The sequence below is a fragment of the Antechinus flavipes genome, chromosome 1 (genome assembly GCF_016432865.1).
Source record: "Antechinus flavipes isolate AdamAnt ecotype Samford, QLD, Australia chromosome 1, AdamAnt_v2, whole genome shotgun sequence".
Classification (NCBI taxonomy): domain Eukaryota; kingdom Metazoa; phylum Chordata; class Mammalia; order Dasyuromorphia; family Dasyuridae; genus Antechinus; species Antechinus flavipes.
Window position 1 is genome coordinate 679699214 of NC_067398.1, and position 62326 is coordinate 679761539.

At 41.9% G+C, this 62326-nt stretch overlaps 2 protein-coding genes and 1 non-coding gene across 6 annotated transcripts in view; 1 reads left to right on the plus strand and 2 right to left on the minus strand.

Annotated features, from left to right (window-relative positions):
* Nucleotides 1-6622, minus strand: part of ADAMTS10 (ADAM metallopeptidase with thrombospondin type 1 motif 10) — a 34817-nt gene extending 28195 nt beyond the window's left edge. Inside the window, exon 1 of one of the 2 annotated variants that reach the window (XM_051972487.1) lies at nt 6351-6593. The gene's annotated coding sequence lies outside the window, so the exon portion shown is untranslated. Of the gene's footprint in view, nt 1-6350 lie in introns of both variants that reach the window. The other variant, XM_051972488.1, reaches the window with a different exon arrangement.
* Nucleotides 6623-18694: 12072 nt separating this feature from the next.
* On the plus strand, nt 18695-60746 carry LOC127545311 (tyrosine-protein kinase ZAP-70). 3 transcript variants are annotated; one of them, XM_051972493.1, is made up of 15 exons: nt 18695-18948; nt 19945-20031; nt 47963-48025; nt 48132-48556; nt 48790-48950; nt 50637-50775; nt 51003-51090; nt 51283-51323; nt 51630-51675; nt 52429-52627; nt 53522-53728; nt 54948-55140; nt 55543-55683; nt 56439-56551; nt 60152-60746. In XM_051972493.1, the coding sequence occupies exons 4-15, from the start codon at nt 48155-48157 to the stop codon at nt 60273-60275; spliced, it is 1854 nt and encodes a 617-aa protein (XP_051828453.1). In that variant the 5' UTR covers nt 18695-18948; nt 19945-20031; nt 47963-48025; nt 48132-48154; the 3' UTR covers nt 60276-60746. The 3 variants fall into 3 exon arrangements, with proteins under 3 accessions (XP_051828453.1, XP_051828451.1, XP_051828452.1); XM_051972491.1 differs by lacking the exon at nt 47963-48025 and having other exon boundaries at nt 19945-20035; XM_051972492.1 differs by lacking the exon at nt 47963-48025.
* Nucleotides 22613-22718, minus strand: LOC127546078 (U6 spliceosomal RNA). The gene has a single exon (XR_007949939.1). It is a non-coding gene; the product is annotated as a U6 spliceosomal RNA (small nuclear RNA).
* Nucleotides 60747-62326: the final 1580 nt, after the last annotated feature.

A 62326-nucleotide genomic window follows, 5' to 3' on the forward strand; every position in this document is an offset into this window, starting at 1 on the left:
CTACCCATCCATCCATCCATCCATCCAACCATCCATCCATCCATCCACCCATCCATCCATCCATCCACCCATCCATCCATCCATCCAACCATCCATCCATCCATCCATCCATCTACCCACCCATCCATTTCATTCAATTTATTCATTCAGCAAACATTTAGCCAACAATTAAAGTGCACCATGTACTATGTTCTGCACTGGAGAGATGCAAAGACCCTGTTCTCTTGGATGAAACTCAATTCAACAAGCATTTATTGAGTGTCTACCATGTGTCAGGCATTGTGCTAGGAGCCTCAAAGAGATACAAAGACTGAAGGAAGAGGAAGAAGCCAGTGTGGGAAAGGAAGGAGGATGGTAGGGTGGACAGAATGTGGGACCTGGAGCCAGAAGATCCCTCTGATGTTTCCTAACTGTGTGACCTCAGCCATATCACTTAACATCTCACAGCCTCAGATTCCTCAGCTGTAAAATAGGGTGATCATGTACAAAGAAAATTACCCTTTGCTCAAGAGACTTATATTTGCCTGGGAATGAAATGGTAACCATGAAGAAAAGTGAAAATGGAAAAGGGAGTGTTCCAAATTCTCTTGTTTCTATATGGCACATTTTGGCCATGGAGGTAAATGTGTATTCGTGGCTCTCTTCTGGTCATTTTTTCTGGTTTATTTTCCTTCCTCTACTCTCACTGCTGACCTTTAAGTGCCAACAAAAATCTCGCTTCCTATTAGAGTCATTCCCTAATCTTGTTTCATACCAGTGCCTTCCTTCTGTTGGTTATCTTTGTAATTAATCACCTCTGTATTTAGGTTTGCTTTGTATATTTTATTTACATGTTGTTCCTCCATTAGACTGTAAGGTCCTTGAGGGATAGGGACTTTTTTTTTTTCTGAGGCATTTGGGATTAAGTGACTTGCACAGGGTCACACAGCTAGGAAATGTTAAGTATTTGAGGCTGGATTTGAACTCAGATCTCTTTGACTTAGAGGCTGGTGCTCTTTCCACTGCACCATCTAGCTGGATAGGGACTGTTTTTTGTCTCTTTTGGTATCCCCAGTGCTTAGCACAGTACCTAGGATATAGTAGGTACTTAATATTTATTGATCAATGGTATTTTTGTCAAGAAATTTCCAAATGGGGTCATGGAGAAACGACTGAACATGAAAAGGACTAAACAATAGCTCTCGTGAAAGGGAACTCTCTCCCTCCAGAGGCAGCCTGTTCTGTCATTGGGTAGTTTGGCTCCTTCAGAGTTTGCCCTCAATAGAGATCTGCAGACTGTGTCCCTATAATTTCCCTCCATTGTTTTGCCTCTGGAGCCTACAAAGAACGAATCTGGTCATAGAAACATCCCAGGTATTCCAAATCTGAGAGAGATCTTAGTGTTCAAAGAGAAATATGAACTTCTTCTTCCATAATATTATTGATCCAAAGTCATAAAACTTTGACTTGAAGACTTCTAGCAACAGGGAACTCGTTACTTGGTCAATGCCCACCCAACCAGACAACCTCTGCTTGTTGTTGGCCGTGGTTTTCAAGGATTTACTTTAATCTTTCTAATGAGACTGTTAGTGACTGGTACTGGACTTGGATTTTATTTGTGAATTCTTCTGAGTCTAGCACATAGGTACTCAGCCAATCAACAAACATTGTGTCAGCACTTACTCTGTGCCTGACACTGTGCTAGGTATTGAGGAATACAATAATAAGATTTCGATACTCTCTGCCTGCAAAGAGCTTACATTTTACTGGGGTGGGAGGAGGCCACAATATATTCACAAATAAGTAAATTATCAAATGACAAAATTAATATTTAATAATTTCAGGGAAGTAACATGGGAGAATCAGGAAAGGCTTCTTGAAGGAGAAGGCAACTAACCTGATTCCTGAAGGGAGTTAGGGATTCCAAGAGTCAGAGGTGAAAAGGGAGAATGTTTCAGGAATGAGATAGAGCCTATAGCAAGGCATGGAGGCCGAAGATGGGATATCATGATCCAGAATAGGAAGTACTGTAAACAAGTCTGGCTAACATAGAGGATAGAAGACAATCAACCTGAAAGCTAGACTGACAGCTAGCTGTGTGCAGGATGGATCAGAGAGGGGCTTGGCTGGAGGCATGGAGACCAGTTTGGAGGTTTTGGAAATAGTCCAAGTGAGAAGTGACAATACTGCGTATAGATATGAGAAAAAAAAAGCAGATAAATTTGCTATAGAGGTGTGATGGAGCTAGCTCGAACTGGCTATTGAGAGCTTATTAATTTTTAGTGTGTGCATTTTCAGCTTGGAAATTGGCAAATGTGATAAATTATGATTTGATTTATTGTTTTGTTGATTGTCTAGGCTTAAGAAAGTAATGGGAAAATATTAATCATGCAAATTCAATTTAAAAGGATATCGTATACATTTTTCCTCCCAGAGAACTACTTGTTAAACATTTGCTAGCATGTTGCCTTCAAAGAACTTACAACATGCAAATAACTGGTGACTACAAGATACAGATAGGAACATGAGGAGGCAATCTCAGAGGGAAAGGTACTAAGCAGTAGTGAAAGGTGGAGAGTCTGGGAAAGCCAGACTGCAACAAATGTCTGATTAATCCTTCCTTCAAACAATGAAAGGAAAAGGTGGCCTCTTTATGGTCAATTCACTGAGTTGAATTGTCCACCCTATTCTTCTGTTTAATATTTCCTGCCTTCAAAGAGCTCATGATTTCTTCTCCTTGGGGACCTTGTTCCTTTGAGCACTTCCTCTCCCTTTTATCTTTGATATCTCTCTGTCTCTGTGTCTCCAACTTTCTCTGTCTCTTTTTTCCTCTCTCTCTCTCCTCCTCATCCATCTTCCTCCTTTCCTCTCTCTGTCTCTCTCCCTCCTTTTATCTCTCTATCTCTTTTCTTCCATCCCTCTTCCTCATCCATCTTCTTCCTTCTTCCTCTCTGTCTCTCTTCCTCCCTCTCTCTCCCTGTCTGTATGTGTCTCTTGTCTCTTCCTCCCTCCTTCTTTCTCATCTGTCTTCCTCCCTTCCTCTTTCTTCTTCCCTAGCTCCTTACATCTGATTTCTCATTCAGGCCTCCCTGACAATCCTGCCAGAAAGACATTGCAGGTCTCATCAACTCAATTTACAGATGAGGAAATAAAGATTCAGAGAGATTGTGACTTGTCCAAGGTCATATAAATCATAAAATGTTGGATATGATGAATCCAGGTTTTTGACTTGCAACTGCCATACTGACTCCTTCCTCTTTGCCTGGTGACCCCAATCCTAATAAACCTTTTCTTGACTCTACTGACCCTTGAGTTATCATCCCCTCTCTTTCTCTCTCATTGTCAGATTTCCAGAAAGTTATCAGCACTTGAGGCTTTCACTTTCTCTCCACCACTCCTTCCTCACCCTCGAGCTGTATCCATGTTCATTCTTGATCCCTCAGCAGTGTGGTAACTGGTGATCTAAGAGCTCAGGTCTTATCTTCTCTCATTTCTCTGCCAGCCACCCTCTGCTGTCTGTGAGATTGCTGCCTCCTGCTTCTCCCCCTGCCCCCTTAGCCTTTCCTCTGCTTTCTTTATTGGTTCCTCTTCAAGGTGGATATGCTAGGAGATCCTCCATTTTGAAAAGGGAATAGCAAGGTGATAGAGAAGGAACAAGCCAGAGAGATGAAGGGCTTCAAGTCTCAGCTCTGTCCTTTACTCAATATATGTAATTTTGCCAATATGTATAATAATGACTTTGGGGTGAGTTCTTTCCATTTGATGGTCTTTGGACAGGTGGATAAAGAGGAGGGTGGGAGAAAAAGATTCAGAGAGAGAGAGGGAGAGAGACAGATCTGTAAAATAAGGCAAAGCTCAGTGTCTTTTGGGATCTCTAACATTGTGGACTGTATTAAGGATTCTTTCTGTCGCCTAACTGGGTATTCCCAAGGCTCTGTTCTTCACCCTACTCTCCTTTTCCTCTATTCCAGCTATTCTATTTGAGGGTCTTGGTATCAAAGAAATAGCTGGAAGGGATCTCAGAGACCAGGCAGTCCAATCTTGTCATTCCTCATTTGGATGGGAACGCTGATGAGTTTAAGTGACTTGCCCATCTCTAGTAAATGTCTGGGGTGGAACCTGACCCAAGGAATTCTGAACTCCAAGTCCAGCGCCCTGTGCAGTTTTATGTTAACTTTCATCAGGTGTCTATGGACAGATAATTCCCCTTTCAGAAAGAAGCTCCTGACCTCGGTCTCCATCTGCTTCGTGTGGATCACCTTCCCTCCAAAATTGGTTCTTTCTGTATTCCTGCTCTGTCACCTGATCCAGACACCTTTATTTTTCCTTCAGGAAGCCTTCCCACCCCAAATTTGGGAATGACACCCTCTCCTCCCCTTATCTCTCATGATATTTTGTAATTCTTCTCTTTAATATATTCATGTAACATATTTTACATGTTTATATGTAACATTGTATTTACCGACCAAAAGGCAGTCTCCTTCATATCTGAAAGGAGCTGTCTTCTAGCTTCTGTTTGTAATACTCCATTGAGAGGGAGCTCATTACTAGGCTTTGGGATAGCAAGGGGTTAGGCTTTCTCCTCCTTCCTATCTATCTATCTATCTATCTATCTGTCTGTCTATCTGTCTGTCTTTATATATCCCTAGCTTTCAGAGAGATCGTCTAATCCAATACCCTGTTTATAATAGATGGAGAAACTGAGGCTCAAACTTGCTGGAGTCTCACAGGTATTAAGTGGCAGGCCAGGCTTCAAAGCCAGAGTCTTTGAAACCAAATCTCTTTCTACTGGATACACTGACTCCAAATCCCATCTGTTGTTATTTCATTTTTCAATTGTCTCCTCTCTGCAGGCTGATGGAGCTCCCCAGGCATAGGGGCCCTGTTGACTCAGCTCTGTCTCCCCCACAGGACAACAGAGCCCAAGTCTGGCCTTCTGGTGATTAGATTTTCCCTTTAGCTCTTTCCATATACTTCTAATAGCAGAGACTAGAGGGTCTTTTTTTTTTCTCAGGGAATGGGAAAAAGGGCTGGACATTGTTCTAATTTACAGGGAGTTGGGGTCATGGGACTGCAGCTCTCTTGTTAGAGAGAAGAGGAAGACTTGGGGCTGTTTCTAGAGACTCTCAGAAATTAGAGGTGGGGGGGATGAGAGGTAGGGAACCCATACAAAGCCCTGGGATTCTTAGTGCCTAGTTCATGTTCGCTGAATTGAGCCAAAGCTGGGGAAGATGCCCTTCCCCCACCCCCTGGGCCTGGATTCCTGGTCTGGCCCTTCCTGAGCTGCTGTTTGGAGTCTCCGCCCTATCCCCCTGGTCGGGTCCTGGACAATCCGCCTGGGCTGCAATCCTGTCCTTCCTGGCATGCCCCCAGCTTCCCGTGGCCTCCTAGGTGCTTGTGAGCTGGGAAAGGTAGGGGAGGCCCACAGTCTCCAGGGTGACCCCATATACCCCCTATCCCACTCCAACCTAGAAACCCAAATTTAGGACTGATAGCGGGATCCTGCTCTCCAGTGTCTAGACTCATTCATTGAACCTGCTCAGGTTGACCGGACTGCCTGGATCCCATGCTTTCCCCCACCCCCACCCTCTCTCCCAGCCCAGCCGGGGCCCCTGGAGATACAGACAAGCAAAGAGCCTTCGAGCCTGAGCCAGAAAGGAGGGGGCAGAGGGCTTTTGGCATGGGATCCCGGGCCTTGGGGGAGGTAGGGGAGCAGAGGGGCTGGGCAAGAGCCAAAGGATGTGGCCTGGTAATTAAAGGGCCCGGCTCCCCGGGGGATGGCTGTGGAGAGACAGCGACAGAGAGAGCCCGCATTCTCACTCGCTCGCTGCCCGGAGACTTTCTGCCTTCTGAGTCAGGAGAATTAAAGTGGAAAGCACACAAGGGCAGGCCCACAAGAGACAGAGCTGGCCAGACACACGGAGAAAGGCTCTCTCCCACACAAACCCTCAAACATGCGCCCTCATTCAGAGCCGAGCTGGCTGGAGCGCGCTCTGTCTCCGGGTCTCCGTCTGTCTGTCTGGCTCTCGGACACACACACACATTCGGGCTCACACACATATGCGCGCGCGCGCGCTCTCACACAGACATGGTTTCCTGAGCTCATCGCTGTAACACAACTTGTAATTCTTATGGAAACTCTGAATGATGAGCTGGGGGGTGGCTGGTCTGCCTCCCCGGGAGGGAGGGACAACCTCCCCCCCCCCCATGCTTCACTACTCGCCCCCTTTAGATCTCTAAAGAACGAAAGGCAGCCAGCAGCTTCCCCGCACTCCCATCCCCGACCCCTTTCCCTCTTTTGAGCCGAGCCATAAAGCATCCACTTCTGGAAGGGGGGAAGGGGGCGGGACAGGATGGACAAATGCCTTTACCTGGTTCCTGGTCCCTGGCTGTCCGGGATGGCCCTTTGGGTGGCGCTTGGTGCTGGGGGCAGCCGGTCCCAACGTGAGACCCAGCGGAGCACAGGGAAGTGGGAAGGCTGAGTGGCTCCAGGCTCCCGACTCCGGACTCTGGACTCCGGGCTCCGGGCCCGGCGCCTGCTGCACCAGCCCTAGCCCCAGCTGACTCTTCCCCCTCCTCCCGGCCAGCTGTGGCGGCAGGAAGGGAGCTGTAATCACAGAGGCCTGAGCCGCTGCAGCAGCGGCTGGATGGGGAGGGGGGGAGAGGTGGAGGGAGCAGGGAGAGAGGGGGGAGGGGGAGAGGGGGAAAGAGAGAGAGAGAGAGAGAGAGAGAGAGAGAGAGAGAGAGAGAGAGAGAGAGAGAGAGAGAGAGAGAGAGAGAGAGAGAGAGAGAGAGAGAGAGAGAGAGAGAGAGAAGAGAAACTTCCTGAGAAATTTTGCAAGCATTATTTTAAAACAACAACAACAAAAACAAACCAAAAATTCCAATCCCCACATATCCAGAAACCCGCCTGTTCAGCTCCCTCCTGACCTCCCTGTGGTGCAGCCTTCTCTCCCTCCATTTTTCCTCTCCTCTCTCTCAGTGTACCCCTTTCTGTCTAACCATTAAAATGAACTGTTTGCCTCTATCCGGGAGGAACCAGGGAGTCTGGGGCCCCAGGTCCAGCTGCCACAGCTTCTCAGTTTGGCCAGATGTTCGGGCTGCTGCCCCAAGGCCAGGGCAGAAAGTGCCCCAAATCAGGCCTAGCCCCAGGTCAAATACTGGAATTTCAACTCCACAAAGCTTTTATCAAGGGCCTCCTAATGAGTGCCAGGCCTCCTGCTGGAGATACCACTGCCCTACTCCCCACCCCATCCCCCCTTGCCCTCAAGGAGTTTACTGCTCTAAGGAGTGGAATTGAACTCAGATAAGAAATACAGACAAAAGCTCTTTGGGCACTGGAGATGGGCTTGCTATTAGGGAAGAGGGAGATCATAAAAGGTCTCATCCTAACAATTTTGGGTCTAATCCTAACCTCAGATCCAGCCTCCAGATCTAATCTCCATCCTAATGCTAATATTAATCCCAGCTCCAGCTTTATTGTTAATCCTCATCCCAAACCCAGGTCCTAGCTTCCAACCCCAATGGAGGGTTTTGTGTTTTTGCTCAAGGCTGGAGATCCTTAAAACATTCCATCTCCTGCCTTCCTGTCTTGGTCCAGCCAATGCCCTGGGTCTGAAAAGCTCCCTCTACTTCTGTTTCTTAAAATCCCTAAATTCCCTTAGCTCCACCTTTTCCTATCTGAGGATTTTCATGATTTTGAAATCTCCCATCCTAGTTACGGTGGTTCTCCTCTCTACTGAAATAACTTTGTATTAAATAAGTTGTATTACACAGCAGCTGGAGAACTGGTCTAAAAGTCAAAAAATCTGTCTTGAAATCCTGCCTCTGAAACCTACTGGGTGTGTGACCTAGGGCAAATAAATCATTTAGCCTCTGGACCAGTGGTGTCCAACTCCCATAGCCACTAAACAGGCTGCATATTGAATTAGAAAGCCATAGATCAATAACTAGAGCCTTCCATGGATGGAAGCCAGGCCAGGAGTTGGAATGACCTGAGTTCAAATGTAGCCTGAGACACTTAACTGTGTGACTCTGTGTTTGCCTTAAACCCCTGGAGAAGAAAATGATGAGTTAACTGCAGTATCTTTGCCAAGAGAATCCCAGGGACAGTATGGTCCTGGGATCATGAAGAGTCAGAACAACATATTGAATAGCTCCAGGAAAATGTAAACTCCTTGAGGGCAGGTACAATTTTTTTTTGTTGTTGTTGTATTCCCCAACTCCTTGTACAGTGTTTGGCATTAAGAGGTTCTTAAGAGATGTTTGTTGAATTGATTTAGAGGGATCAAGTACCAGGAATACAGGGGGTTGGGGGATCTGGCAGCTTTTGTTAATCACTAGGGTATCATATAGAAAGTCTGACTTGAGGCTGAGGCATTTTCTTCATGTGAGGTGGGTGCCTGGAGTACCTTCTGCTCACTTATTTCCCTTTTGCCTCCACTTAAGCCTCATCCTGTGTTTGGAGAAAGACTAAGCAGATGCTGCTATTCCAAGCCCAGATACCACTCCTCACACACCCCCAGACCACAGAAGGAAAAGTGACCCAGTTAATTGTTACTTTCTTCAGTCAATGCACCCACTGACTCTTAATTCCTCCTCTCCTAATTATTACAATTCCAAGTTGCCCATAGCTGAAGCAAACAGCTTTATTCTCTTACTCCACCAATTATCTAAATAGTTTCCTTTTTCTGACTTTCTGGTCATCAACCAATTATTCAGTTAATAAGCACTTGCTACCAGTCCGACTGTGAACTGTGTTAAGTAGCAAGCATACAAAGACAAACATGAAATAATACAAGCCTTCAAGGATCTTTGCCCTTTCCTTTCAATGTGTCCTCTGGAACCCACCCTGGTGAACCAACTCACTTTTACTTCTGCTTTTATTCCACTTACAACCTGTATTATTTTGAGACAGTCACATAATTTCCTTGATTTCCTCATCTGTAAAATAGGAGGATTGTTCTAGATGATCTCTGAGGCTCCTTTCAGCTCTGGTTAGAATCCTATCATCTTTCCATATTCTGGAAATAGAAATCCAACTCTGCAGAAAATTTTTAACCTTCCTCTCTAGCATCAAGTAAGTGATTCTTTTTTTCCCCTCATGATCCCTTAGGAGCAGGAGGAGGAGCTGGTCAACTGGTTGTTCTTTCCTGCCACTTCCCAAATCTTTCACTACTCAGTAACTCATGCATCCACTTTGGAGCTTCATCCCCCATCCATTGATATCATCCCAGTCCAGATCATTGTGGGAGTTATCTCTCATCCTAACAACAAGCATTTGTTAAGCACCCACTATGTGCTCAAATGTGAATGAGATATATTATTCCTATTTGACTATGGAATATCATAGATAGAAAAGCCGTACACATGAAAAAGAGGCAGGAATGATACACCTCATTCATATCTGAGCACATAATAGGTGCTTAACAAATGCTTCTTTGTTAACTGAATGATTAACAGAGGAGCATAGTCACTGGGAAAGGATCTGATCAAGGAGGAGTTGAGGGAAGGGATGAATAAGGATGGGGGAAAGGACAGGTCCCTTGAAGGAATTGGCAATTCAGTTAACCCTTGAAAACTTCTAGGGGGTTCCAAGAAACAGCAGTAAGGAGGAAGAATATTCTCCCTCTTTTCACAGGGAGTTCAGTATCTATATCACAACCTTCTCTGTTTCTTTTTTTTTTTTAATTTCTTTTTTCTTTCTTTTTTTTTTTTTTTTTTTTTTTTTGCTGAGGCAATTAGGGTTAAGTGATTTGCCCAAGGTCACACAGCTAGTATTGTTAAGTGTCTGAGACCAGATATGAACTCAGGTCCTCCTAAATTCAGGGCTGGTACTCTAACCATTCCACCAACTAGCTGCCCCAACATTCTCTGTTTCAACATCTTCAAATCTACTTCAAAGCACACATTGGTGTCTCTTGCAATAAACTGGCCTCCCAGTTCAGCAACTTCTTCAGCTCATAAAGTGGTCTATTACTCCATACCTCAGCCACTCATAAGGATGGTCTATCCTATCTTTGACCCCAACATCACTTGATCTATGATTTCTATGGCTGATTTTGCAGCTTGCATGTAGCTAGTAGAGGCTCTCACTACTTCCCCCAAGCTGGATAAGACTCAAAAACTAGGGTACCATTGTCCTTTTCATTGTCTACCTGAATCTCATCAGAGTTGCTGCCTTCAGGCTAGGACGCCTTGCCAAGTTTAATATCTTCCAGCTGCTTGAACTGCTGATGTCAGTTCATTCTCTATCATTTACTGCTTCTGGTGCTGTCCAATCTTAATGTTCTCATCATTGCCTGGAATGACAAAGATTAGGGAATTGCTCCCTTCTCACTCTTCAGCCCTTCAAAGAGAAGTTATTGTACCAGGTCCCATACTCTTGGCCGGTTGTTTGGATCTCAGAGTTGGGAGAGATCCCAGAGATCATCTTGTTTAATCCCATGTTAGAAGGAGGATCCTTCTCCAATGTCCTAAATATGTGATCATCCAGACTTGGATCAAAGGTCTTCTTTGAGAAGGAACCTGCTGCTTCCAAAGTAGTTCATTCATTCTACATTTGTCCAGTTCTTTTAGGAAGTTTTTCCTCAGCTCCAGCCTAAATCTGCACATCTAACTTCCCTTCGTTATTCCTTTTTCAGCCTTCTAAGGCCAGAACAAATGTAAACTGTTTTTCATGAGAGAGGCTTTCAATTATTTGAAGACAACTATTATGGTGTCTTATGTTCTCTAAGTCTGCCTTTTTTCAGGCTAAACATTCTAAGTTCCTTCAATCAATAAATTTTACTAAGTACTACTTTATACCAGGTTCTGGCATAATAGATGGGGACACAAAAATAAGCAAAAGACAATCATTGCCCTCAAGGATTTATAATCTAATAGAAGAGACAACGTGCAAACAAACATATACAAAGCAAGATCTATGCAAGCTAAATAGGAAGTAATTAACAGAAGGAAAATCCTGGAATTAAGAAAGGTTGGGAAAGGCTTCCTATAGAAGGAGGAATTTTAATTGGCATTTAATCCTGGGAGATCAGAAGGTGGAACAGAGGAGGGAAGAGGGTTTCAGGTTTCAGGTAGAGAGTCTTGTACATAGAACAGCCAAGAAGGTTGTGTCATTGTATTAAAAGGTTCATAGCAGATGATAAGATGTGAAAATACTGGAAGAGTGGGAGGATGCTAGCTTATGAAAGCTTTTGAATGCTAAACAGATCATTTTGTATTTGCTATAGAGGCAACAGGAAGCCACTGGAGTTCATTAAGTTTTGGGGAGGGGGTATGGTGTGAACAGAAAAATCACTTTAGTGGCCAGAGGATAGATTGGAGTTGGGAAAAACTCAAGGGAGATGGACCCTTAGTAGGCTACTGCAATAATCCAAGCATGAAGTGATGAGGTCCTGCATTAGAATGGTGGCTGTGTCAGAAGAGAAAAGGGAGCATATTTGAGAGATGTTGCAAAGGTAAAATTGACTGACCTTACCAATAGATTAAATAAAAAGAGATAGTGAGGAATCCAGAATGATTCCTAGTTGTGATTCTGACGGACTGGGAGAATGGTATCGATGTGGGTAAACTCTGTAAAAAAAAAAAAAAAAAAAAAAGCTGTCCGCTTTTGATCTATCTGTAAAATTAAATCTCTGAAATTCTGTCTCCTTTGATTCCTGGCCTCCCAGACTCCAGAGAGTCTATGAGAGCGAGCATATCCTCCTGGCTGGCATTTTCTAAGGCAAATCATTCCCTCCTCCTCCCCCCCATTGATAGCCGGATCCCCCATTCAAATTCAGGCTGAAAAAGCCTTCAAAATAATTTCATTAAATTGGGAGTTCCTGGTCTGATCAGCTCAAAGTGCCCTCAGTGTCCCTTCCCCCCTCCCCCCCCAGATCTGCTCATAAAATAGGTTTCTGCTCACTCATTCTTTGAAGAATGTCCAAAGTAGTATGCTTTGCCCCTTTGGCATAGTTGCCAAGACTCCTGCCCCTTGTGAAGACATTCTCTTCTCAGTGCCAGCCTCCATTTTCCTAACAGGACTTTGCCACTTGGAAGTCAGTTTCCTAGCAAAGCTGACTTCTCATCCAATAATAAACTTCCCTTTTGCCATTCAATATTTCAGGTTTGTTTATTCTTTCACAAAGGACCTGAGCCAACCAGAAGGGGATTCCCACAACTCTCTAAATGGCCATTAACCTCATCACTATTGCTTTCTACAGTAACTGGAAAGTAGGAATGGGAAAGGGAAAGATAATGAGTTCTATTTTGGACATATTGAGTTTTAGATGGGTACATCTCATTTGAGAGATTTGAAAGGCATTTGGAGATGTGATCCTGGAAGACAGCAAAGAGGTTGAGGCAGGACAAGTTGGTTCGAGAATCACGAGCAAAGAGATGCTCATTAAATTTATGGTAGCTGATGACTCATCAAATCGAGTAATAGAGAAGGAATAAAGAACAGAATGCTGAGGGACACCCATAATTTGAGAGCATGATCTGGAGGAGGATCTAGTAAAGAAGACAGAGAACTAATGGTCAGAGAGGTAGGAGGAGAACCAGGAGCAATTTATGTGTCAAAAACTTAAAGAGAAGAAAGTATTAAGAATGAGAAACCAGAGAGATCCTTCAATCAATACTCAAGACTTTTCATTTCCCTATCCTTCTGGACTCTGGTTGGTTAATGTCCTTGAAATATGGCATGTACGACTGCTAATGCCTTGCCATACCTTGATATGGGTGACCACTACCCTGTTCACTAAAAGATGGAAGGAGTCATGTAGCTGTCAACTAGGGTACTTAATATTGTAAAAGCAATCCTTTTATATTCCCTATTTGACTCCTGTCCTATGCCCTCCCCTGACCCGCCAGTGTCTATTTCAAAATTTCTCTTCTCTCTTAAAGTAGTATAGAAGGAATAGAGAACAAAACCCTGAAGGGCACCTGTAGTTAGAGGGTGTGATCTGGGGGAGGAACTAGCAAAAGAGACAGAGAATGAATGGTCAGAGAGGAGAACATAGTTCTCCCTCTCAATAGAGTATCAAGATAATCATTTTATTGAGAAAGTCAATTAACCTTCATATGCTCCCCATTTTCCCTCCACACCTCAGAATCATTCTATGTGATCCCTTATTTTCTGCTCTTTTATTTCCTCCTCTGAGGAAGAGGTCCTATTAGAACCTTCATCTCATGACTTATTTGAGAACTAGTCACTTCAAATATCGCCTCTCCCTATCAATTGCCTTCTCAGTGCCTGCAAATACAGTCAAGCTACTTCACTAGACCCTGCCCTTTTCTTAAGCTAAGGTCCTATGTCTTTCTTTTTTCACTGACAAACACCTAGAAAGCTGTTTATACTTGTTGCCTCTTTCTAAACCTCCCACTCATTTTCACCCCATTGTAATCTGGATTCCAATTTTACACATTCAGTGGAACCACTCCCTCCAAGATAACTCATAATCTCTTTATTGCTAAAACCAGTGATTTTTCTTCTCAGAACTTTCCAGTCTGTCATTATCATTGGAAAACTTCTTAACCTTGCCTCCTCTCTCATTTTTCACTCAGTTTAGCTCCACCATTCACTCCCTCCATTCCCTATCTTTGATTCTCTCCCCACTGCTGCTCATCATACCCTCTGGGATCTTGCTTTACTGCGATATTTTAGAAAATCCATTTATTGATATATTTTGCTTTTGTGCAGGTCATTTATCACCCCACTCCCCTAAATAAAGCTCTTTCTTGTGGCAAAGAAAAACTATCAAGATAAAACATCCTATGTAGAAATATCCTTTTCTGACAATATATACAAGAACCTAGTAGTTTTCCTATCTCTTTGCCATGAGGGAGGAGATATGTATCATTATCTCTTCAGTGGGACCTTCACAGGATTTCTGTTACTTAGAGATTAACTTCTTTTATTGAGCTTTCAATTTACATAATTGTATCTTTCCCTTATGTTCTTCATAAAAACTCTTGCATCCTTCATCTCTTTCTCTTACTGCTAGAAGCTTTCTTTCACCTACATCTTCAGGGGCTCCAGAATTTAAGTTTTTCAACCTGGCATTTAAAGCCCTCCACAATCTTATTCCAACCTGCCTCCCCGTTCTTAATTTTCCTTTCTTCCCTGTGCACACTTTACATTTCAGCCAAACTGGATCATTAGCTGTACTTCAAATCCAACATTCCACTCTATGCCTTCACTCAGATTAGCTCTCATGCCTGGAATTCACTCCCTCTTCATCTCTCCCTCTTTTTTTGCTGAGACAATTGGATTAAGTGACTTGCCCAGGGTCACACAGCCAGGACAGTTAAGTGTCTGAGACCAGATTTGAACTCAGGTCCTCTTGACTTCAGGGCTGGTGCTCTATCCACTGCACCCCCTAGCTGATCCTCCCTCTTCACCTCTATCTCTGAGACATCTTTTTTTCCTTCAGGACTCAGATCAAGTGCTGATTCTTGTGGGAAACCTTCTTTACTCCAAATTGCTATTACTTTCTCCTTCCTCAAACAGTCTTGTATTTATTTCTATACATGTTATATATCTCCATCCCTACCTCTCCCCAATAGAATGTAAACTCTCTGAGGAGAGGGACTTTCACTTACGTCTTTTGTGTTCCTTGTTGTTACTGCTGCTGTTATTCATCCTTTATTCTCAAAGGGGTCCTAGTAGCTAACAGAGTCTCTTGGGTAAAATCCCTCCCACTCCACCTCCCATAGCAATTGACTTCATCAGTGGGGAATTCCCAGTGTAGAAACTCAAAACTTCCTCCATCAATGATGATCTACATCTCACTTTTTTTAAAATAAAAGTTTATTTTCTTTTGTTTTTACATCACCTAAAATTCCTTTCCATTCCCCTCTCCCCAGCCTCCCCCCCACCCCGGGGAATTCTTCTTCCTGGACAGATAAATGGCACAATGCCTGACTTGGAGTTTGGAAGACATCATCTTCCATCTTCTGAACTGAGTGGAGACATTAGGGGCAGCGAGGTGTTGAATTCCTGAGTTCAGTTCCTGACTTCCCAGCCTCAGACACTTAATAGTTGTGTGATCTTGGGCAAATTACTTAACCCTTTTTGCCTCAGTTTCCTCTTCTATAAAATGAACTGGAGAAGGAAATGGCAAACCACTCCAATATCTTTGCTATGAAAATCCCAAATGAGGGCACAAAAGGTAGGATACGATTAAATAACAACAACAACAACAACTCTCTCTTTTCCATCTTATACAACAAAAAAATTTAAAAAAAGAAATAGAATAGAAAAAAATTCAGCAAATCAATCAATTAATACATTTCAAAAAAAATTGAAAACACAAGTAATGAGCAGCCATGGGCTGCTTGCCTTTGTAAAAGAATAAAGGAAGGTGTCTTCTCAAGTCTTTTTTGGGGGAACTCTACTTCCCTTCTGTTGCATCATTTCACATAAGTCTCTCCAAACTTGTCTGTATTCATTGTCTTTGTCTCTTCTTACCACATATTAATCATCATCATCAGTTCAGTTGTTTTTAAGTTGAGTCTGATTCTTTCATGACCCCGTTGGGGTTTTCTTGGCAAAGATCCTGGAGTGTTTTTTTTTATCATTTCCTTCTCTAGCTCATTTTACAGATGAGGAAACTGAGGCAAACTGACTTGCCCAAGGTTATACAGCTAGTAAATTGAAGCCTGGAAGATGCCCATTATTGAAGCGAGATGGGATCCCTTTAAGAAACTATATTTCCTATTGATTTGTGATTCCTTTCAGATTCCCAGCCAATCCTGGCTGAAACATATCCTCTCCAGTCCAGGATGCCAGAGCTTTTGATTCAAATACAAACTCTGGTCAAAAGCATCCCTTTGAATTCCAATAGGATATCTGGGCTTGTCCCAGCTCCCACTGGATCTGAGTGAGGCTCTCCCAGCCCCCACTTGTGAAGATTGCTTTAGCACCTTGGATATCTTAGAGTCAGCCGGAATCAGGATAAACAAAAGTCCTTAGTCTTTATTCTTGGTCTTTAGGGGTAGAAGTGGATTGGATGAATGCAGGATCTCTACGACCTCTCCTCTTTGCCCCCACTCCCCAAAGTGACTCTGGCTAGTCTTACTCCACCCCCTAGTTCTTCCCACAATTCTCTGTATACACCAAAAGATTGAACCAACACAGAATAGTGGGGCCGGCCATTTTCCAAGCATGTGCTAATAGAGTATTGTCCAATTGGTAGTTAGCCTTAAGTGCTCAGTTTTCCAACCTCAGTGCATCAACTCAAGAGTTTTAGCCCCTTATACTCACTGGTTCTGATCAGCTAGGAAATGTTAAGTGTTTGAGGTCAAATTTGAATTCAGGTCCTCTTGACTTCAGGGCTGGTGCTTTATCCACTGCATCACCTAGCTGTCCCTGATTGTTTCATTTTTATATGCCCAGTGCCCCATATAAGTTGTGTGCTCGATATATGACAATTATTGATTAAACTGAGCTGCTTAATAAAAATTCAATTAATGAATTAAATTGAAGTGATGGTGTCAGTGAGAAACCAGAGGAAGTATATACCTTATTTATCCTATAACAAACAAGGGTGATTGGGGAAACCCCTCCTCTCCTCCCCCAATCTGAAGAACTAGGACACCTGCCATGGAAATGTCTTCATGTTTGAGCCATTTGGGAATGGGACAAACCCAGTGAAGAATTAAATTGAATGGAGATATCAGGGGCAGGTAATGGTGAATTACTGAGTTCAATTCCTGACTTGGCTTAGTTGTGTGACCCTGGACAAATCACTTAACTCCATTTGCTTCAGTTTCGTCATCTGTAAAATGAGCTGGAGAAGGAAATGGCAAATCACTATCTTTGCTAAGAAAATCCCAGATGGGGTCATGACACAACTGAAACAGCTTTCTAGAGCTAAGCTCTTTGCAGATGGCCCATGCACTTTGCTAGGATTCTGCCCGCTGAGCATTCTTTCAGCGCCAAAATTCCATTTCCCAATAGAACTCTGTCACTATAGAAGTCAGTCTCTTGGCAAACTGATTTCTATTCAACAATAAACTTTCATTTTGCAACTAATAATTCAGGAATAAGTGAATTCTTTCACTTTTAAATCTGTGGCCGATCTAAAGGGGATATTGTAATAACTCTCTTATTGCCACTAACCTCTTGACCACCAGGAATGGAGACCATTCAAACCACATCAGAAGGAAATGCTAAATTTCAGCAAGAGATTAGTTAAAATAAGATCATGTCATTAAAAAAAAATTGTACACCCCATGAAATCTATTCAAGACTCCAGGTTAAGGTCTCCTCTAAGAAGACCCTTAGACAGCAACTATAGTAGAGAGAGCCCTAGGCCTGAGTCAGAATCTCCCTCCCCCCCCCCCCCCCCACTTATTCTGAAACCATGGACAAGAGCTCCCTCCCTGTCTCTAACCTTCTTTAGTTTCCTTTGCTACAAAAAGGAAAGGACAGGGGTTAGATGGGAAGAACCCTAATGTTCCTTCCAAGCCTGACATTCTGTGATTCCAAGGTGAGTTGGGATTCCTTCAGAATCTGATCTCTCACAGGGAATGCTGGAAACTTTCATCATTAATATTCTGTCCCAAAGAGGGGCTCAGCCAGCAGCACTGGTGACTGTGAACCAGCTGTGGATTTGGGTTTGATCAAGTTTTGACCTAGGAGCTGAAGGCAGTGGTTGGAGGGGTACAGATGTATCTGCCTGGGAGGAAGGCTGGAATCTTGTGGACTTTAGTCCTACCACAAGTTCTGGGGACCCCCTTTCCTTTGGTTATGAATGTAATCATGGTGGAGGAAGGAGGGACGACTTGGGGCCCATGTAAACCGTAAGTGAGCTCTCACCCTGCTTAAAGCAGGTAGAGTGCTATAATTGATGAAGTGTGTGACTGAGTGGGATTCCTTTTGCTCAGAGAAGCAGGTTCGGAAGCCCCTAACCCAGGAGGCTGTGACAAAGGTAGGTTTTATTTTTCACTAAGAGGCTTTCCTTTAGCGGGCCTATTTCCTCAATGGAGAAAATCTGCAAAGGGAGGTCTGAGAATCAGACCAGGATTTCTCAGTTGAATGTGAAGTTTTTCCTATGACTGTGACTTCCCAGAGATCAATAGGAATTTGATTTGTCCCTTGAATGGTATTGATTATCTCCCTCTTGAAAGAATGTGAAATTATTTGAAGTCTGGATTTTTGCAGATTAAATTGTGATTTTACAAGATTTTTACAGAGTTCACTCCGGTCATACAGAGTTCACTCGTGTCATCATGATATAGTATAAATAACACTGGTTCTAAGCAAGTGTTCTTAACTTGCACTCTGTAGACTTGGCTTTGTAAAAACAGTTTTAGAACTGTGCTTCCGTATAATCGGTTTCCTTTGTTATCCGATTTTTTTTTATTTTATGCATTTACAAATATGATTTTGAGGAGGATCTAGAGGCTTCAGCAGACTGATTGCTAAGGGAACCAGGATACAAAGGAACTTACCAATGCTTGTTCTAGGCTAGAGCTTGACCCTCTGTGGTCGCCGTGGACCAGTCACTTCAGTTTTATATGTAGGATCCTAGGAATCATGTGGTAAATGATCTTCTGGGAGGGAGAGTAAGGCAGCCTCTGGGTCTGGGTCCAGAAACTCTGCCTACCCCCAGCTTGCAGATTTTCCCCCATACACAGCACTTTGTGACTCTGACGTAAACTTCAAAGCCTTGATTGCTCCCTTCATGTATGGGTGGGTGGTTTTCTCTTTCTGTAGCCTTTTCTTTCCTGTCTCTGCATCAAGGAAATAGGTCACATTTCAGAGAAACTAGTCAACAACCAGATTCGTTGACAGAAGGTGGTAACTAGGGGCACTGGTGACTGGGCCTGGACCCTGTCCCCTGACTGCCTTCGCACCCCCTAGGCCCTGGCACCCAGGCAGGTCTTTCCCTCCATGGCACTTGGCCCTCCAAAGGACTGAAGAAGGCTGAGGGAGGCAAGGAAGCCTTTGGGCCTAGACCCTTGGAACCTTCAGAGGTGAGCTTTTTCCTTTTTCAAACCCCCATCCTGGCTGCTGTCCTAGACTGGTATGGGTGGGGAGACTCTGAGAGTTAGGAAGCCCATATTTTCCCATGGTGTGGACTCCCTCTTCCTATAATTTAAGTGCCTCTGCCTTGAGGCACTCAGCCTCGTGGTTCCCAGTTACGAAAGAGAAAGAAAGAAACATGGGCACTATGTTTTGGGGAAGGAAGGCTCTCTTTGCTAGGGCCCAGAATCCCCCAGTCCAGGGTGTTAGAGGGCTGGGTTGGGCATTTCTTTAGCTCCATGTGTTGGCTAAGTAGCAATGTCAGGGAATGGTCAGGGAGCAGTCAAACTGTGGGGATAAGGGAGTGATAAATTTAAGGGATAGCCAGAGTAGGCTAAATGTGCTGAGGGAACAGTCAAACCACTGCCTCACAGGATTGTCAGACTGGGTATTTCAGGGTTGAGGGTTGAGATGTGGGAGATGGTCAGGCTAGGATGGGAGATTGGGAGAGAAATTGGGGATATAAGAATGGTCAGACCAGGGAGTCAAAGAAATAGTAAAATTGGAGATTGGAACATATTCAAACTGGACAGTTTAGGGCCTGGTCAGACTGGATGCTTTGGCGTGGTCATATTGGGAAGACAGGGAAGACAGACTGGGGGGGAAGGGGATGGATTAGGATAAGATCAGCTGGAGATTCTCAAGTAGTCAGATAGAGGGAATAGAATATTATTAGACTAAGGTTCGATAGACAATCACATTGGGGTTTCAAAAGTAAGTTAGATCTGGGAGTTTAGGATATAGTCAGAGTTAGAATGGAGCAAGGAGACAGAATAAACTGAATGTTCAGACTAAGGAATTGAAGGATGGGGTGAAACCTGGACTGATCAGCTGGGGGGCGGGGAGGGAACCATTAAGCTGGGTTTGAAAGGACAGTAGGAATGGGTGGGTGTTGAGACATTAGGATCTAGGCAGGACCCTGTATGAATGGGTTTCTCATTTTTCAGCTCTACATTTAGGACCATTTCTCTTTGTGGGACCTGGAAACTCTCCCCCTACCACTCTTTATCAGTTCTGCTCCAGCCTAGACATCAGTAAGTAAGTAATTTGCCTGTGCCAAGTTGATCCCAGTTAGGGGTTTAAAAGTTATAGACTGGACCAATTAATGGGGATAATGATGATTATTATAGATTATTGGGGGAAGAAACAATGTCTGATGTCGATGATATTGATAACAACCCTGCATGCAGGGTTAAGAATGATGGTTCTAACAGTTTACACTGGGGATCTGCTGGAATATCACACTAAAAATTGAGGAGGACATTGGATATTAGGCTTTTAAAAAAATTATTCCTTTTTTTTTGGCTTTTTATTTTCAAAATATATGTATAGCTAGTTTTCAACATTTACCATTGCAAAACTTTGTGTTCAAAATTTTTCTCCCTCCCTTTACTCTCCCTCTTTCCTTAGACAGCAATTATTGGATAGTGTTTTCATAATCCATTGCCTGGAGGAAGATGGATTTAAACCAGAAATAATCCCTCCTCACTCTATTCCTTTTCATATGGATGAAAGCAATGCTTTATCCTGAGTCCCTAGGTCTGTTCTTAACCTCTGGAAAAGGCCTTTGCAGTCCTTATTTCCTCCTTCTCTTCTTCCTCTTCCTCCCCATAATAATGCTAATATAAAAAGAGGAAAAGGAGTGATAGATATTCTCAGAGTACATAAATAAGTTAAAAATATGTAGAATTTCTTGTGGAACACATGTTAAATTGTAAGTTCCTTGAAGATAGGCACTGTCTCTTGCCTCTTTGTGTATTACCAGGACTTAACACAGTGCTTGACACATAGTAAGTACTTAATTGATTGATGTAGACAAATATAATTTTACAGAATAGTAGTAGAGGCAGACAATAAGTGCATATCACCATATTTATCAAATGTGGCCAGTATTGATTGGATGGAGACTATGAAAGGGCTAAGATCTAAGAGGAGAATCAAAGGGCCCTTTATGGATAACATCCATGAAAAATTCCATTAACAACTTGATTAGGTAGATGATAGAGTGATAGATAGTGGGAGAGGGAAAGAGAAGGAGACAGAGACAGACAGATGGGTAGGTAATTGGAATTAAAATAAACATATGTTATTGAGGTACCAGGTACCAGGTGCTAAGTGCTGGGGATACAAATACAAGCAAGTAAAATAGTACCTGCCTGTCTTGAAGGAGACTATATTCTAATGAAGGAAGACAACACATAAAGAATAACTGGAAAAGGAAAGAGGGATGAGGGTAGGAATGTCATGGCCAAGAATGCCTGGAGTTCTGGCTGAGGATAAGATGAGAGAAAAGCTCAATTATTAGAGCCCAGATTCTGAGAGGTGGAGACAGATTATGCAAAAAAAATTGTAGAAGTTTCTTACCATTTTTCTATGAATTTCCAGTTAATAATTATTAAATACCTGGAAAGAGAGATATGATCAGGTAACCAAAATTATATATCAGAAGTTCTCTATCTTTTGTATTACAATAGACAAATCTCCATGTTACAAATACAGACCCTAAAATATCCTCGAGAATTCAGTGAATAAATTGTACTAGAAATAGGAAATTGTTCTAAGATAGCAGTTTCTTTTATTATGAATTGCTTAGGATATGAACCAGTGTCTCATGATATGACTTTGATTTGAAGGTGTACAGGCCCTGTTCTTCAGTTCCTAGTTGATCCCATTTAAAAGTATTTTTATCTAGTTTAGTATAGCTAAAAAATAAAAAAGTGGCTTTAATCCTGTCCTTGGATAGAGAGAGCTATCACAGGATAAAAAGATAAAAATTGGGCATGCAAAATACAAAAACATGCCTTTTTCTTTTTTATTTAATTTTTTTATTATAGCTTTTTATTTACAAGATATATTCATGGGTAATTTTTCAGCGTTGACAAGTGCAAAACCTTCTGTTCCATCTTTTTCCCTCCTTCTCCCTCACTCTCTCCCCCAGATGGCAGGTTGACCAATACATGTTAAATATGTTAAAGTATATGTTAAGTACAATATATGTATACATGTCCATAGAGTTATTTTGCGGTACAAAAAGAATCAGACTTTGAAATAGTGTACAATTAGCCTGTGAAGGAAATAAAAAATGCAGGTGGACAAAAATTGAGGGATTAGGAATTCTATGTAGTGGTTCACACTTAAAAACATGCCTTTTTCATCAAGAAGGTTACCTTCTAATTGGTGAGACACCAGATATCCCTTCCCCCTCCCAATCTTTCCACAAATGTATATATACATTATATATATTATATATATAGATCTATATATGTGTAGCAAGGTGCAAGCTATCTCACCAGTCAGAATGTGTGTTTGTATTATATATATATATTACAAAATTGCAAAGATAGGAAATAAAGGATAAATAGGTCTATATGAGTAAATAAGAGGCAGGAGATGAAGATAATTTGGAGATTTTGAAACCAGGAGACTGAAAAATTAAAATGTCCTCTACAGTAATTGGAAACTTTGAAAAAGGGATGGGTTCCAAGGGTCAGTGAGGGATGGAAGGATTAAAGGTCACTATGAGGATGAAAAATGTGTTTAAAAGGAGGAAGAAGGCCTAGGGAGAGATGGAATGACAGGAACTTGGGCTTCTGATTAAAACAGCTTCAGAACTCTTTAAATATGGAATGCTTTATAATTTTGCATGTTTTCTTTGAACAGAAGCCATGCTAATCTGTTTTGTATGTTCTAATTATAGTATATGTGCTGCTTACCCGAGTACCATTTCAGAATTCTTGATCAAGGAAGCTGATTGGTTGATTGTTGTCCTTCGTTCTCAAAGAAAACCAAAATGACATTACTATTTTATAGTCGAGTTGTAGTGTGTCCAACTGTGGCTGATCAGATCAATATGAGCTCAGAGTGCTCTGCCACAGGTGGGACAGAAATAATCCCTATGAACATTCGGGATAGCTTCTCTAATTTTATGCATCTCACTTTTCTTCTGAGCTAATTCAGTTCTGCTTTGCTCATAGAGCACAGCACCTTCTCTGATGAGGGCACGCCATGCTGGGCAGTCCTGTACCAGTGAGTCCCATGTCATACAATTAATTCTAAAGTTCTTAAGAGAGACTTTGAGAGTGTCCTTGTATCACTTTTCCTGACCCTCTTATGAGCTCTTTCCCTGTGCAAGTTCTCCATAAAATAATTACTTTGGCAAGTGTACATTTGGCATTTGAACAATGGGGCCATCCTGACAGAGTTGTGCTCTCTGCAGCAGAGTTTGAATTCTTGGCAGTTTAGTTTGATAAAGGACCTCATTGTCTGGTATCTCATCCTGCCAGGTAATCTTCAGGATCTTCCTAAGATAATTTAAATGGAAGCGATTCACTTTCTTGGATGGCATTTGAATACTGGCTACGTTTCACAGGCATACAATAATGAGATCAGCACAATGGCTCTGCAGACCTTCAGTTTGATAGTCAGTCTAATATCTATCCTCTCCCACACTCTGCTGCTTGTGCTAATTTTGGTCTAACAGTTAACACCAAGAAAACCCAGCTCCTCCATCAGCCAGTACCAACATCATATGAGGAACCATCAGTTACAGTAAATGGTGAAATTTTGAATGTTGTGAATAAGTTCTCTTACCTTGGCAGGATACTTTCCAGGGATGTCCACGTTGATAATGAAATTGAGACATGTATTGCAAGAGCTAGATCAAGAAAATATTTCACTTTTTAAAAATTCTTTTAATTGTTTCTTGATATCCCATAAAGTCATTAGCTTCTACTTGCCCAATTTTAATTTTTAAGGATTTATTTTCTTCAGAGAGTTTTTCACCTCTTTTTCCATTTGGTCAGTTTTATTATTTAAAGAGTTCTTCTCTTCAGTGAATTTTTATGTCATTTTCCATTTGGCCAATTCTGTTTTTAAGTCATTCTTCTTTTCATTGTATTTTTGTGCCTCTCTTACTGTTTGGCTCATTTTGTTTTTGAAGTGTTGTATGTGTTTAATGAGTGTGTGTGTGTGTGTGTGTGTGTGTGTGTGTGTGCCTTCTTTAGCAAACTACTGACTTTTAAAAAATGATTTTCATACATCATTCTCATTTCTTTTCCAATTTTTCATCTACCTCTCTCTCTTACCTGATTTTAAAAATCCCCTTTGAGCTTTTTCATGGCCTAAGACCAATTCATTTTTCCCCCTGAGGCTTTGGATGCAGGAATTTTGACTTTGTTGTTTTCTTCTGAGTGCAAGTTTTGGTTTCCTTGTCCCAAAGTAACTTTTTTTGGTTGGAATTTTTTTTTCTATTTTTTGCTCAGCCTATTTCTTGACTTTTAAGCATATGCTAAAGTGGGGCTCTGCTTCCCAAGTGCAGGAGCACTGTTTCAAGCTTCAGGGTTTTTGGTGTGGCTGTTTTCAGGAATAATTTTGGAGACATGTAAGTTTTTGGTTTTTCCAAGGTGGTATGATCTATGGAAAAATGTGTTTATTATTTTTCTGTGCTGTGCACTGGTCTGTGAATGACTACAAGTGAGGGACCACAGAATCCCTGATCCCTTATGGCCACAAGCTCTGTTTTGCTAGTGCTTCTGATATTAAGGAACTAAGCCCTAAGACTGCAATCCAGATCCAAACATAGGCAATGCAACAGAGTCCTGTCCCTGGTGCCAACAAAGGGATCCCTGTAAACTTCTGACTTGTTGCGTGATTCCTCTACTGTCCTTGGACTGAGCTAGAAACCACTGCTGTTGTCACTAATTCAGTCACTTTGGATCCTGTTTTGCTTGTCTGCACTGGCAAGACCTGTGCTGGATTGTGTTCCTCTCTCATCCTGGTGCAAAAGATCTTTTCTGACAACCTTCCAAGTTACCTTAAGCTGGAAAATTGTTTCACTCTATCTTTTTGCAGCTCTAGAATTTGTTTAGAGTCATTATTTAAAGGTATTTGGAGAGTTTTGAGGGAGAATTCAGGCAAGTTCCTGTCTTTACATCATTGCCTTGGTTCTACTTCCCTGGAACTTTTTATATAATCTTATTTAAGTCTGCAATTACCCTACAGGATAGATACTGCAGGTATTATCAATCCCACTTTACAGATGAGGAGACTGAGGCTTAGAGAGATAAAATAATTTGACTATTATTACATAGTGATTAATTATCAGTTGTTGTTCAGTCTTGTATGACTCTTTGTGATGCCTTGAACCACATCATGCCGATGTTGTCGATGGGGTTTTCTTGACAAAAATACAGTAATGGTGTGCCATTTTCTTCTTCAGTGGATCAAGACAAACAGGACTAAGTGACTTGCCCAGGGTCAAACAGCTAGTATATAAGGCTAGATTTAAACTCAATTTTTTCTCACTCCAACTTCAATACTCTATCCACTAAGCTATCTAGTCATTTACTTGTTAGGACAATATTTAAATCCTGTTTTGCTTTGTCTCCAAGTCCAGCACAATTCTACCACATTTTCAGTTTGGACTCCTCTGGTTTTATGATCCTTCTCTAAGGTTTCTTAGCTCTCTGACAAAGGGAGTGTAATATAGTGGAGAGTATGGTAGATTTGGTCAAGGGCTTAAGTCTGAATCCTGGTTTGGCCACTTCTTACTGTATGACAATGGGTAAGTTTTCTCTGGGCTTAAACCCTCTGGACCTCTGTTTCTTCAGCTTTAAAACAGGGGAGTTGGATTAGAAATTCTCCAAGGTCCCTTTCAGCTCCAAAACTATGATCTAATGACCTCTTTTTTGTAACCCTTCTAATGATCTGCAAACCTAATACAATAATCATCTATTAAATTTACTTCCAGAAGCCAATATTAGCCATAGCCTTAGATCCTGTCCCTCACTTGACTATTCTTTTACTGGGGTCCTTGACCCTTTTGTCCAAGTCACAAATTGTCTTCAATGTTCCCCGGTCCTCCTTGGGCAAAGGAAAAAACAGCAAAACAAAATGAAAAACTCTTCCCTGCCCATCTTGCCCACTCTGGTCCTTTTCCTAATCCCTAATGCAAGTCTTAAATGCAGGAAACAGTCAAATCATCAAATGGAACAAAGGCAGATAGATGTTGAAACTTCAGGAAAAGGCTGGCTCATTCAGCTTAGATTGACAGCTTAGAAGACTCTTAGGTCCTTCCTTTTCCTCGTCAGTCATATTTAAAAAAAAACACAAAAAAATTTGCAAAGTTCTGTTCTCCTTCTTCAAAGTTGGTCTACCTCTGCCTAAGCCTACGCCTGGGACAACTCAAACATACCAACCTCCCAGTCCATAAACAAAGCCTTTGAAAGTCATTTCACTCTCAGCCTGGGAGAACATGGTGCATTTTTTTCTGGTTGTCCCTTCCTTTTATGAGCATCAACTTTGGGATCCGTCTGATGTCTGGACCAAGATTCTTTTCTTCCCTGCTTGGGGACCAATCTTTTTTCAGTCTCAGGGACTGACAAACATAGCTTTCCTCTCTATATCACCTTCCCACAATTGCATCAATCTAATTCTGTTCAGCTAACATTATTAAGTGCCTACTGCGTGCCAGGTGCTAAGCTAGGAAACATGGTACAATGGAAGAATGCTGGATTTAGATCTGTAATTTTATTATCTGTGTGACATTGAACCTCTCTGGATCTTAGTTTGCTCATCCATTAAAATGGGGAGGTCAACTTACTTGATCTCTGAGGTCCATTTTAGTTCTAATTCTATGATCCTATAATTCAATCAGCCAAAAAACTTTAATTAAGCACCTACTGCTAATGAAATACTTGGTGTGTGCCAGTTCTGACTGTTGGTAATTCAAAGATCAAAAAGTAAAATAATACCTTCCCCAAGCAGTTTATATTCTATTGAGGGTAAATAGCATGGAGATGTAGACAGATATAGATACACTATCATCCAAGGTAATTTCAAAGCTGGGAGAGCTAGGTGGGGCAGGGAATAGACTGCATTAACTGGAATCAAGATTACTCATCTTCCTGAATTCAAATTTGTTGTTAGACATTTACTAGCTGTGTGACCCTGGATTAGTCACTTTACTCTGCCATAGTTTCCTAATCTGCAAAATGAACTGCAGGAGGAAATGGGCAAAGCCCTTTAGTATCTTTGGGGCTTTTTTTTTTCCTCCTGGTTATATATGTACATTAATTTTTATATATACATTTCTTTATGAACTTGTTGGGAGAGAAAAATCACAACAAAAGGGAAAAACCATGAGAGAGGAAAAAAAGTGAACATAAAATGTGTTGATTTATATTCAATCTCCAAAGTTCTCTTTCTGGATGCAGAGGAAATTTTCTATCCAAAGTTTATTGGCATTTCCTTGGGTCACTGAACCACTGAGAAAAATCTAGTCTCTCATAGTTAATCATTGCACAATCTTGTTCTTACTGTGTACAGTGTATTCCTGGTTCTGCTTGTTTCATTCAGCATAAGTTCATGTAAATCTTTCCAGGCCTTTCTGAAATCAGCTTGTTCATAGTTTTTTTAATAGAATAATAATATTCCATTACCTTCATAGACCACAACTTATTCAGCCATTCCCCAATTGATGGGCTTCTACCCATTTTCTAATTCTTTGCCACCACAAAAAGACGTGCTTCCAGGATTTTTGCTAAGAAAACACCAAATGGAATCACAATGAGTAGGAAATGAGTCAACAACAAGAAAATATAGACAAAATCCAGAGGGGATAATAGCGATTATGATTTTATTGGTGCAAGGAGTTCCTGGCTTTTACCAATGCAGGCCAGTGCCTTCTCTGCAATAGTCTTTAGAGAGTAGTGTAGAGTCAATGATCAAGATAACAAATATTTATTAAGCACCTATTATGTGCTAGGTAAGGTTTGGTGACTTTATCAGTTCCCATGGATTCGATTATTTGGATTTTATTGCTTCCCAGATCTAGTTTCTTTTTTTTTTTCTTTTAAATTTTTTTATAATAATAGTTTTTTATTTTTCAAAATACATACAAATATAGTTTTCTTTTTTTTCCTTTTATTTGTATTTTTTGCTAAGGCAATTGGAGTTAAGTGACTTGCCCAAGATCACACAGCTAGTAACTATTAAGCGTCTGAAGCTGGATTTGAACTCTGATCTTCCTGACTTCAGGGCCAGTTCTCTATCCACTGAGCCATCTAGCTGCCTCAAAGATAACTTTCAGCATTTGTGCTTGCAAAATCTTGCGTTTAAAATTTTTTCCCCTCTCTCCTCTTTTCTCCCATCCCCTAGACAACAAGTAATCCAATATAAATCAAGCAAGTGCAATTTTTCTAAACATTTTCCCCACATTTACCACATCTACTTTCTCAGCTCTTAACTTTTCACTTGACTTTTAGTCTTGCATCTCCAACTGTCTATTAGACATCCAGCTTCGGACACTTGACACTAGCTGTGTGACCTTGAGCAAGTCACTTAACCCTGATTACCTCACCTCCCCCCCCCCAAAAAAAATAAAAAGATTAAAACACCATATACATGCCAGCTATTATTACCTCATACTTAGATTATTGCAACAATCATTGATTGCTCTCTCTGTCCCAAATCTCTTTCAACTCCAGTCCATCCTTCACTCAGTTGATAAAGTGGTTGCCCTACAGTGCAGGTCTGAAAATGTCACCCCCTTACTTATTAAACATCGGTGCCTCCTGGATCAAACATATTCTCTGTGTGGTGCAAAGCCACCCTTTATCTGGTCCCTTGCAATCTTCAATCTTTTACACTGGTCTCCCTGCTGGTTCACAACCAAGACATGCCATCTCCTTTGGGTATATTCTGCCTGGAATGGTTTCCTTCTTCATATCTGCTTCCTTGTTTCCCTGGCTTCCTTAAGTCCCATCGAAAATCTTACCTTCCTTACAAAAACCTTCCCTCTTCTCCTCAGAACTAAGGCCCATTCTTCATTGATTATTTTCAATTTATCCTATAGCCTGTTTGTACATAATTATTTGCATGTTGTTTCCCTCATTAGATTGTGATCTTCTCCAAAGCAAACACTTTTACCTTTATGTTCCCAAGGCTTAGTATAGTGTCTGGAACATAGTAGATACTTAATAAATGCTCAGTGATTGACTGGCAAGGATTCAGAATTGAGATATTAAATGATTTGTTCAAGAGTAACAGACAGGATTTGAACTCAGCTCTTCATGACTTTAAGGCTGGGCTTTTCTATTCACTATATCTTCTTGACTCTGTTCAAAATAATACAAGGTAATTTTGGTGTGGGGGTTTTGAGAGATGGAGATACAGAGTAAGCACTAGTAGGTAGGAGTCGAGGAAAAGCTTCGTGGGTAATTTTGGGTACAAAGGCAAAAATTAAATGATGCTCACCCTCAAGGATGTCCATGCTATTCACCTGGTTTCAAGACACTGAAGGATTGGATGAAGGGTATGCTAGAGTCAGCTGCTATCAGCTTGAGAGACTGAGTGTTAGATTTTTCACTGTAAGCATTTACACCTCCAAAGCCCCCAAATACTACAAGTCAGGGCTTGATTTTTTTTTTGTCTCTTTGCTTAAAAAAGTCTAGATTTAAAAAAGTGAATGGGGGCAGCTAGATGGTACAGTGGATAGAGCAACGGCCCTGGAGTCAGTAGAACCTGAGTTCAAATTCAGCTTCAGACACTAGCACTTCCTAGCAGTGTGACCCTGAGCAAGTCACTTAACCCCAGTTGCCTGTGAAAACAAAAACAAAAAAAGTGAATGGGGAAATGTTAAAAATGCAGACTAAACCTAAAAGTGAAGAGCTGGTTGTTAAATCAACAAGCTTCTCCCAACTCTTGATTCTCTCAGACTGAGATCTGTCCTGTTTCCAGGTATTACAGATGGCTGGTTCTCTTTTCTCCCTCTTTCACTAACTGGGACACCTGGGTTCTAGAATTGCTGGTCAGTCTTCCTTAGTCTTTGGGTCTCCTTTTGTCCTACTACTGAGGTACGGGTCCCTGAGCAGTCCAAACAGTGAAAGAAGCTTAGAATCTTGGGACTGAAAGGGATGGAGAGTGAGCAATTGTTACCACAAGCAAGGATCCTCCTTCCAGTATCTCCAACAAATGCTCCATTATCTACTCCTTGAAGATGTTTGGTGATCTGGAATAGCCCAGCTCGATCCAACAAGCATTTATTAAACATTATTTCTATATTGTGCTAAGGGCTGAGGCTATAGAGAGGAAAAAGAAATGATCCCTGTCTTTAAGAACCTTACAGGTGACAACAGGAATACACTTGGAGCCAATTCTGATGAGAGTAGGTTCACTCACGCACCCTAAAGAAGGTAATTTGAGAAGGAAGAGATTGCTAACAATGTGGGGAAAAGAGAGGCTTCCCACAGCAAGTGATACCCAAGCTGAGCCTCGAATGACTCAACAAATCAATCAGTATTTAAGCATCAGATGTGGGCAGATAGGTAGCATAATCGACAGAGTACCAAGTCTGGTGTCTGGAAGACTCATCTTCCTCAGTTCAGATCTGCCCTCAGATACTTACTGGCTATGTGACCCTGAGTAAGTCCCTTAATCCCATTTGCCTCAGTTTCCTCAACTGTAAATGAACTGGAAAAGGAAAAGCACTACGGTATCTTTACCAAGAAAACACCAGATGAAGTCATGAAGAGACAGATGCTGCTAAAAATTGAATAACAACAATAAATACACTAGATGGAAAATAAGCATTCCATCCTTATGAATGGAGAAGCAGAGATTGTATTCCAGACATGGGGAGATGGGAGATCGAACAATCGAGTATTTATTATGTATCAGGCTGGTGCTAGATGTAGCCTAATTCGGCTCCAACACAAAGTGTGTGAAAGAGATTATTTTGAGATAGGGATGGAAAGGCATGTTGGAGCCAGAATGTAGAGGGCATTGAATGCCAGGATAGGAATTTGTATCTTATTTCAAAGACCATAGAGGGCTACTGAAAAATTTTCAAGGATGGAGTCATGAAGAATATCTGGGCTCATATGACAGAAAAAAATGGATAATCATTTAGCAAAGAAGACTGAGAAACTCTCAGAGAGGTGAGAACAGAACTAAGTGAGAGTAATACCGGGAAGGTAAAGGAGGAGGAGATGGTCAACAGCATCATAAGATGCAGGGATGAGGTCTGAAAAAGGACCATTGGACTTACCAGTAGTTTAGTAACCCTGGAGGTTCAGTAGGATTTGGAAGCAAGACTGCAAGGGGAGGTGGAGAAAGTGAGTAGTAGGAGGAGCCTCCTAAGCAGGAACTATAGACATCTTGTTCTAGAAGCTTGGCAAGGAAAGGGAAAAGTGGGATAGGATGAGATCAAATTAAGGTTTGTTTGTTTTTTTAAGGCTTTGGAGACTGGGGAGTGTTTGTATAGACATTGGGAAAAAGCCAATTAAAAGGGAGAGATGATTGGAAGGACAATATCCTGGGGTAGAAGGAAGGAGATGGGATGTAGGATACAAGTTGAGGGCAGTTGGGTGGCAGAGTGGCAAAGTGGATACAGTAGAGGTCTTGAAATTAGGAAGAGTCATCTTAATGAGTTCAAATTTAGCCTCAGGTACTTATTGTGTGACCCTGGACAAGTCCCTTAACCCTGTCTGTCTCAGTTCTTTATCTATAAAATGAGTTGGAGAAGGAAATGGAAAACCACTACAGTATCTTTGCCAAGAAAACCCCCAAATGGGGTCATGGAGAGTTGGACAGGACTCAATAACAAAAAAGTGGGCTGATTTTGGCTTGGAAAATGGTCATCTCTTTTCTAACACCAGAGTATAGAAGGAGAGAACAGGGGAGGGGAGGAATATTGATGGATTCAGAGCAAGAAAGAAGAGAAAATGAAAACACTTGGGGGTGGGCATTGGGTTGTCAGAAAGGCAAGAGATAAGACCTTTGCTGAGAAGGCTTATATATATATAATAGAAATACATATAAAATATAATATATAATTATATATATAATATAATCTTGTGGAGGAAGAGCACAATAGAACAGCAGAGGTAACCAAGGATTCTGAGCAAGGTATGAGTGGTGGCAGGGCAAGGGGGCAAGAGATTGAAGAGTAGAATAATAAGAGCTAGATTTTAAATATATACATACATATATATATATATATATACAATACACACAGAGACATATATGCTTGTATATAAATCTATATACAATATGTATAATATTTATATAAAAGTTATATATTTATAATAAAGTATATATTTTATATGAGCTTTTTTCACAAATATTACCTCATTTGATCCTTACAACAGTCTTGTGAACTGGATGCTACAATTATTCTTGTTGAGGGAATTGAGGCAAATAGATATTAAGCAATTGTTCACTTATGTTTGAGGAGGGACTTGAAATGAGGTGTTTCTGACTCCAGCATTCTCCTCTACTGTGCCTCAGTGTATATTTGAACTGGTCAACTTTAGGGTCAAGTCTGTGTAGTGAGGGACAAGTAAAACTACAGGAGGGTGAAGGGACCATGAAGGAATTGAGGACCTGGAGGTCTCCATTATGTTATAGAATAGGCGGGAGAGGGAGAGACAGACTTATAGGAGGTTGTGATTAGCCAGGGGAATTTCAGAGTTCAGGGGAAAAGGTAGCATCCTTAAGCCCTAGCAATGATCATCTCAGTGGGTGGCTGACATGAAGAGGGAGGTAATGGAAGATGTTGTGGGAGGGCAGGGTCTTCAAGGGATCACCAATGTGCATATTAATGTCTTCTAAATACAAAGAGAAGGAGCAGGAGGAGGCAAAAGCTTATGAGCCTCATACTGACTTCCTTGAGAAAGGAGGTTGAGTGATCTCAGGACTAGTAGAAATGAATAATTGCTGACATTAATATAGTGCTCTGAGGTTTCTTCTCTGACCCTTATAACAACACTCTGAGAGAAGTTTTATTAGTGCTATTATTAGGAAATTGAGGCTTCGATGTTAAGGGACTTGCCCAGGGTCATACAGCTAGGTAATGTAGGATTCAAACTCAGGTTCTGACCCAATGAACCACCGAGCTGCCCAGAGTTTGGGTTGACTGGTATAAATATCACCTGTGATACTGCTTAAGGTTACAAACTTCAAAGGGGGCAAAATTACTGAGTAGTGATGGTGGCAGAAGGAAGTTCCAGGAAATTCATCAAGAAGGAAGGAACATGCCTTTTCCTATTGGTTTGGTTTGTTGAGGGGGTGGGGAGAAGGATCAGATGGATGGGGATAATAGGGAGAGAGTTTCTTTGGCTTTCAATGGGTGATAGAACATGGAAAAATGTAAAGAGGTTCAGAACAAAGGGTGTTTGGCTAATGACGAAGGACCAGTGGAGGCTATGGACTAAAGATGGGAAAGGCAGGGTTGGATAGGGATGAGAGACCAGGGGATGGAAGCAGAAGAGGGTTTTCATCTCAGTAGACAGTGTAGTTCTGTACTCACTTGCCGTAGGGTATCAGAAGAGACCAAATATCTCTGGAAATCCATGAACCAGAATAGGGAAGTGTGGAAGGATAAAAGGAGAGGAGTGTTGTTGCTGTACACTACAGACCACCAAGCCAACTGGCAGAAACAAATGCCTCCCTAAAGCAAGCACGGGAGCAGGATGGAGTGATTGCTCACGGGGAGGTAGAAAGAGCATTGAATCTGGAGCAATTTGTGGGTGTTGAGATGAAATCATTTTAGATTCAATAACAGGAAAAATTTGCCAACAATTCCAAAAATGAAATGAGTTGCTCTGAGAGTGGATGGATTCCCCTTCCTTGGAGGGTTTCAAGCAATGGCAAAACAACTACTTGTTGGGTATATGAGAGAGGAGTCCTTTGGGCATGGGTTGGACCAGGTAGCAGCTGAGGTCCCTTTTAACGCTCAATTCTTTGTGATTCTATGAATCAGGGACCTGGGCTTGAATTCATCACCTGTTATTTACCATCTGCAAGTCTTTGGGCAAGTCCCAGTATCTCTGATTACCTATTAGGGAGAGGTTTAACTTCCACTTCAATTAATGGAATCACAGATGGCCCAGATATTTGTGGTCCTGGGACAACTTGCTTGCACATTAAAACCTACGTTTTTTTGCAATATAATTGCAAATTAACTTCTACAGTGGGAAGGAGATAGCCAGTACTAGCCACTGAAAGAATCGCAAAGTCTAAGGTCAGAAGTAATAGCTGAGACAAGATTGAAGGAAATTCAGGATACTAAAGATGGAAGTGAGGAGAGTATGCATTCTAGGCTTTAGCTGGCTGGCTACACTACATGGGGGAACATTAAATGATCTCTGGATATCCTGTGAGCCCTGGGCTTCATTTTCCTTTTTACAATTGGGGGCCTCACAGGAATCGTACTTGCTAACTCATCCCTAGACATCGTCCTTCACGACACCTTCATGACATCGAGATGACAGTCTATCTACTATCTCGATGTTAGATGCTTGGTAGATGGTAGATAGACTGTCATGGCTGAAGGACAGCAAATAAACCGGACTGAGTGGCCCATAGAGCACATGAAGAAAAGTCAGTCAACAAGCATTAATGATCTGTTATTTCCTGCAGCTAGATGGTGCAGTGGAGAAAGTACCTGGACTTGGAGTTAGAAAGATCTAAGTCTTAATTCTGCCTCAGATACTAGGATGATGAAAAGACTTTAAATGCCAAGTGAAGATTTTGATTCTACAACAATAGGGAGCCATTGCTTCTTCTTGAACAGAGGAGTGACATAGGTTTATGTTTTGGGAATAGTATGGAGAGTGTCTCTGTCTCTGTCTCTCACTTTCTTTCCCTTTCTGTTTCTGTCTGTCTCTCTCTCCTCCCCCTCTTTTTTGTGTATGTGTAGAAAAAGAGAAAGAATGAAATGTTATGGAGATAGAATCGTTAAGACTTGGCAACTGCTTGGATGTGGGGAGTGAAAGGGAGGGGAGAGTTAAGGGATAACTTGAAGATGCTGAAACCTAATTACCTGGAAGGATGATAGTGCCTTCAATGAAAATAGGAAAGCTCAGAAAAGGAGTGAGTTTTGGGCAAAGATAGTGAGTTCTATTTTGGATTATGTTGACATGGAAATGTCTAATGAGTGGTGATGAGAGAAAGGGTTGAATATATAAATCTGGGATATATAGAGCTGATGAGGTTGCCAAATGAGAAAACAGAGAGAGAAAAGAGAAGAAAACTCAGGACAGAGCCTCGGGAGAGACACAAAATGAGAGGGTACAGCACAGATAATCCCTGAAGTCTAAGAAGGAACACTCTGGCTCATGGAGGAGACTTAACAGAGTCATAAAAATGCAGAGAGGAAAAAGTATATTCAGGAGAGAGACGATAATCTAGTGTCAAATGCATAAGAGCCAAGAGGAATGAAAACTAAAAAAAAGTCCTTGGTTTTTTTAGGTGTGTGTTTTTGTTTGTTTGTTTGTTTGTTTGTTTTTACAATTATGAGATCATTAGTAGTCCCAGTTTGTTCCAAAGAATAGGGAAGAAAATTTATTTTATTGAAGAGATGATGTAGATCATTGAAAACTCTCAGACTTGGTTAGTATTGATTAGTTTTACTGAATTTTTTTCCTTTGTCTTTTCTTTCTTTCTTTCTTTCTTTCTTTCTTTCTTTCTTTCTTTCTTTCTTTCTTTCTTTCTTTCTTTTTTTTTTTTTTTGGTGAAGCAATTGGAGTTAAATGATTTGCCCAGGTTCACACAGCTAATAAGTACCAAGTATCTAAGGATGGAGTTGAACTAATCTGACTCCAGGATCAGTATTCTATCCACTGCACTACTAGGTAGTAGTAGTAGAGAAGGTAGAAGGTAGAAAGTAGAAGTAGTAGAGAAGGCACTACCTACTTTCTCCACTTTGCTTTTTAAACTTTTTTTTTAATTACAAAAGATGACTTGCTAGTTTGGAGAAATGGAAGAAACATATTTGGAAATAAAGATTATGTAAAAACAAAAGATAGTAAAAGATAAAAAAAGCATATGGTTTAAAGAATGCTTGGCAACTTTGGAAAGAAAAGTTTCAGTTGAATGATGAGGGTGGAAACAAGACCACAAGAGGTTGTGAAGTGAGTGAGAGTAGAGGAAGAAGAGACCACAAGTACAGATAGTGCATTTTTTAGAAGTCTGATTATGAAAAGGAAGAGAAATGCAGGCATAAGTAGTTGAGTCAAGTGAGGGTTTTTCTTTTCTTTTTTTTTTTTGTTTCATTCTATTTACTTTTAATATCTTATTTTTCCAAATACATGCAAAGATAAATTTTAACATTTACTTTTTAAAAAAATTTTTATTTAATAATTACTTTATATTGACAGAATCCATGCCAGGGTAATTTTTTTTTACAACATTATCCTTTGCACTCGTTTCTGTTCCAATTTTTTCCCCCTCCCTCCCTCCACCCCCTCCCCTAGATGGCAAGCAGTCCTTTATATGTTGGATATGTTGCAGTATATCCTAGATACAATATATGTTTGCAGAACCGAACAGTCCTCTTGTTGAATAGGGAGAATTGGATTCAGAAGGTATAAATAACCCGGGAAGAAAAACAAAAATGCAGATAGTTCACATTTGTTTCCCAGTGTTCTTTCTTTGGGTGTAGCTGCTTTTGTCCGTCATTTGTCAATTGAAACTCAGTTAGGTCTCTTTGTCAAAGAAATCCACTTCCATCAAAATATGTCCTCATACAATATCGTTGTCGAAGTGTATAATGATTTCCTGGTTCTGCTCATTTCACTTAGCATCAGTTCTTTAACATTTACTTTTGCAAAACTTTGTATTCCAAATTTTTCTCCTCCCCTCCTCCCTCTCTAAATAGCAAGCAATCCGATATAGGTTAAACATGTGCAGTTCTTCTAAACATATTTTCATATTTGTCATGCTGCTCAAGAAAAATCAGATCAAAAGGGGAAAACACATGAGAAAGACAAAAAAAGGACCAAGCAAGCAAACAACAACAACAAAGTAAAAATACAATGCTTTGATCCACATTCAGTTCCCACAGTCTTCTCTCTCTGGATGCATATGGCTCTTTTTATCACAAGTCTATAGGAATTGCCTATTATAATAACCCCATTGTTGAAAAGAGCCAAATCCATCCACATGGACACATTTTTGGTAGCCATCAGACTCAGAATGACTCAAGATTAGAGAGAGGGATGTAATTTGGAGGGGGAGGGTGGGGAGAATGGGATTAGGGATACAAGTAGAGGAATTGCTGAGTTTTTCACCTGTAAAATTATGGATTGGCCAGATCTCTCAATTTTTTGCTAGTTCTAAATCATCAGGACATTATAGAATCATGAAGCTCAACCTTCTCATTTTACAGATGGGAAAACTGAGGTCCAGAGAGCTCTTACATGCAGTGTCTTGCCTTAGCCAGCTTATGGTAAATATGCTAAACACTACAAAATTCCTTGCTTTCCTCTTAATAGTTAAAAATGTTGAAAAGTCAATTGAGAGAAATACAGTCAAGAATAATATTTCATAATAATAGTTCACATACAAAAACATCCTTCCTGCCTACTTATGGTCAGTATCACCTCCCTCCTCCCTGACCACAGATCAGCAAAAAACAACCCTGTGGGTATGAGGTGCGTGTTTGTGTGTGTGTATATTTAGCCCAAGGCACTTTCCAAATGGAAACTCTGCCCAGTACTGCCACCATTTGAGTACTTTTCTGCCCATGTCAGCTAGGCAAACTTCTTAAACTTTGTCTACTCTTGATCCCTTTTTGCCCAAATTTTTTTATGTGATCCTGGGTATGTAGGTATATAAAACAGGTATAGGAACCAAACATTTACTGATAATAGATCAGAATTTTGCACCTCCCACATTCAGATATGTGAACATCGTATGGGGTCACAAGCCATAGTTTAAGAAGCTGTGAGCTAGAGGAGCAGAGAGAAGACTCTGCCTCCCCAAACATTGAACTCAGACTCCATCAGGCCGGCCGCTGTTTTGATGGAGCACAGCTGGCCTGGATGTGAAGCAGCTTGGAAAGGAGGAGCCAAATTGTCTGGGCTAAACTGAGCTCTGTAATGAAGCTGTGTACCTATAACTTATATTGGGAATAAACTAGACAGTTTAGGCTTTGAGATACACTAACACTGCGGTAAAGTAGGTTTTTTTACACTCTAAACAGCTGTCAGGGACTGCCTGTGAAGAACTAAGCCTGCCTCCAGCCTAACCCAACCCCCACTTAGCCCAGCCAGCTGTTTCTGGTTAAACATTTGCTGCAGGCCTGTAGGCCCAACTCACTCTGGAACCATTTCCCAGCAGGCAAAAACAGAATGAAAGAAGCAGCACTAGGCTGACTGCCTGTCTCAGGGATCATGTCCCCCTCGACCTTGATCCCACCCTGCATCTGCCTATCCTGTCCCGACAGCTGGCTCCTTATGATGACAGGATACATGAAGGGCTTTGAGCAAATGATTCCCAGGACCTTAGTTTCTGCACCTATTGTATCCCAGGGATATGCTCACCCTGCTTCTTTCCTCCCTTACCCCCCCAACAAAAGGTCTCAACCTGAGAAAGCTCAGCAGATCCTCAGGCTGCCGACAGTCTCTTTTCAGCTCAATTTCAAGGTTAAACTGGGAGATCAAACCATTGATTCTCAAAGTGCGGCTGCTCTCCTGCAAGTAAGCAAGGCATTGTTGGAATTCCCCTTGTGCATTCCTGCCTCCAGAGTTCAGCAGCTCAGCTGGCGCCTCTCTCCCTGGACCCCTCCCGCTCACACCCCTGGGGAAGGTGCCAGAAACAGATCAAGAACAGATCAGGGGGTTGTCCGACTCCCAAAAAGAACATGGAACGTCAGAGCTGGGGGGAGAACTTAGAATATAGAATGTTAATGATGGAAAGGAACATGGAGTGTCAGGGACAGAAGGGCCGTTAGAACATAGAACATGGAGTGTCTGAGCTGGGAGGGGACCTTAGAATAGGGTATGTCAGACCTGGAAAGGGACTTTAGAACACAAAATGTCAAAGATGGAAGAGGACTTTAGAACATGGAATGTCAGAGCTGGAAAAGGACTTTAGAACATGGGGTGTCAGAACTAGAAGGGGGCTTTATAATGTGGAATGTCAGAGATGGAAGGGGACTTTAGAACATGAAATGTCAGAGTTAGAGAACACCCTGTTCAAACTTCATTTTACAGATGGGATAACTAACACCTAGAGAAGGACAGTGGCTTGTCCAAGATCACACAGCAAAATGGTGACAGAGCTTGATCTAGAACCCAAACTTCCTGTTTACTAGGCCTGGGCTTCTTTTCATTAAATTAGACTGCCTCTACACTGTTCCACTGAAAAGTGTTAAGGATGCTCTCATTTAGGATTACCTAATTCTCTCCTATTTTTAGAGGCAGTGCTGTGTAATGAAAAGCACCTTGGATTTGAAGTCAAAATCCTTGGGTAGAATCCTTCTGTGACCTTGGTGCAAGTCAGTTCTTTACTCTGGGACTCTTTTGCACTTGTGAATTAATAATAATCATAATATAATACTTATATTGCCTCCCTCCTCAGGGTTTTGAGGAGGAAAGGACTTGGCTTAAATGGTACATATAAATGTGGCTCATTCTGTCTAAAATCAGGGAATTTGTACTGGTTACTCTCAAAGGTCCCTCTCTGAATCCACAACTTATTCAGAAGGTAACCCCAGAGCTTCTGAGTGCTGGGTGGGATGGAGGGGATGGGCCAAGGGAGGTGGTAATGAAAGGTAAATAGGATTGGTCCTTGGGCAAGGGAAGAGACTAGGTCTCCATTTTCCAATCTAACGCAGTTCCATTTAACAAATATTTAAAATACACTTTTTGTGTGCTAGACCCTCTGCTAAGAGCTCGTGATACAATGAAGAAAGAAGAAAGAGAAGGGGAGAGAAAAAAAGAGAGAGGGAAGCAGGGGGGGGAGAGAAAGAGAAAGAGAGAGGGGGGGAGGTAGAGAGAGCAGAGAGAGAAAAAGAGAGAGAGGGAGAGAAGAACAAAGGAAGGAAAGAAAGAGAAAATAAGGAAAAAAGAAAGAAAAGAAAGAAGAAAAAAGAAAAGAATGGAGGAAAGGATGGAAGGAGAAAAGAAGGAGAGAAAGGGAGGAAGGTAAAAAGAAAGAAGGGAAGGAAAGAAGGAAAAAAGAAAGAGGGAAGGACAGGTAGGAAGAAAGAAAGAAAAAGTAAAAGCATAGTGCCTGCCTTTAATGACTTTACAAACTGATTGAGGGGAGAGCATGCAAATAATTGTGTACATACAAGATATACATATACATGTATGTGTATGTATATACACACATATATACCCATATATTTTACATATATATAATGTACATGACATATATGATTACACATGTTAGGTGGAAGGATAAAGTATTAATATATAAGAAACTGAAAAGGTAAATTAGAACTAGAGGGTACCAATCCAGAATTACAAACCAAAAACAAATAAATAAATAAATAAACTAGGGATATTCCCTACTTTCAGGAAGCTTCCATTCTATTGAGTGAATACAAAGTTACTTGTACAAAGTTAGGTGAATGCAAAATAGATACAAAGAAATTCAAAGTAATTGCAACAAGTAAGGATGTCAGGAAAGGTAACACAAAGGAGGTGGCACTTGAGTGTCCACAGAAACATTGATTCTTTAGACCTGTAAGGAGCCTCAGAAGGCATTGAGTCAAGTACCTTCATGATCTATGGTGATGGCTAGAGAGTTTAAGAGGTAGAGGAGAAAAGGGAAGAGGAGGAGGACATTCCAGACCTGAGGAATCCCCAGGGCAAAAGGACCAAGCAAGGCATGAGATGGCTTGAGGTGAGCCAGGACCACGATTTAGGCCAGTTTGACTGGGATAGAAAGTCCAAGAAGGGCAGTCAATGAAATTATGCTGCAAAGATAGGAGGGAGCCAGATTGTGGAGGACCTTATTCTTGGTTTCTCCCCCCCCCCCTTTTTCTTTAAAATGTTTTTCTAGGTAGAAAAACTAATCCTAATTAAAATACCCTATGGGAGAAGTGATAAGGTGTTGGATATATAAATGGAGAGAAGGCATGGTCAGAAAGCTAAAAGAGCAAGACTTAGGTAACCAATTGGATAGCTGAAGATCATAGATTTAGAGCTGCAAGGGATCATCAAGGTAATTAATTCCGATATCCTCATTATACATACAAGGAAATTGAGGCTCAAGGAAGCCCACATATAAGCTATAAGCGACAGTTCCTGGGCAGTCTTACTATAGGGAGGATTTGAGGAAAGGGGGAGGATATGTATTGTTGGCTTTTGAGGCAAAACCTGGCCTGGCCAGTAAAGAAGTTCTTGTCAGACTAAAGCAGAGGTTCCTGACAGCCAGCCCAATGGTAGACTTGTATCTGGAATTAGTGGACATGGGGAAAAAAAAGACTGAAGAGGGTACTGGCTCATGGAGGAAGGTTATGTTAGTCCCTTGAAAGTGATCTCCATGTTAGAAATGGACATGTCCAGAGAAGCCCAGGTTATATGAGTGGTAATGTGGAAGGTCCTGGACTCTTGACTCTTAAGATGTGGTTCAAACCCCATCTCACACACTTCCTGCTACATGACATTGAGCAAACCACTTAAATTCTTAGTGTTTCAATTTTCTCATCTGTAAAAGAAAAGAATGATTAACTAACTCACCCACAAGTCTAAAAGTCAGATGCAGCATTAAGATTTTTATTTCTATTGTACATGGCAACATCAATATCATAGGACGATCAATTCTAATGAATGTGACTCTTTCCAACAATAAGATAATTGAGGCCCATTTCAATGATCTTGTGATGAAGAGAGCCATCTACACCCAGAGAGGACTGTGGGAACTGAATGTGAATCACAACATAACGTTCTCACTCTTTTTGTTGTTGTTCACTTACATTTTGTTTTCTTACTCATTTTATTTCCTTTTTGACCTGATTTTTCTTGTGCAGCAAGAGAATTTATAAATATGTTTACACATATTGGATTTAACATATATTTTAACTTGTATAACATATCACATTGCTTGTCATCTAGGGGAAGGGGTAGGGGAAAGAAGGGGAAATCTGAAACACAAGGCTATGCAAGGATCAATGTTGAAAAATTATCCATGCATGTATTTTGAAAATAAAAAGCTTAAAAAAAAGAAAAAAGAAAAAAAGAAAAAGTAAAAATGTATTTCTAGCTTTCCTTGGTTTAATGGTTCTATTCGGGATAGACAAGGTCTCCTATTTCTCTCCTTCACTGAGCAAATCCCACCTTTCCTTGTCTACCTTCTGTTTCTTCAGCCAATTCGGTTTAGACATTTGTTAGCTTCCCAGTTGTGGACAATATCTCATGATCCTCTCCTGGGCTAGTTCCTTTCTCTTAGTGAGAAACTAAGTGGGGAAACTCCCACCCCCCAATTCCACATGACTCATTCTTATCTAATCAACTGTGATATTAAATCCCATCCCCAAAGAAGTTCCTCAGGATTGGAAGTAGTAATGAGGAAGATAAGGATGATCTAAGTCTGATACTTGAGCTTGAACTCTTAAATCCAGTAAATCATAGAATATTAGATGGAGATCTTGAAGGGCTTATCTAGTGTGTGGCTACAAGAAGCAATGGCTACATCCTGGTAAAATCTGACTTGGCCGACGGCAAAACCAGGTTGAGGGTAACTGACAGGCCTCAAACCTGCTGGTGATTCAGGAGAATTGCTATCTTAAGCATATGATTACTTCCTCTAGTGCAATGCGCAGATGAGACAATTTGCTCCAATGGCCATGAAGGCAGCTTCAGTAGACACTGTAGAGTCTTAGAGCTTGGTCAGATATTGAAGATACCAAGATCATCCACAGTATCCTGGGCCATCACTAGTCATCTTGTCTTTTGTGTTGTCATTGGACCTTGATGACTCAGGAAGAGAGAGTGAGGTTGATGATTTTTCATAACTGCCTCACTTAAATCCATTTCACAAGTCAAGATATCACCCCCTAGGGAGCAGCTAGTTGGTAAAGTAGATAAAACATCAGCCCTGAAGTCAGGAAAATCTGAGTTTGAATCTGGCCTCAGACACTTAACACTTCCTGGCTGTGGGACTAGGGACAAGTCATTTAATCTCAATTGCCTTAGCAAAAAATAAATAATAAAAAAATACATACATATATATATATATGTATATATATATAACGCACAGATTTATAAAGAAAACCAATTATGCTGAAAAATAATTATGAAAATATTTTTCAAAGTTCATGGACCCCCAGTTAAGCCTCCAACCCAACAGTTATTCAATATTTTTTTTTTTTGAGTTGCCATGAATATGAAGAACACAGGTTTCTGGGGCTGGTGTGAAACAAGGTGGAAGAAATGAGGATCTAGGGTTTAGGAGAAAAAGGGGAATCACTGAGGTAAAATGAAAAAAGAGATGCAGTTGGAATCAGGAAGCCTGGATTCAAATTGCAACTCTCATATCAGCTCAAGTAATTGAATGAGAAAATATATGTAGTGCGGGACACTGCTGCTAGTAGTAGTGAAGATGATGGTGGGCAAGTCAATTTATGTGTCTGGACCTCGGTTTTCTTATCTGTAAAGTTTATTTTAAAAAATAATAACTTTTTGTTTTTAAAATATATGCAAAATTTTATTTTCTTACTCATTTTCTTTTTTTATTTGATTTTTCTATGCAGCAAGATAATTGTATAAATATATTTACATACATGGACTTTAACATATATTTGAACATGTATAACATATTGGATTGCTTGCTATCTAAGCGAGGGAATGGGGGGAAGAGGGGAAATTTTGTAACACAGAGCTATACAAGGGTCAATGTTGAAAAATTATCCGTCCATATGTTTTGAAAATAAAAAGCTTAAAAAATATGCAAAGATATTCACCCTTAAAAAATCTTAAAATTTATTATAGAAAGGGAATGTTATATGGTACAAAGAGACTGATCTGGGAGTCAGAAGGATTTAGGTTTAAGCCTGTGTAGCCCTGGCAATATCATCAAACTGCTGAGGTCTCCAGGAAACTTTTTAAGAATTTAGAGTTGGATTAAAGAATATCTAATATAGAGGTTTCTCACCCTTTTATGCCAGGCATCTTTTGGACAGTCAATCGGGCTCCTCGGAATAATCTTTCTAAATGCATAAAATATGTGAGATTTTAAAGGAAACCCATTATATCAAAATAAAGATGTAATTTTTTTCTCTATCCCAACCCCTTCATCCTACAAAGGAGCAAACAGAGATTCAGAAAGGACGGTTCAAGGCCACTAAGAGTCAGAGTCCAGCATGATGGGAATGAATGAAAACATTTATTTACTAAGCACTTATTCTGTAGCAATCATTAGTGTATAGAAAGTCAAGTTCTTGACCAGTATCAGTGCAGGGGATTCTACACATGGGAGTCCTGAACCTCCATTCAGCAAAATTTTTCATTAGGCCTAGGAAGGAAAATAATGGGCAAATATCAAATTAATGATAATAGTAATAAGAATAGAATTTATATAGAATTTGAAGGTTTGCAAAGTGCTTTCCAGATATATCATTTTATCCTCGTGGTAACACTAGGAGATAAGTGCTATTATTACCACCCATTTCCTCTATTTTACAGATAAAGAAACAGGTGGGCATAGATTAAGTGATTAGCCTAGGGTCACACTAATCCAGGACTAGTAAGGGTCTGAGACATGATTTGAATTCAGTTCTTCCTGGCTCCAACCTCCATACTTTTTTTTTTTTTAATAGCTTTTTATTCACAAGTTATATGTATGGGTAGTTTTACAGCATTGACAATTGTCAAACCCTTTGTTCCAATTTTTCCTCTCCTTCCCCCCACCTCCTCCCCTAGATGGCAGGATGACCAGTAGATATTAAATATATTAAAGTATAAATTAGATACACAATAAGTATACATGACCAAACTGTTATTTTGCTGTACAAAAAGAATCGGACTCTGAAATATTGTACAATTAGCCTGTAAAGGAAATCCAAAATGCAGGCAGGCAAAAATATAGGGATTGGGAATTCAATGTAATGGTTCTTAGTCATCTCCCAGATTTCTTTCACTGGGTATAGCTGGTTCAGTTCATTACTGTTCCATTGGAACTGATTTGGTTCATCTCATTGCTGAAGATGGCTAGGTCCATAAAATTGATCATCATATCGTATTGTTATTGAAGTATATAATGATCTCCTGGCCCTGCTTGTTTCACTCAGCATCAGTTCATGTAAGTCTCTCCAGGCCTTTCTGAAATCATCCTGTTGGTCATTTCTTACCAAACAATAATATTCCATAATATTCATATACCACAATTTATTCAGCCATTCTCCAATCGATGGGCATCTACTCAGTTTCCAGTTTCTGGCCCCTACAAAGAGGGCTGCCACAAACATTCGTGCATATACAGGTCCCTTTCCCTTCTTTATGATCTCTTTGGGATATAAGCCCAGTAGTAACACTGCTGGAACAAAGGCCAACTTCCATACTTTATCTATAGCAGTTAAATTCTATAGTTGTATCATTATTATTATAACATAGCCCTGCCCTCAAGGAGTCTCTGTTCTGAGGGCAGTGAGATACAAACAGTCTTGAGAAGAGAAATATAAATAGAACCAAACTCCAAACTTTGTTAATTCTTCATTTCTATGAGTAGGAATAGAATAGAGATGTTAGGTTGGCAAGAAGAGATGTCCAACCTGGGCAACATGACATAGTGGGGACTTGGAGTCAGGACACTTCGATTATAATCCTTGCTAGCAGTATGAGTGATCCAGGGCAAAATGATTAGACATTGTAAGCTTTGTTGCTTCTCAGACAGTAAGCACTTAATAAATGCTTATCATCTCTTGGCAGTGGTTTTCTTTTTTTGTAAAAGGAAGATAGTACTTGCATTACTTATCTTACAAAATTGTTATGAGGAAAGTGAGTTAGAGGGCTGATTGGACCTCTTCTTATTTTAAGCTCCCTGAAGCTCTGGTGATGGTAATAAAAGTGGGGGAAGTAATTGAGAGGGGCATGAATTAAACGAGTCAGTAATGGAGGGGCAGACATAGTGGTGCCAACTTGTTTGGATGGGGAAGGCTTTGAGAGTTACCAGCAGATCCCAATCTGACAGGTTGGGGCTCAGGACATGATTAAGCATGTATAGGTTGTAGGAGGTTATACGTGGAGGCCTCTGTTAGTCCTTAGCTGAAAGTACTGCTAAGAGTGGGAGCACAATAGAAGGGCTGCCAGTAAATGGTAAGCTGGGAGCTGGATTAGAGAGATGGTCAATGCAATGGGTGCAGATCAGTGAAGTGGGTGTAGGCAGGAGTCAAAGCCCAGAGTTTGGAATAAACACAACGGACAGAGTATCTGGCAAGTAGAAAATGCTTAATAAGTGCTGACTGTTTAAAGTGACAAATGAAGAATAGGAGAAATAAGGGTAAGGCAAGGTCTTCAATGTGGAGTATTGAATGCAGAGGAAATAGGCTGGAATTTTTTCCTCTACCTTTTTTAATCCTCTCCAAAAATGGGAAGCTGGAAAAAACCTCAGGGATCAATTAGTTTTCTCATGGCTACAGGCACAAACACATTGGGGGCCATCAGGATCGGGATTAGAGATCCCCTTGTCTCTGTCCAGCTCCTTCTTCATGCTCAGGCTAATAATCTTAAACCTAAATGCAAACCTCCCAACTCCCGACTCCTGACTCTAATCCTAACCCTAACTGTCCCTTTTGGTCCCTCTAACTTTTCCCACTCTGATCTGCATTCTGTGGCCCTGATCCCTCCTTTTCCTCAATTCATCTTCTTTCTCTTTTCCTCTGCTTTTTCCTTTTCTTTTGCTCCTTTTCTCTCTCCACTTTTCCCCCTTCCTTTGTTTCTGTTCTCTCTTCCCATCTCTTCCCAACAATCTCCTTCTCCACTCTCTTGTATTCTTTTCTCCTTCCCCATCACCCTCCTCCTCTTCTCCATCTTTTTTCCCCCTGGCTTCAGGGCACTCCTCCCTCTCTCTCCATCTGATTCCAACTCCACTCCAGTCCCTTCGGCCTGGCCCGATTGGAGGCCCCAGGCGCCTCCTGGGTAAGGGGCTTGACAAACACTGCTGACAATTTCCTGCCACAGTATCCGGCCACCAGTTTTGCTAGGGTTGTGGGCCCCCTCTCCTGTTCTCCACTCCTCAACTCCTCCCTCCTCTTCCGGCCTCCTTCCTCCCCTTCCTCCCACCGCATCTTTTCTCCTTCCTGCCTCCCCCAGCTTCCTCCCCTTAAGCTCCTCCTCTCATTCCTCTTTCATCTTTCCCCCCTCCTCTTTCCTCATTGCTGCCATCATCAATCAAATCCTTCAAAAAGCCTTTATTGAGCTCTAGCTATGTGCCTCCATGGGGGCTTCAAGGAAACAACTCAGGTGTAATGGAGACACCCGTGGGTGCTGATTTGTATAGCTGTGGCTGATTCCCCTCTTTGCCACTCACTTATAATGTAACATTAGGCTATTCAGCTCCATTTATGCCCTCAATTTCTTTCTCTGTAAAATGGATTAACTAATCTCCCCACTCTGCTGGCTATCTTTTCACAGTATTATGGAAGATGTAAAAATGATTATAAAACATTGAGTGTAAACTGTGAAAGAGAGCTCAGTGTATATAGCACATTGCCCTACCACATTTGGAAAATTGTATTTAAGTCTGGGAGGAATATTTTAGGGAGAAAAGTTTTTTTTTTTGCATGAAAGGATTAGTTGGAAAAATTTAGTCTACAGAAAAGAAGGACTGAGGGAAATCAAGGGAGATGTTTGATAGCTTTCTTCAAGCATTTGAAGTGCTGTCTTGTGGAGGAACAATTAGACTGGATATGTTTAGCCCTAGAAGGCAGAATCAAAAGCAATGGAAGGAAGGTGGAAGGAATCATATTTCAACTCAGTGTAAAAATAAGAATAATAATAATCTAAATTATTTAGTATAAATAATTTATATTTATACTAAATCTAAAAGTATAATAGAATCAAAGCCTAAATGTAAAAATATAAGGACTACCTTGGGAGGCAAGCACAGGCTTTTTTTCCCTAAGAAGTTATCTCTCTGGGCCAGAAGGATCTCTGACATCTTGCAGATGTTGGAGAGGAGATGCTGGTCAGGTGTGAGTGGGACTTTATAGCCTCTGAGGTCTTTCTCTTTCAGCTCTGAAATTCTGAGAGTGGAGAAGGCTGGGCCAGCATGGGGGCTGGGTATTCGAGTAACTAGGTAAGAGGGAAAAAAAGGAGCTAAGGGTAGAACTCCCTGGGATATTGGGCAAGGACAGGATGGGTGCAGAGGCTGACAAAACTTACTTGGACTACCCCAATGCCAGGTTGTACTCTCCGGGAGTCCACAATGCCAGACGCAGCTGCTCACCTGCCCTTCTTCTATGGGAGCATCTCGAGAGCGGAAGCAGAGGAACACCTGAAGCTGGCAGGTATGGCAGATGGGCTCTTCCTGCTGCGCCAGTGCCTCCGTAGCCTTGGGGGCTATGTTCTCTCACTGGTATATGACCTGCAGTTCCACCATTACCCCATCGAGCGTCAGCTGAATGGCACCTATGCCATTGCTGGAGGCAAGCCTCATTGTGGTCCAGCCGAGCTCTGCGAGTTCTACTCTAAAGATGCTGATGGCCTCCCCTGTCCCCTGCGTAAGCCTTGCAACCGGCCCAGTGGTATGGAGCCCCAACCAGGAGTCTTTGACAGTCTTCGAGAGACCATGGTTCGAGACTATGTGCGCCAGACCTGGAAACTAGAGGTGTGTCCCAGGCAGGGGATGCTTAGGGGTCTCTCAGAAGATTGATCGGGAGGGTCCAGGTAGAGTGGAAGATTGGGTGCCCCTGAGGAAGTTAGCTCTCAGTGCTTCAGTCTTTTTATCCTCTTTTCCTTGCACTATTTACCTCACAGGGTTCCTTTGTGAACCTTAAAGCCCTGGAGAAATGAAGGCTGTTATTCTTCCTCATGGGACACCCTGACCCTATCCCTCCCCAGGGTGATGCCCTTGAGCAGGCCATTATCAGCCAGGCCCCCCAGGTAGAGAAGCTCATTGCCACCACAGCCCATGAGAGGATGCCCTGGTACCACAGCTCCATCTCCAGAGAGGAAGCAGAGCGTAAACTCTACTCAGGCTCCCAGCATGATGGCAAGTTTTTGTAAGTGGGGCAGGGGGTGGCAGTGTGTGTACGGTATGTGTGTGTGTGTGTGTGTGTGTGTGTGTGAATGGTTGCTAATAGGTGACACACATTAGTGTTTTCATAATATGGTCTGTTTAAGTACACACTCAACTGAAACTGAAACCACATTAAAAAACCTGGTTGGCTTTCTGGCTTGAATGTGAAAAGAATTCTGGTGTCCTGGACACTATTGAGCACATATTTTGGAAGTTAAAACTGAGATGTATCTATAACTGTCAATCAATAAGCATTTATTAATCACCTATGTAGTAAATGCTATGTGGTAAATGCTAAAGGTACTATTGGATGCCCATTTTAAGCCACAAAGTTCAGAATGAAGCTCCCATCTTTAAGGCTGTCTGAAAGGATTCCTCTTCTTTTCTTTAAGGGAGAATTGAAAAGTTATTATTTAATTGATTAAAAATGTTGGATGATGTTTATGCTTATTAAAAGTGTTTAAAAATAGCTCTACATTAAGCCTTTGCCACAGGCTTATCTCAGGGTTTTCCATGGGAAGAAAAGGTACCAGCCTTTTTTGCTTCATTGCTCCTCCATTCCTGACCCCTTAGTAGTAATTAGCAAAAACTTCAGTAGAATCAAAACCTTTGATATAGCTTTCAGTAACAATCCTAAACTTTATGTTAAAGTCCTTTTATACAACCAATTCAACACTAGAGGGACCTTACTTGTACCAATTGTGGCAAAAATTTTGTTACAATTTTACTTTAAAATATCATTTTTCATATTAAAAACTGCACAGCAACAATTGACCTGGCTTGGTCCTTTAGGACGTTCTTAAATTCTAGTCCTTCTGGCAAGGTTGTATGTTTTGAAGGGAGCTATTTACATATGATCCTTGTGTGTGGTTAGTGACCATGAGATAGTCAGGTGTGATTGACTGTTTGTGAATGTGTTTGTATGTATTTATTTGGGAGAATGTGTTTGTGACTACTTGTGATCAGGAGCGAATAGCTTTCTTGGATAGAATGTGTAAGTACCAATTGGCCCATGAGCACATTTGGATGTTTGCTTCTACTGAGAGAAGGGGAAACATATTGACCTATGTTTATTTGCCTGGGAGTATTATTTTCCTGTGGCAGGATTTGCCTGTGAGTGAGATACTCTGGAGACTGGAAGTCGTACCGAAATAAGAAGAATAGGGTTCAAATCCTGACTGATGCTTATTTCCTATGTATCTTTGGCAAGCTACCTTATCTTTCTGGTGCTCAGTTTCTCCCTCAGCAAAATGGAGAAAATGACCTCAGTGTGGCCCCTATGTGCAATCCTTTGATTCTCTGAGAGAATGGAGGTGAAGCTGTCAGGCTTCCCATCCTCTCCCCCTGCCTGCTTCCATCAGGACTCAGTAGGTTGGGTGGATTGCTCACAGTCCCACAGAGGCACTAGATACTCACTGGCCACAGCTCTTTTTACCTCCTCCAGGGAGAAATACCAAATTTTCACTTGGTTAATTTTTCTTTCTGTGTGAAATTGGGCAAACAGCCTTGCTGAGCCTCAGTTTTCCTCAATTATAAAATGGTGGTGGGGATGACCTCTGGGAAACCTTCCTGCCCTACATCGTCGATCCTGGCACAGGCAGGGCATGTTGTGCTTTGGGCACCAGTGACCCTGAGACTTCTCATTTTCCTTTTCCACCCCTCACTTTAGGCTCAGGCCCAGGAAGGAGCAAGGCAGCTATGCTTTATCCCTCATCTATGGCAAGACTGTCTATCACTACCTCATTAACCAGGACAAGTCTGGCAAGTACTGTATTCCTGAGGGCACAAAATTTGACACCTTATGGCAGGTGAGTAACCCAGACTCTGTTCACATTCCACTTTTGGACCCTTCCCACCTAATCACCCAGACTCCTAACTCCCATTTCTATCCATTATTTGCTCTCCATTCATGGACTCTTCCTCCCTTTGAGACACCCTGAAAAGGGAGCCTGGTCCTGTCACCCACTACCAGGACTCCAATGGAGATATGGGCCCTTCCCTCTACTCCTTATGCCTTTCCTTCTCTTCCTGCCAGCTGGTGGAGTATCTGAAGCTGAAGGCAGATGGGCTTATCTACTGCCTGAAAGAGATTTGTCCTAATGCCAATGCTTCTACTGCTGCTGGTAAGGGAACATGGGGCTGGAGCTGGGATTCGAGCTAGGACTGGGATGGGAGCTCAGAACTGGGCTTAGCTGTGCGGTTAGAGTGAGAACCCATAATGGGTTCTCAGGGCCAGATCACAGGAAACAGGACAGATCTTAGGTCTCTCCAAGGTATCTCATTGGCCCTCTGCTCCAATTCAATTGTCTTTCTAGTGGTTGCTGCTCCCACGCTTCCTGTCCATCCTTCTATGCCTGTAAGTCTGGTCTCTGGGATTAGGGATGCAGGGGTTTTGTCCCTGGGAGGAATTGGGAGGGGTATTCTAAGAATAGAAGTGGGAGCCCCAGTCTGTCTTCCCAGGACCCTGTTCCTAAGCTGACTAGGGCCTGGGTCCTGTAGTAAGACATAGATGGAGTTGGGATGGGTAGGTGGGGTGGGACTGGGGGAAGGTCATTTACAGGGATCAAGCTCCCCAGAAAGGCTGGGGGGATGTACCCCTTTCCTCATGAGGCATTAGGAAGTCACTTGTGGTTGATCGATCCCATGTACCTCTGGTCCCCAGAGAAGGAATGACACCCTCAACTCTGATGGATATACCCCTGAGCCAGGTGAGTCTTGGGGCCAGAAGAATAAAGAATCCATATTGTCTGTATGCTCTTTAAAGGAGAGTTTTGGGGATCTGTCTTCTAGAAGTTGAAGGGTTGCCCTCAGGGAGAGAGGCTCCATTTGTTCCAATGGGCATGGGTTGGAGATGGAGTAGGGGAGAAAATTGCAGAATCAGGATCCATAGAAGGAAAGGTATCCTAACAATCATTCCCAAAGTGGAATAGCTTCCATGGGAGATAGTGAGTTCTTCCCTGGAGGTCTTCAAGTAGAGTCTTGTGATGGAGGTTGTGGATGGGAGTATGTGTGGAATTCCTGCTCAAGTTCAGGTTTAATTAGATCAAGGTTTCTTTCATTTTTTGGTATTCTGCACCCTGAGGCCACCTGTCTGGGGAAACCACTGGATCTCGCAGAATCATGTTTTTAAATACATAAAAATTCCATAAAATCACCAAGGAAACTATTTCTGTTGAAATAGAATTCACGAAAATATCAATAAAAGCCAGTTTACAGAGACCAGGCCTAGAACCTTTGGAGATCCTCCTGGTCAGGCCAGGAGGATCAGGCAGAGGTCTTAAAGTGTCCTGAGAGAGCGGTTGGGAGGCAGGACCCCTGAGTGTCCCAGTGACATTTCAAACCTTGATGCCAGACCCACACTTACCAAGGCAACATTGGGCTGGGGGTGGGGGGCGGGGAGCAATCTCCTAAGCCTCAGGTACTGAGTAGCACTCTTCCCCTTTCCTCTCTTGCGTTGGCAGCTCGTCTGAGCAAGAGTCGAGGGGAGAAGTCTCGGGTCCTGCCCATGGACACCAGCGTGTATGAGAGTCCCTACAGTGACCCCGAGGAGCTCAAGGAAAAGAAACTCTTTCTGAAAAGAGAGAACCTGATTATCGATGAGGTGGAGCTGGGCTCAGGAAATTTTGGCTGCGTCCGCAAGGGAGTCTATAAGATGAGGAAGTAAGAAGCGGGCAGGAGAGGAGTGTTGGGTCCTAGGGTTGTGGGCTAAGAGCCGGAGGAGTTCCAGAGGCATTCTGGTAGACCAGCCTCCCCTCGTGGGACAGACAGTATGTTAGGAAACTGAGGTCCAACTCAAATGGCTTTTCCAAGGTCACACTATCAGTAAGTAGTAAAGTAGGATTTGAACCTAGATCCACTTAGGCCAGAGCCGGCACTCCTTAGAGGAGCCAGTACAATGTGCTTTACTTGGAGTCAGGAAGGCTCTCTTTGTAAGTACAAATTTGGCCTTGGACACATACTAGCTGTGAAACTCTGGGCAGGTCACTTAACCACTTTCTGCCTCCGTTTCCTCAACTCTAAAATGGGGATAATAATAACAGCCGCCTGATAGGGTTGTTGTGAGAATAAAATGAGATGATATTTGTGACATTTACTATCTGTAGATCACCTAATTACTCTCTGCCTCAGTTTCCTCAATTCTAAAATGGGGATAATAACAGCACCTACCTGATAGGGTTGTTGTACAGATAAAATGAGATAATATTTGTAAAGCACTTAGCACATTGCCTGGTACGTAGCTGGTGCTTAATAAATGCTTGTTTTCTTTTCTGCCTTCCTCTCCTTCTGTTACACTATGCTGAGTGATGGAGGCTGGATAGTCTGCATCCATGATGAGTGTTTGAGAGCCAAGAGACTTGGAGTCTTGATTCACGTGACCTCATGTGATCTCTCCCCATTTTCTGGGTCTCACTTTCCCTCTATGCATAATGACTAGGATCTATTCTATCTGAGGACCCTGGAACGGGGGGAGTTTAGATAGGAAGGATGGGAAGTCAGGGAAGTGACAGGACCAGAACAGCCTCAGCAACCTTCGCCCATGTGTGTCCTGGACAGGAAGCAGATTGACGTGGCCATCAAGGTGCTTAAGAGCGCCAATGAAAAGGCAGAGAAGGAAGAGATGATGAAGGAGGCCCAGATCATGCACCAGCTGGACAACCCCTACATTGTGCGAATCATCGGTGTGTGCAAGGCTGAGGCCTTCATGCTGGTCATGGAGATGGCCATTGCGGGGCCCCTGAACAAGTTCTTGTCTGCCAAGAAGTAAGTGGGGAGAGGGGGGCTGAGTGGATAGATGTTCGTGCATAGATGCACAGACACACACACTCGTGAGCATGCATACAAACACTCCCTCTCAGATGTACATTCTGCTTCCCATACTCATAATAAGTCACTCCCCTTTTTCATAGCAGAATCCTTTTCTCCCAGCTGGTCCTGAAGAGCAGCTGGGCCAAGTTTAATTGTTCCCATTTGACAGGTGGGGAACCTGAGGCCTTGAGAAGTGAAGGACTTGCCCAGGGTCACATAGATCTTAGAAAGGATCTGAATCCAGGCATTCTATCAAGGCCAAAACATTGCCTTTCATACTCATGCACATATTTTTCTATGTGTATGTCTGTGTTTATATATGCATACACACATAATGCACACATGCAAATACATGTGTGTATATATGTTTACACACATATTTATGGACACACGTGTGCTCATATATGTATGTGTACATACATGTATATGTTTATGATATATTGCATGCGCACATATACATAATACATACACAACATACATACAAATGCATATGATATATGTATATGCATGTATACATGCATACACACACATATATGTATATATATTTCTCCCTTGAGTATAGAGGGTGTTTTGTAAATATTAGTTGAAAGAATAGGAATGAGAATGCATGTTCACACTGATATTCGTGTACATCTACATTTGTTTGGACAGATATGCCCATGTGTACACTTGCTATGGCATATACACACATTTGCATGTGTGCACACACACTTGTGTGTATGCACTTGCTACCTGGGGCACTCCCACTGTCCCACTTGCATTGTATACCCAACCTCCTCTTATTCACCTTTCATCTCTCCTTTATTCACCCACCTCTGGCCCGATATAGCTAATTCTCTGATTGGCCACACAGTTTTGGGGAGTGGCTCAATGATAGGTCAGACGTTATGGTTCATTGAAGAGGAGCAGAGTCCATCATCGTCATTGTGGACAGTTTCTTATTGGACTTAGTCTTTATAGATGGCCACCATTTTTACTCCATCTCTTAATCCCAATACTGTCCCCCATATATCCATCTACCTTCACATTTGGAGTGTCTCTATCCTGCTCCTGCTCAGAAGTATAAGTCCAGGAGAACAAAATGCAGGGAGGAGGAGAGGAAGCGGGGTGGGGGTGGTCCTGGGCTGCTGCCTTTGCCTGTCTCTCCATCCTCCCCCCAACTCTTATTCTGTAGGGAGGAGGTCCCTGTGAGCAATGTTGTAGAGCTGCTACACCAGGTGTCCATGGGCATGAAATACCTAGAAGAAAAAAATTTTGTGCACCGTGACCTGGCTGCCCGAAATGTCCTACTGGTCAACCAGCACTATGCCAAGATCAGTGACTTTGGTTTGTCCAAGGCACTGGCAGCTGATGATAGCTACTACACTGTGAGATTTTCCAGGGGTAGAGGGTGGGGAGTGAAGGGAGGGGCTATGGAAGACACAGAGGGGATAAGAACTGAGCAGAAACTTGGGGGAGGCCCAGGGAAAGAGACCTGGGGTGGGGAGGGTCAGGGACAGGAAGTCTGAGTTGGTGGGAGTAGGTACTAGAGGGAGATACATGGAAAAAAGCTAGAAGTGGGGGGCAAGGAAGTGCCTTATAGGAGATCCAGTGCAGAGGGCCCTCTGGGTAGGCTAGAGTATTGTGGCACACCAGTGTCCCTGATAGAATCCCAAAGAACCCCTGAGCTGGAGACGGGTTGGTAAAAGGACAAATTCAGAGGCTCAGTCCCCTAGCCCCAGAGTGGAGGAAGAAGGAAGAAGTGCATCACAGCATCCCTTGTGTCCCAGGCTCGCTCAGCAGGGAAGTGGCCGCTCAAATGGTACGCCCCAGAGTGCATCAACTACCGGAAATTCTCCAGCCGAAGTGATGTATGGAGCTACGGAGTCACCATGTGGGAGGCTTTTACCTATGGCCAGAAGCCCTATAAGGTGGGGTCAGGGCAAGAGCCTTAGAGGAAGTAGAGGGGGCAGTCAGAGAAGTTTGGGGCAATTAAAGGCCAGGGAAAATGCTCTAAGAGCATTGAATTTGCAGTTAGAGAACCTCCATTCTAGTGTAGTGTAGTGGAACTATGTGACCATGTCACTTCATCTCCCTGGGTCTCAGTTTCCTCATCCATAAAATGGGGAGGGGGTTAGACCAGTTGACTATTGAGGTCCTTTCCAACTCTAAATCTATGACCCTAAACATCTTCCCCTCTCTATACCTCAATTTACTTCTCTGTATAATGAAGGAGTTGGATTAGGTCAGGGTTTCCCCAAAAGGCAATCCCCTTTTGCCTAAGAAATTTTTATGTGCCCCTGGGTATGTAGATATGTAAAAGGTATCAAATCAAACATTTTCTGATAATAAATTATTATTTTGCAACCCCCATATTTAGTTATGAGACTCCATATGGGGTTGTGGCCCATAGCCTTAGAAGCTGAGAATTATATGATGCTGAATCTGTGATCCAATGGAGCAGCAGTGTTGGGATGGGGATAGTCAGGAGAAGCACAGGATAGAGACATAGGAGAATTGTGGGTTGGGGTAGAAAATAGGGATGAGGAGGACAGAGGAAATAAAGAGGGAGCTAATGGGAGTGAGAGAGGAAGAAGCAGACTCTGAACAGCTAAGATGTCTCTGTTCATCTCCATGCAATCCCCTTTTCCTATTTCTTTTTTGGCTTCCTCTGGCCCTGGAACAGAAAATGAAAGGCCCCGAAGTCATCAAATTCATTGAAGAAGGGAATAGGATGGACTGCCCTCCTGAGTGCCCACCAGACATGTACACGCTCATGAGAGACTGTTGGATATTCAAGTGAGTGCCCACCTAGATGCTTCTGCCCAACCTCCCATCCTTCTCTGACCAATAAGCAGTCAACCAGAATTGATCAATTGCTTATTATGTGCTGGAGATCCAGAAAAAAACATTGGAAAGGTAGGAGGGAGCTTGATTGTGAAGGACTTTTCAGAAGGATGTTATATTTGATCCTGAAGGTAATAGGGAGCTACAGGAGGATACTGAGTATGTGAGGAAAAGAAGAAGGGGTGACATGACCCGACCTTCAATTTAGGGAAACCATTTGGGCAGTTAAGTCAAAGTTGGATTGGAGTGGATAGAAACTTGAGACAAGGAGTTGAGGGCTTGCTGCAGAGTAGTGGTTGGGAAATATAAAATATTATAAAGGAAGAAATGACAAATTGTGACAATTGATTGTGTATGTCCAGTGAGTGTGCATCAACATTTGAGAATGCCATGGGTTTTGTGAGCTTGGGTGACTGGGAAGGATGGTGGTACTCTTGAGAACAATAGGGCATCTGGGAGAGGGGAGAATTTAGGAAGAAAGATAATGGATTTTGTTTTGGACATGTTGAGTCTCAGATGCCCAATTTGGGATTCCCAAAAGGTAGTTGATAATACAAGACTGGAACTCAGAAGAGAGGTTAGGGCTAAATATTATCCCTCTGGGAATTTCCGGCATAGAAATGATAACTGAGTGCATGGGAGCTGATAAGGTCACCAATTTAGCTCCAAGGGTAGGAACGGAGTTTTTGCTAGGTGGCCCTGTGGATAGAGAGCTGGACATGGAATCAAGGAGACTAAAATTCAAATCTTGCCTCAGACACTTATTAGCGGTGTGATCCTATATTTAACAGGATCTATTTTAGGTCCAGGACTTCCTCTCAGTGTTGTCTTGGGGATCAAATGAGATGATATTTATAAAGCACTTTGCAAACTTTAAAGCATTATATTCATGATAATTTTTATTAATATCATAATGGAAAGGGAGGAGAGAAGAGGTCCCAGGATGGAGCTTTAGGGAACATTAATATTAAGTGGACATGACTTGAAGGAATATCTAGCAAAGGAGACTGAGAAATAGCAATCAGATGGAGATGAAGAGATAAAGGCAATGTTATGAAAATTTGAGGGAGAAAGGATGTCCAGAAAGGTCAAGAAGCATGAGAAATTTTTGATAACCAATAGGGAGGAGAGTAATGAGGAGTAAGGCAACCTGTGTAGGGAGTAGCTAGGGGACACAGTGGATAGAGTGCCAGCCCTGGAGTCAGAAAAACCTGCTGAACTCAGATACTTAATCACTTACTAGCTGTGTGATTCTGGGTAAGTCACCTCACCCTGATTGACTGTCAAAAAAAAGGAAAAGAAAAAAAAGAAAGACAGAACCTATGTCCTGGGGGTGTGAGGTTGGGTCTCTTGGGGAACCAAACATTTCTGATGGGTGAATGAATGAATGAAAGCATTTTTATAAATTTAAAGCATTTTATAAATTAAAAAAATAAATTTATATAAATTTATAAATGAAAGCATTTATAAAGTGTTTGAGCAAAGCAAGCATCGATTTAAGTCTTAAAGCAAGCATTGAGTTAAATCATGAGGATGCCTATAGAAGAAGAAGCTTTTAAGGACATAATGTTCAGATACAAGGCAGATGAAAAGGCTCAGGGGTCTTAAGAGCGCAGCTACAGGGGTGGTGACAAAGCCTAGGAATCCTTACTGTGTATCATGGTATCTCCTCCTTGAGTGATCCATTGCCATTAGGAAGTGAGGAATGGTCCTGTGAGCCACAGAGGAGGGGAGATAGCGTTCCTTGTCTAGCCAGGATGGGGAAAGGGAAAGACGAGCTTTGGTAGGAAAGTTGGATGTCAGTTCTGGAGGATGAGGAAGGAGAAAGTAGGGCTTCACTTCTGGGAAATTCCCCTCAAGATCCCCTAGACAGGGTCTGGGAAGGTCTGCTGGCATAAGGAGGGACAAGTTTGGTTCCACTGGCTTGAGATAGAGAGAAACAAGAGCCCATTCCAACACCCAGCAACCCAACACCAAATAGCCTAACACACTTACAACCTAAAACTCTGAAGCCTCAAAACTTGCCACCTTCATCACTACAACATCCAATATCTCATGCCATAGTAACTGACAATTTAATAATCATTAATACTGTAACTCTCATAGCATGCTTTAAAGTTTGCAAAGCTCATTGCATAAATTATTTCACTGGATCCCAACCTTGACCCTACTCTGACATCTCTCGAAGCTGAGCTGGCAGACCAAAGCTCAGAGGCAATGTGGTCTTGTGGGAGGAGTCCTTACTCTTATGTCAAAGAATCCTAGTTCAGCTCCCTAGCTGTATCATTGGGGAAATCCCTTATAACTTCTCCATATATTTCTTTCCTCTCTTAGTTCTAGAAGTCCTTTCCAACTCTAACCTCTATAATCTAGATTCATAGGGTTCTAGGTTCTACATACATAATTCCCAGACTCTGTCATCTACTAACTCTAGGATCTCAGGCAAGTCACTTAACTCTGTAAGCCTCAGTTTCCCTATCTGTAAGATGATGTGCATCTGTAAGATGGCTCAGGCCATTTGTGGGTACCACCAGAAATATGAGTGACTTATTTTAATGATAATGATTATGATGAAGACATCTTCATTCTTTAGAAAATGCTTTCCCCAAGGTCTTGCCAGAGGTACCTAAGGAAAGAGAAGGGTATATTGATGGTAGGGACTTAAATAATTATACACTTTCAGCATTGGAAAGAATCCTCGAAGGAGAGCAGCATCATATAGTGGAATAGGAGGCTGTATTTGGAGTCCCCAATTCTGTCCCTAGCTGTGTAACCTTGGGCAGCCAATCTGGTTTCTTTGTCTATAAATTGAGGGGGGGAGGGAGTGGAGTTGGAATGACCCTTTGACCCCTTAATCTGTGACTCTTAAAAAATGTTCTAACAGAGGCAGCTAGTTGGTACAGTGGATAGAGCACCATTTCTGAAGTCAGGAGGACCCGAGTTCAAATGTGACTTCAGACATTTAACACTTCCTAGCTGTGTGACCCTGAGCAAGTCACTTAACCCCAATTGTCTCAGCAAATGAACAAAATATTCTAATCCAGTCTCCATGGAGTGTGAAACCACTCTGCATTGGGAGCACCGACAAGTGGTTGTACAGTAGCTGCTACTAAATTCTGTGTCCTGGGACCCTTTGGCCCCCAATGTGATGAAGTCTGTTTATGGATCCCTGATTGGGCTGTGTTAGATGCATAAAAACAAAATACACAGAATTTCAAAGGAAACCCGTTCTAATGGAAAACAATTCTCAACATATTAAACAAAACCGTGCCCAAGGACTCCAAGTGAAGAACTCCAGTTCCACTTAAATAGTCATTAGGATCTCCTGAGGCAGTCCATTCCAACTTTTTATTATTGGGAAGTTTTCCTTCTTTAATCCAGAAGAGGCCTCTCTGAAAGACTGTCAGTTGATTCTAATTCTTTTCTCTGGGGCCAAGATGGCTGTCGGAGGGATATGACATTTGTTTTTTGTCCCTTGCATGCAAGTCTATGGGATGGAAATGGGAAAGGGAAAAGGAACTGGTTTAATGTTCTTTTTCCTTCTGCCTACAGGTGGGAAGATCGTCCAGGCTTCTCAGATGTGGAACAGCGCATCAGAACGTACTATTATAGCCTGGCCAGTAAGGCAGAAGGGGTCTCAGAAGCTCCTCAAGCAGCGAATGCCACCAGTGCCTGAGGAATAATCTCCCTTTCTCTGGATTTTCTCAGACCTTCCCAGATCCTGGCCCTGCCCCTTGCTTCTTCTCAGAGAGGCTTGTCCCTCTGTGTCTCCTATTCCAGCAAGAACACTTCCCCTTCCCTTCAGATGCCTGAAATTCATTGTCATTTGCATCCCCTTCCCTCACCACAGAACTGAAAACTCCAGGTTTTGGGATGAATGTTCTGCAGAAAAGCTAGGTTCCTTTCTGCACTTTTTCCCTGGATGCTCAGGGCTTGTGGGACCTTGAAGGCAGGACTGGTCCTATCTCTCTGCCTTCTTTGATGGACTTGAGCTTCAGTTCCAGATTCCTCTCTACTGGAGCTGGATGGGAGCTGGTGGGGATGGTGTGGGATGGTCTTTAGAGGGCCGTCAGACCTAAATTGAAGGTCCACGGGAAACAAGGCAGAAGCTTCATATCAGTGAAATAAACTCAGCTATTTCTCTGTCCTCTGTTTTGAATTTCTCTGGGACCCTGTGATTGGTTGAGGTTGGGGACTTCAATTGAAGGCAAGGAATTCTTTGTATTTAGTATGAGTCTGAAATGTCAAAGAGAGAAGAGTGTATTGGAGAGATTGGAAGTGAAGGCATTAATTAATGCAGGTACCAGTCCTCGGACATGTGTGGTATGGGTCACTGGTCACTAATATTAATGGTCATTAAAGATGATGGTCAATGGGGATAAGTGTAGGTTGTTAGAGTTATCAGTTACTGGAGTAATCCATCATCATGATGAATGCCATTTAAGTTATTAGGTGAATCAATGTGAGAAGTGATTGTTTTTTCCCTTATGCCACCTTCTAAGGAATTGGGGTGGTTCAATGAGCTTAGGGACAACATTTCTTTTTTCCCAACCTCTTTCCCCTTAGAAAATAACTGATAATCAGTTCCACTAATCTTGTGATGAAAAGAGCCTTCTACACCCGAGAGAGGACCGGGGGAACTGAGGGTGGATTACAACATAGTATTTTTACTCTTTCTGTTGTTGTTTTCTTGTATTTTGTTTTCTTTCCCAGTTTTTTTTCTTTCTTGATCCGATTTTTCTTGTGCAGCAAGATAATTGTATAAATATGTATACGTATATTTGATTTAACATATATTTTAACATATTAATATGTATTGGACTACCTGCCATCTAGGGGAGGGGATGGGGAGAAGGAAGGGAAATTTTGGTTTTGCAAGGATCAACATTGAAAAATTACCCATGCATATGTTTTGTAAATAAAAAGCTTTAATAAAAAAAAGAAAATGACTGATACCAACATTTAGGTTAATCATCATGATTAACATACAGTAAGTTCTTTGCTGATGTGCTAGACATACTGAGCAGGTACATCTGAGTAGCATTTCTCAGAATGTCTTGGTCTAGACTGGATTTCCCAGCATTCTCTTTCCCATGAGACTGGGGATTAGAACAATGAGGTAAATGGCTAGGGGAAGAGACTTAAGGTACATTCAGGACTATAGATGACATCTAGGAATTCAGGAATCTTGAAACTTTCTTGATGCTCCACAGAGCATGGGGAAAAGACATTGAAGTTGAGAACAACTTCAAAGATATAAGCATAGTACAAGGGAGGGTCCTGACAAAGAATTCTTTATATTTACTATAAAGAGTCTGAAATGTTAAGGAGAGAAGAGTGTGTTGGAGAGATTGGAAATGAAGGCATTAACAGAGGTAGCAGTCCTCGGACATGTGTGGTATGAGTCTCTGGTCACTAATATTAATGGTCATTAAAGATGATGGCCAGTGGGGATAAGTTGTACTTACCTTCCTTGCTAGACTTTGGGACCCATTTCCCAAATTATTCAATGTAGGAAGAGAATGATATTTCACTCATTTTGAAATGCATGGGCTATTGTTCTATTTCTTTGCTGTTCCAGGCCCAATTGAAATGCTTTTTTAAAAATTTCATTACATTCCTTTGCTTAGGTATCATATAGATGTGAAAATGTAGACAGGACTTGATTTTAGAAGTTCCCAGTCTCAACACGAGGCAGACAGCTCCATCCCCACAATTTAAACTAAG

Bases quoted from the DNA above. Each gene is read 5' to 3' on its own strand.
- LOC127545311 (XM_051972491.1), top strand. From the start codon at position 48,155: ATGCCAGACGCAGCTGCTCACCTGCCCTTCTTCTATGGGAGCATCTCG. The intron at 48,557-48,789 runs GTGTGTCCCAGG...ATCCCTCCCCAG, and splicing joins GCCAGACCTGGAAACTAGAG to GGTGATGCCCTTGAGCAGGC. The intron at 51,676-52,428 runs GTGAGTCTTGGG...TTGCGTTGGCAG, and splicing joins TGGATATACCCCTGAGCCAG to CTCGTCTGAGCAAGAGTCGA.